The sequence below is a fragment of the Ciconia boyciana genome, chromosome 4, assembly GCF_034638445.1.
Source record: "Ciconia boyciana chromosome 4, ASM3463844v1, whole genome shotgun sequence".
In the NCBI taxonomy this organism is placed as follows: domain Eukaryota; kingdom Metazoa; phylum Chordata; class Aves; order Ciconiiformes; family Ciconiidae; genus Ciconia; species Ciconia boyciana.
The window spans coordinates 101,533,375-101,589,662 of record NC_132937.1 but is presented as its reverse complement, the minus strand read 5'-3'; the positions used below and the strand labels follow the sequence as shown (position 1 = coordinate 101,589,662).

General features: G+C 45.7%; 1 protein-coding gene across 1 annotated transcript; it reads right to left on the bottom strand.

Moving 5' to 3' along the window:
• Positions 1–22,321: 22,321 nt before the first annotated feature.
• On the bottom strand, positions 22,322–53,168 carry RHOBTB3 (Rho related BTB domain containing 3). The gene is made up of 12 exons (XM_072860801.1): positions 52,782–53,168; positions 52,399–52,615; positions 43,017–43,209; positions 40,507–40,658; positions 39,538–39,649; positions 38,339–38,707; positions 36,079–36,191; positions 34,338–34,449; positions 30,928–31,101; positions 29,583–29,749; positions 28,591–28,687; positions 22,322–26,021 (listed from the first exon to the last, which is right to left on the bottom strand). Coding segments are annotated over exons 1-12 (1,824 nt in total). The 5' UTR covers positions 52,784–53,168; the 3' UTR covers positions 22,322–25,905.
• Between the last annotated feature and the right edge of the window lie 3,120 nt (positions 53,169–56,288).

Here is a 56,288-nt window from a genome sequence, read left to right as displayed (position 1 = left end):
GGTGGTGGCCCACAAGACCACCCATCGCGTCATGCTGCAGTATTAAAAACACTCCCGCTTGTCTGTACTGCTGAAAAAGCGTTGCTGTGGGCCCGGGAGCGCTCCCCAGGACTCGACTTACCCTGCAGCTGCCTCAGGGCACCAACCTGCCGCCGCTTCTCGGGAGCTTGCTGCATATGTCCTGCAGTTCGGATGATCCTCCGATGTAGTCTTTCCCAAAGAACACGTAAGGGACCTGGGCAAAAACAACGCCGCGGATTAATTAGTAGAGCTGTGCCGCTGAAGGCAAAGGGCGGGGAGAGGACTTGCCTGGGAAACAGACTTCACACCGAGGAGACCGCGATTTCCAAAATCCTCCTCTGCTTGTCCCCAGCCCACCCTCGGTCTGAAAATCCGCTGCCCAAAAAGAAGAGGTAGGGGAATACTCTGCCTTTTGTAGGGGCTGCAGGAGGGTAAAACCACGCTCCGGGGTGGGTAGCGCTGGACGGGCTCCAAACACACGACCCCAGAGCACCGAACGAGCAGCTCCGAGTGCCGAGACGCACGGCGCGTACGGCTGCCGAGAGCCGCGGCGCGCGCGGAGCACGCGTGTGCCCACGGCAGGCTCTCCACGCGCCGAGGAGCCCCCCCGCCCCGCCGTCCCGAGTGCTTCCCAGGCACGTGAAGCTGATGGGTGGGATGCGCTGCCGGCCGCCCGACGGCCACCGTTACTGCCGAGGTCCCTCGGCGCGGCAAACTGACATTTCTGGCACAGCCCCTTCTCCGCGTACCCTTTTCCGGGCCTTTTGCCCTCCTCCTACTTCACAGCCCTGACCGTCTGCTGTTTCCCTGCCTGTGCTGGTCCCTTTTCCTGGCTGTCTGGCGACGCTCGCCTGGGTGCAAGACGAGCAGCAATCAGCGCAGAGCCAAATTTAAGAAAGAAAAAGAAAGAAAAAACCCCTCTCCTGGAGGCCAGGAACAATTACTGAACCTCCGCGCCTGAGACTTCCTCAAGGCATGCATGTGCCGCTCTCCACACAGGGAAGTGAAAATCATTGCCGAGCTGGGAAAGCACCCCGGCTAAAGCCAGGGAAGAGAAAAAGAAACGAAAAGACACGCAGAAGTGAAATCCGTGAGACGGTGGGACTCCGGGCGAAAGGCGTGGGCAAGAACAGGCCTAAAACAGCAGGGGGAACAGTGGATAGCTGGAAGACGCCAGCTCGGAACGCACTCTCCCCTGCTCCTGTGCGGCGCGGGCAGGTCTGACTTTGGGAGGACACCCCCACCCTGGGGAGGGACCCCAGCCCCCGGGAGCTCCCCGCTGCCCTCCCCGGGGACCCGCGCGAGCGTACAGCAGTACCCTGCGGTATCTCCCTCCACTGACACGATGGGCACCCACCCCCTAGGCAGGCTGGCCGTGGCGGCCCAGGGGACACACCGGCCCACCGGCAGCATTTTGGGTTGTCCTGCCCCTTCCCCTTTCCCTCTTCACCCCGGCTTTCTTGACCTCAGCCAGCTCTTCTCCCGGCCCCTCGCACCCCTTCGCAGTGAACGTCCCCGGCGAGCCACCCCGGCTCCAGTCACCCCAGCCCTTCTCCCACCCACACGCTTCTGCGTTGCCTGCGCTGCAGACGGGGAGGGGCTGGCCACGGTCCTCTCCCGAACGCCGGCCTCCGTCCCTCCCGAGGGGCGCAGACGGGCAGCGCTCCACGCCAGCGCTCCGAGGCCATGCTGCGGCGCTTCCCGGTACCGGGAGCCCTCGCTGCGAGCGCGGGCTGCGGCAGGGAGCCTGCCGGCACCGCGGGTGCCGCGGGAGGGGCGGCGTCCCCGTGACGGGGGTGCTTGAGGCGCAAGGCCAGGCAAAAAGCAGGTGCGTTCCTCTGGCTGCGATGGGCGAGGGAAGTCGTGTATCACCGGCGGGACCGGGAAAGAAGAGAGCCTGGAAGAGAGCGCGGAGCAGTTTGTTCTTCGTCCCGCACAACCCACTTGGTGAACAAAGCGTTCCCGTCACCGTCAATCCCCAAGCCCCCGCAGCAGCTAAGACAAGCCTCCTTCTGTCACCCCCCCCTCAGCAGCCCTCCTTTCTCCCCACTAATGCCAGCCATGCCGCTCCCCATCCCTCTGCTGCCGGGAAGTTACGTTCTGCTTCCAGGAACCGACTTCTCTCGCTGGCAAGCCTCACGCCGTCCTTCTTCAGCCTGGATTCCTGTGGTTTTCCTTGCTACGAATCCTACCAGTCCCCTCCTGCCGGGAAATCAGTTTCTGCTCCCGGCACGTTGCTTCGCTGGCAGCGCTGGCCACCCTCTCCCTCCCAAATTCCCCTGCTGCTGGCAAAACACTTGTGGTTTCGGGGTACTGCTTGCAGCTCCCGGCGCTGCTCAGCCCCGCGGCCCTGCGGCCGCGCGTGCTGAGCCGGGAGGTTTCCCGAGCTCCGCAGGGACGGCCACCGGCACGCGGCAGCAGACCGCAGAGCTCGGGAACGGCACGGCGGGTCGGGGCCGGGGAAGCCATCACTGGATTGGCGCGGCTTTCCGGAAAGCTCCGGTGCTACGGAGGGCTGGGGCTGTGGGGAGAAACACAGAAGGGACTTCTTGGCAGTCGGCGCAGGAAAAGGGCGGCGGGGTGCTCCAGCAGCCCCAGGGCTGAGCCTCAGGACGCTCGGGCGGTGCGTGCTCTCCCCGCGAAGCTGAGCAAGACGCCGCGCGTGGGCCCACGTGGCTTCTGAGGAGCAGCCCGGGCTGCAGCGGGACCATCACGGCCAGGCTGGACGGGGCTCTGAGCACCCTGGCCTGGTTGCCGATGATGTCCCTGCTCGTTGCAGGGGGTCGGACCGGGTGGCCTGGGAAGGCCCCCGCCAAGCCAAGCCGTTCAATGGTTCTGTGATCACCGGGCCAGGCGGGGGCCAGGCGGGGGCCAGGCGGGAGATGCAGATCCACAGCCCGACAGCCCCAGAGAGCACAGGCCTTCGTGGTCTTGCCCACGGCCCCCATGCCAACCGCCCGCCGCAGCTGGGCTGTGAGGCTGGGCTCCAGCACCCTGCGATGACCTGGCCCACGACGGGCCGGCAAAGGCTGGAGGCAGCCTCCCCTCCAGCCACGCAAGACCTCCCTCCGGGGCCGTCTGCCTCGGGGTGGGTGACGCCAGGCGTGGCCCCCTGCTGCCGCCCCGTTCCCAAACTCAGGCCGGGGACGGGGAGCCGAGCAGGGAATGAGATCCCCTCCGCCACCCCTAAAAGGCTGAAATGGAGCAGGCAGGGTCGGACACGAGCCAGGAAAGAGCCTTGACTCCACGAGCGAGGGCTTTTCGGGAGGCACGGGCAGCGGCAACGCCAGCGCTTTGCCATCACCCAGGCGGGACAGACGCAGGGACGCTTTCCGTCAGGGCCAGCTGGCAGTCCCCCCGTCCCGAAAGCAGAAGCGCGAGTCTGGATTCTCCCTGGCCTGAGTCCAGCCACACGTCTGGACGTGCAGCCAGCGCAGAAACCCCCCGAAACCCAGGCCTGGGGACAGCGGGTTCCCGGAGTTTCCCTTCTGCTTCGCTTCCCGGAGGCCCTTGGACTTGGCTATCATTCGGTAGACGGCGGAGGACAAAAACAAGCTGTGCTCGTTACGCAGAGGTAGAGCTGACGCTGAAGGACGGGCTGCCTGCCCTCCGTGACAGCGCTCCTGAGGAAATTCCTTCCCGAAACGCACGCACACAACGTGGCTCCCTAAGACGGCTCGAAGGGTCTAATCACGCGCCAGAAGAAACGGCCGCTCAGTTTTGTAAGCAAGCGCGGCATCTACTTTACGGCCAGCGGCAAGGCTGCAGTTTGAGACGCTTTCCCTGCTTAAGGTCAACGGGGAAAGCGAGCGTCCACGTTCAGACAAACTTGCAGCTCTGTGTTCTTGCTCCCCGCAAACCTGTGCTGCCTCGGGCAGCGTCGAAGGAAGATCTCTGAAGATCCGAGCTTTGCATCGGACACCCAGAAACGTGAAGGTACCCCTCCGCCAGCCCTTCTGTGGCCAGCGGAGCCACGAGCCGAGCCTTGAGATCAGCTTTTCTGTGCTGCTGCGTGTGACAACAGCAAAGGGGTTTGGAGGAGGTAGAACACGCCCCGGGAGGTGCCCCAGCTCCCCGGGAGCAGCCGGCAGCGGCCAAAGCTCTGCGCCCACCCGGTCCCCGCGACGGGGAGCCGGCTGCGCGCCGCGGCACGGCAGCACGGATCCCTGCAGCGGCTCCAGCGGCAGGAGCAGCAGGGTGATGGGAACAAGGAGCATTTGCAAAAACGGGAAGGGGGTGCGGCTTCTCCCTGCGACCCGGCATAGAGAGTGGCGGGGAAAGGGACCTCGCTTCAGCCGCTGCAACAGCCGGCCAGATTAGGCCAGAGCTGGGACAACGGGGCAGGATTTCAGCAAATTCTGAAATGAGACGGCGAGAACTTACGGTTCTTTGCCCTGTTCTTCGCTGCAAGCAAGCCTGCACCTCCTCCTTGCCGTCGATTCTAATCACATCTGGCGTTCCGAAGCTGGAGGTGTAACGCTGGAGAAGCTCCTGAGCGTTCTGGCAGTAGGGGCAGCCTGCCTTTACGAACAGGGTTACTGCGTTGCGCCGGAGTTTGTTCTCCACAAACATATCTGCCGCCTGCATGCTGCTTTTGCGAGGTGAGCAGGAGCGCTGCCCTTCACCAGCGGGTGCACAGGCGGAGGGGACAGCAGCAGCAATCTCAGCCCGAGATATTTATGAGCCGCCCAGCGCCGTCCTCCCTGAAAACCCCTCCCAGGAGGACGTAATCCCTTCCCCGGACCATAGCCTCAGAAGCAGCGATACTTTTGCTTTCTATCTATCTGTTCTGAGAGAAAATCCCAGTTGCCGAGCAAAGTCACAGCGCAAAAGCGGAGGACGCTCGGCTGCCGGGGGCTGTTTCGGCGCGCGGTGCTGCGAGGGTGGCAGGAGCTGCTCAGGCACCGATGCGCTGGGGAGGCTGAGCTCCCGCTGCTGTCTCGCCCCCCTCCTGCGGTTTGGCTGTGCCTGTCCTGCCGCTCACCTCACGCGCTGCAGGGTGCTAAAACCACCTTGGGGGACAGTACAGGCGTCAGGAAACCTGCGGGTAGTTGACGGAGACCCGTCCTCCTGCTGCGCAGGCTTCCCACCCCACAAGCGACACACAAGGTGGAGCGTCACGAGAGTACACGTTTCCACCTGCAAACCTTCCACAAGGGGTGGGATTCCCTGCCTACAGTTTCCAAAGGTGCCTGAACAGCTTCTCAGCCCTGCTGCAGTTCCCAGCGTGTCTGTGTTTTACCCCAGACACGAACTAAGAACCAAAGCGTTCCAAGAACCCGCTCCAGAGTTGGAAAAAGGTCCAGAAGAGTTACTTGGGCAGACCTAGGTTGAGAAGGTATTTAGGGAGCACGTGAACGGAACCAAAGGGATTCAACACCCCTATCGTGTGACACAATGAAGTACAGTGTTGTAAACGTGGCAAAGGCAAAAATCCTAAGAGAGCAATCCTGCGTCGATTTACAGCCGTACAAGATGCAGCCGGGTAGCCAGTCCCACAGGGCTAACTGCTGCCCAAACCTGGGACGTCAAGCCGTGGCAGGGACGCTGCACCCGCAGGCGAGCAGCACCCCGCAAGCGAGCAGCTCAGCAGGACACGGCCGTCTCCAGCGCCGCAGCGTCCCTCCTCCGCGCAGAGCCCGTCCCGTCCCGTCCGCTCACCGACCCAGAGCTGCTCTGTTGCGGGGGTGGTGAGCGACCGCACGCAGCTATCACGCCATTGCTGGGAGGACTCGGTCTGACACGTCGCTCAGCTTTTGTTAAGCCGCTCGGCCGCGCTCCACCGTCTTTTGAACCACCCGGGCTTATTGCCTGGGAGTCCCTGGCGTTTTGCGCGTGTTTGATTTGCACAGGACGACAGAGACCTCTGGACATCAGCCAGCCCGAGCCCCTGCTCAGGGCCGGTTGCTCAGGGCCGTGTCCACTCGGGGCCTGAAGGTCTCCAAGGACGGGGCCTCCGCAACCAAAACGAACAAAAAGTTTCCCTTACGTTTAGAGGGAGCCTGTGGCGTTTCAGTTTGTGCCTGTCGCCTCTGGTCCTGGCACCGGGCACCACTGGGAAGAGCCCGGCTCCATCGTCGTCATTCCTGCAGCAGGCGTTGACGCCCGTGGGCAAGACCCCCCGAGCATCCTCTTCTCCAGGCGCAGCAGCCCCAGCTCGCTCAGCCTCCCCCCCAGAACAGCTGCTCCGAGCCCTTACCCTCCGCATGGCCCTTTGCAGCCTCGCCCTAGCACGGCCACGTCTCTCTCGCGCTGGGGAGCCCGGGGCCGGTCCACACCGGCGAGAAGTCCCCGCAAGTGTCTTGGGCCACTCGCCAAGTCTAAGCGCCCCGCTCACCTTGTAGCTATTGAAAATGAGAAGGCTTAATACAGAAGGAGAGTAGAGCAATTCGGCTGCTTTTGTCCAGGACTCTGGAAGGGGAAAACCAGCCCCAGGCCCCGCGCTACCTTTTCCTCAGTTAATCCCCGTTGCGTGCGACAGGCAGGCGTGGGAGCTCTGCCCCTACCCCAAGCCGGGCTTCCCAAATTCAGCTTTCTGCAGCACCAGCACTGTAGAAGGACACTTCCTCCGCTGGGCACAGGAAAATACGCATTTTGAGATCAACCCACTGCTTTCAGTCCTCAGAAAGCACAAGTTCGGCAGCTGGGTTTCGGCAGCTCCTTGCGCACCAGCGGCTGGCCAGGCACCGGCCGCGCGCTGGCTAAACCCAGAAAGTCCCGGGCAGCGGAACTTCTCCTCACTTTCGACTTCCAGTTTTACTGCTCGTTCTCTTCTTCACAGGAGAACAGGAGCGTCCTGATGCTCTTCCCCGATTACTTTCTCTGCTAGCCAGTTTTAGCCGGTGCGCGTTAGCCTTCGGAATAGGTGTCATCTGGCTTAAGTCCCTCATTTCCCACCTGGAAACTACAGCAAAGGCCAGGCGCTAGCTAAGTGTGCCTTTGAAGTCCGCATACCCCAAATTAACAGATTCAAAAGGTGACCGCTTTGGGGAGAGCGGGGTGGGTGAGGCTGAGGAGTCATCCTGCCCGCAGGGATAAGAACACTGGAGTAGTGTTTCCGCAATTTGTCCCATTTGGGGTGCAAGCCCTTCTCTTCCTGAAGAAGAAAAGTCCCCTCCTGTTTCCACCACCCTTTAAAAATATCCCAAAAGGAAGGCCAGCAAAAGCTAACGGCCCAGCCGGGCTGCCCGGAGGTTTTGCGCTCCCCGCTGTGCTTTGGGGGCACAGCCCCCTTCTGCCTCCCCGGACGATGCTGCGCCCACCTCCCGAGGCGCTGCCGGCCGGCCGCCTCCACCTGCCTTGGGATTTTCCCCTTCAAGACATTTCCTCACCTTTCAGGCAACGCTGCTGCCATTGCCGTCAGCGTGGTGGCCAACCGGGAACCTTGGAGTGTAGAAGAGCGAGCAGGACGAACCGTGAATTTCTCTGACCTTATGGATTGGAAGTGGTGCGGGTGCATTGGCAGATAACCTCCAGACCCCCTTTGGGGGGGGAAAGGGAGCAGGGTGGGAGCGGGAGATGATGGACATACCACTTACATGTGCTGTTTCTTCTTGTCTGGGTTCAACACTGGGTTTATTCTTACTCTATCGTTTGCTTAACTTTCATACATAACAAAGGCACACGGATCCTGGCTGGACACTTGACAATATCTGGTGAAAACTACGTGGACAGCAGGAGGGGTGCTACTAAAGCTCAATAAGCAAAGCGTCACGGTCTGTAGCATCAGCTCTTGGTGTGGAGTTGACTGGAGCTCTAACCCTCTGCTTGGATCCACGTATAAATGCTGCCGTGCCATAAGACAGGAGAATAATTATAATCCAGCAGTGAAAAGCTCATTCTTCCTGGCATGTGGTGCCCGCACGCATTCAAATTGCACGTTGTATTTCCAGATGACACGCTGGCAGCTTGCTCTCTGTAGAGAGCCTTGGGAAGGCTTTACTTACAGCTGTTTATGCAAGACGGGTCAGTGTCAGGACAGGCATCGTGTGGGTTAAAAAACACTCCTGAACAAATAGTCTGCAGACATCTGCCTGCTGTGATGACTACCAGATAGCATCAGCTAGGGGTGGAGGTGGAGAAACATGACTGGGCTGTTAGTCAACAAGGAAAAGAGACCTAACATGTTAAAGGGAGAGAGGCTTGGGGTGCTGTTCACCAGATATTTACATTTAGAGCCTGCAGACATAGCGGCGATCAGGGTGCAGGAGACTTCTCCCTGCATGAGGTTGTGGTTGTGATGCTAAATGTGTGGTGTGAGTCTGCAAGGGTGCACTTCCCTGCCTGCGCCGTGGGACAGCTGCATGCAGCAACCAAGAAAAGGCTGTGGCTTTTGGTTTAAAATACTCCAGTCCATACTGTGGGGATAAGCAATCCTACCGAGCTTGCAGAGCTATTTAATTATTTGGCGACTGGTGTCCTGGAGCTGCTTGTTCTATAAGTATAGACTTTATCTGTATGTATTTCAACGGCCCATAATCGACGGGGTTGTGCGAGGCTCATCCCTCACGTCTCCAGTGATAGCCCAATTCTACATTGGCTGCTACTTCTGCGTGTCACTGCCGTGAAGGAACTAACCTTTTGCAAAATCCTACCAGGGCTACTGACGTTACCTTTAGATGTTTACAGGGTACACTACACCTCTTGCAAAAAATGGGAAGGTATATTTCCTTTGGGGGAAACCACTGCTGTGAGAATGGGTTAAAACGCATCATTAACATAAGAAAAAAAGGAAGGAGAAGTGTAGTGCTAACTCTGTGCAAAAATGTGTGTAACAATGTTAACAGTATTTAGCATATACGTGTACAGGTTTTGATCCTACACAAGCTTGAAAAGTGTGCGTAACATTATTGGATTCCTTAGTGAAGAACCATCTCTGCAGCCAAAACATTGCCTATAACACAATGATTAAATACTCTCCCAAAAGCCAGAAAGATGCAGATTGAAGAGAGAGGATTGAATCTGCATTCCCCCTGTCCTGGTGAACATTGTCATTCCTGCAGGACTGTTTCAAAAAGCATCCTGGGTGACCCCAACATCTCACTGCGTGAAACAACTCTGCAAGCTGTTTTTCAAATACCTCCTTTTCAAGTACTGATTTCAGCCCTAGAAATATCACCACAACATTAATTTGATTTTTTTTCCTGAAAGGATTGTAGAGTCTCGATTCCTGTACCTTTTCCAGTTTTAAGGATTGCATTTCAGGGGGGTTGTGGGTCAGTTGAAGTGCAGAGACTGGCAGAAGGAATGATCACAATCGCCAAGAAACAGAGTGAAATAGTTAAAGATTTAGCTTAATTGGAGGAAAAAACCAACCAAAACCCAATGACAACTGAGGGAAGATGAGACAAGCTTCCAAGAGCATTGAAATGGGCGCAAAGCCCCACATTAAAGACAGGGAAAGATCTGAGAGTAAAAATTTCAGCAGGGCTTGGGCTTAGGGACCCATGCCCTGCCTGTAAGCAGCCCTGGCAGCAAGAGGCGGATGGTCTTTAACAGTCCTGTCACCTGTGATGTTATAATAAACGCACTTTTAAACTGCTTTGGGGGTTGCACTGCTTTAAGTGTCCTAGGCCAGCTAAAAGCCTGAGATCCAGGAATATATGAACAAACCTAAGTGACCTGGCAGAACAAACAGACTTTGAATGTGAATGAACTTTTCTCCCTGAATCAAGTAAGCCTTTTTGCCAATCATTTATAAACGAAGTATGTGCAAGTGTTCTGCACATTTGGAACATCTGAACTGCATATTTGCATGCTAAGTTTAGACGCATGAAACTAACTCTAGAAGCCTAATACCTAAATATTTCTATCAGGGTGTGTAAAACCTCCCCACGCATCTGTGTGTACGCACATGCTTAATCTTTAACTTCTTTTGATGACAGTTTCTGTGAATTGGAGCTTTTGAAGCCAAATGGGAGGGTTAGCAGCCAGGGTCTTGCCCCATGCAGAGAAAATCGTGACTAAAAACAAACACAGGCTGTTAACACAGGGAAAATAAAAATGAGGCCAAGTTATCGGAACCTGAAGTGTGCCTTAATTCAGAAAAAAAAAGGGGGCATTTCTTGAAAAACAGTTCAGTAGTTCAGGGGTGTATTTGAAATAAATTTATACCATTGGTAAGGCATGAAGGAACTTGAATCCTTCGCATACGCTGACAAACCCCTTTCAAAATGACGACAGAGAAGAGGTTTGAGGTGCAGGCTGACACAGAGCGATCCCGGCACAGAGGGGAGGTTATGGAGTGGTTTTGTTCACCGCTGATGAGCTGCAGCCTGCCTGCCTTTTGATGGGGTGGGCCACAGCACTTGAATCTCTCACCAGCACTTGCAAAGTTTTTTGCTCTGCATGGGACGTCCTTAGAGATGATGCTGACTCTAACCGGTAATGTTTCTATCCATCAAGGATTTCTTGAACTTTGAGCAATGCCTGACTGTGGAAAGCATGCATGTGCACTGCCCATTCTTTATTAAACACCGTCTCAACGCAGAGCAGTCCCCTGTACAAGTGGAGGGACAGTCGTTCTTATTTCCACATAGACAGCCATGAAATAGGAATAGAAATGGGAGGCTCGGGTCCTCTTTGAGTGAAAATCTAACAGCAGGTTGCAAGGTCCACGAGGTGCCTTGTGAATTTAGGTCCTGCATGCTGACCTGGTGCCACTCCAGTCCAGATCTCAGGTCACTCCTGAAAATGGAGATGGAGCTCCATTTTGGCTCCATCTTGAACTGCTGAGCAAAGCAAGGCCCTAATACCTTGGAAAACCCGAACTGAGAGTTTACCTTTCTAAGCCCTTTCTGCCCAATGGAAGGCACAGAAGTGATGATAAAAGTATTGTTTGCTTTGCTTTGCTTTGCAGCAAAAGGAGAGTCACAGTCCAGGGCTGGGCAAAATGCTGAAGTACCCCAGAGGAAATTTTTTTTGCAAATTCCACCAAACTCATCGAATTCCAATGATACAGCCACATGCGCAGCTGAAAAATATTTGTAGCAGCTGATTAGGGTTCAGTGAATATTCTGTCAAAACACCCAGTAATACTGCCACAGCTTTGCAATCATTTCCCTTCACTTTGGCTTTGCACCACGGGGGAGAGAATGCTTGGGATCCCAGCTGAAAACAGGCTTACAGGGTCCGACAGGCTGAGTATCTGCAGGAATTACTTAAGGATGATGCACAGTGATCAGATTTGGTTTATGAGCTTAGGAGAAGATGCAACTCTTCTGCTGAATGCTGAATCTTTTTATTTTCTGAATAAAAGGTTATGCTTCCCAGGATTTTGAGTGTGATGTGGCTTGTTGTGATTGGCAGTAGATGGGTGTCAAGCTCCTGAGAGATCTTGTCTAGTGAAGTGAAGCATTTACAAAGCCAGCCGGGCTCTGTGCTTTGCGCCTTCCCTCCCCCTGCCCCAGTGCCTTTAATAAGCAGTTGGCAGGAAAATTAACACTATTTGGATATCCCAGTGATATGGCAGGAGTAAATAGTTGTGTATATCAATGAAAACATTCCTTTCACCTGGGAATGTAGCATTACTGCCAGTTTACAGACAGACAGCACGGGCTCAGCCATGTTCTCAGGCTCCCTCTCTTCCTGTAATTACAACCAGACTTTTAAAAAATTATTTTCCCAGAAGCATATATACAATTGTCTAGACGTGGGAAACGACCGGTAAATCCTGCGTTCCTACCAGGATTAGGCAGGCCTTCTGCCACCCCTCCTGTGGTCAGGAGTACTGCCAGGCCGCTCTGGCCGGGGTGACCGAGGGAAAAGCACGTGGGGACCTTGGGGATGGCATGCGCCTCCTGCAGCATTCGTTGGCGATCTTGCCTCTTGTGCCACTCTTTATACCTGTTCTCCGTGAATATTTATTAGTGGTCACCTGTGCGTATTAGTGGTCACCATAGTGAATGTCAGCGGCAGGACGGCTGCTTTAACTCCCGTGGGTAGGGACGAATGAGGCTGTAGGCTGCTGCAAGCAATGGGGAACCGGATCCTGTGGGACGCAAGAGCCGCGGAGGGCAGGCGACAGAAACCCCCGTCTGGCGGGAGCTGCGCTCCGGGACCCGCAGCCGCCCCGTCCCCGGGCCGGGGCCCGCTCGGGAGCGTGGGGCCTCAGCGGCCTTTTGCGGGAGAAGCAGCCAGAGGAAACCGCTCAGGGGGGATATTTCAGCGCCCTCCCCCGCCCCAGCTCTCCCTGAAAAGTCAAATGGACAGCAAAGCGGCAACGCTTTTCTTTCCTTTTTCTTAATACCCACCCCTCTCCCTGTCGCAGCCCCCTGCGACTGCCGCGCGGGGCGGCCGTGGAGCCGCAGCCCCCGAACCGGGACAACTCGTCTCCCCCATCTTCCTCCCCAAAACGGCTGGTCCTGGCCGGGGAAAGGGGGCGGAGAGGTGGCCGCGGCCGCCCCCGGGCTGCTGCGCGGCGCGCAACCTCCGCCGGGCGGCAGCCTCGCCCCGCGCATCGCCCCGCTGCTGCCACGGGGGGAACGGACTCGGTGTCCGGTACCGGGCGTGGTCCCCGCTTCGGGGTTGTAAAGGGACGATCGGTCCGGGCTGGGTGCGGGGGGCGAAGTCCGGCGTTTCCCAAAATGCGCGTTGTCGGTGTCGGGGACGCGACCCAGCGTGGATGCAGGGAAGGGAAGGGAAGGGAGGGAGGGGGAAGGAAGGGGAGGGAAGGGAAGGGAAGGGAAGGGAGGGGATGCGAAGGGAAGGGAAGGGAAGGGAGGGGAAGGAAAGGGAAGGGAGGGGAGGGGAGGGGAAGGGAAGGATGTCGCCGCCAGCCTGTCCTTCCATACGCAGAAAGGTTGCGTTTGCTTTTCTCGTCAGCCGCACCGGCAGCAGAAAGCCCAGCTTTTGAAAATTGCCGTTTTAGAGAAGAGGGCAGGTGAAGCTTCTGAGGTGGTTGGCGTTTTGTAGGGGGGCAGAGCAGGTTGGTCCAGGCTGCAGGAAAGCGTCGGGCTACCGAAGGCTGCTAAAAAACAGGTGCAAAAACTGGAGTCTGTGGAGGCAGACGGGGGGGGAAGGAGGCCGGTTCAAGGCAGCAGGCACAGGCAGGGGTCGAGGCTTACCTACATCTTGCGGTTTGCCTTGAACCCCCCGGCCAAGCTGGCTGCAAGTCGGCCTTTTTCCTAATCAATACGTTTGCAGCCATGATTCACTGTGTGTGGCCTTGAGAGGAGCTTGCATTCTGCATTGTCCTTTTCCAAAGAGCAAAAGAAAAAAAAATTCCTTGGAAACTCTTTTCTGTTTTAATTTTCCCTGTCCGGCACACCTTGAGTCAAGGGATGTCATGGGGTGACTTGAACAGGTTTCACGCAGGCACAGGACACACCGCCCGAAAAATGGGGTTTTTCTCAGCTGGTCATTGCAGGTGCCACACAAGCAAAGTCTGGTGTGTTGGAGGACATCATTTATGCTCTGGCACTGTTTTGGACCCTTTTTTAATTAACTGCGAGGTAATGAAAAACATGTCGCTTCTCCGAGTCTCCTGCAGGATATGTCAAATAAGAAGTAGGAATCGAAGGACTAGGTGAAAACAAACAAGACTGAAAAAAAGGTAAGCAAAAAAGGGCACAAGCCCAACCTGTTCTTGTTCTCCTGTGCAGCAGCTATTAAGCGCTGAGTAACGTAGCTGGTATGTGAGGCAAAAGACGTACTGGTTTCATCCTGTTGCTTTGAAGAATTGTTATCTGAAGGAATTCAGCAAACCCTGGTACAGGGTGGTTAAAACTTCGATTTATCTTTTTAAAGAAATAAAGTCTTTCTAGTAATAATAGTATATATATTCACCGATCTTAAGTCTATTAGTTATGACCGTGAAATTCTGCAGCATTGGTCTCATTTAGGTGCTACATTTCTGTAGATTTATTTTACAGCACTTGCAGTAGTTTGGTTGCTTCTGCTTTAGAAAACCCCAAACCGAGAGCAGCAAGGTTAAGAGAATTTACTACAGATGACACAAGAAATCGGCTGGACATCCCCAGACTCTGCCCTCTAGACACTGTGTTAACACCAGATCTCAAGCCTTCCTTCCAGTGTACTTAAACCTTTGCTTTTTTTGTGCAGATTAGTTTCAAAATTTGTGGCGAGGCCTGCTCCATGTTTGTTCAACAGAATAAATACTCCCCACGTTTGTTTTACATATGTAAAAAACCCCACCTTTCTTGTTCATGTTTGCTTTTTGGGCAAATGCCAGTGTTTTTATTTGGCCGCACTGCTCAAGACAGGAGCCCAAATTAACCTGTTGTGTCTCCACGTGGGTTTCAGTGCAGGGCACTGGGAATCAGTTTGGGTCAGGCATCTCCTCCTTGGCCTGCCTTCGGTTAGTGATTTCCCATCCTCTGTTTCTGGTCCATGTTTGACTTGTGGAGTAGATTTCCTGTCTTTACGTTTCTCTAAGTCTAATAATGTTCCCTGGTTGATGGAGTGCTTGTTTAATTGAATAATATTGCAGCTGAGAAGTGCTTGGAGTCATTTATCGTGCTGGACTGCTGGAGGGCTGGAATTCAGTATATTTCCTCTTGCTTTTGTAATTCTATAGAAATGTCAGAGCAATTTCCTAGTGACAATGCGACTGCTCGGCAGTGTGTTGGGAGTGCGTGCAAGCCTCTGTCGCTGCGTTATCTTGCAGGCTTTTTGCATCCACAGTCTTTCCTTTCACTCCTGTTGATAAACATCAGCCATGAAGTCAGCTAGGCTATTTGAGTGTAAAAGAAGAATTGGGGCCATAAGATTTGTAATAGGTAAATTGAACTGAGCAGCGTAAGAGGAAGGAAAATTTAGTGAGGAAAATAAACAACACATATATCAAACTAGTATTTCTTTTTATTTCTGTGCCAATAAATCTTCATATTTGTGCGTATTTCTGAGGGAACCATATCTGTGCTTAATAGTACTGTGCAGTGGACATTTCTAAGAATTCTTGTACAACGATTGAGTTGGACTACTTTTTTTTTTCCTGTTATGAGAAGCTGTGTTGCCCTGGTGATAACACAGGCGTCGTCTTGAAGACAAACAGGGAGACATGGTTCCTTTCTCCGTTGCTTTGGAGCATAGAAAAGTTATTTGCAAATCAGTCTGTACTTGGAGCTGGGAGATCAAAGCTAAAAATAATCGTTACTTTCAAATGTATTCTCGCTTGTGTTACCCGACAAAGTACTTTCAAATGTGTTACTCATTTGTGTAGAGTAGACTCTAAAATATTCACAAAGCAGATCTTAAGTGTTCGCGAGATCGCCTTCAGTGTTTGTAAACTGGTCTGAAGTTGGAGCATCTTATCAATACACTCCAAAACCTATGCTGACCTTTCTAACTGAAAAAAAAAGTGGATACAAATGGGTAAAAGCAAGGCTTGCGTGTGTCGGTTCTGCCTGTCTGGGCTTTGAGTAATGCTTGCTGCCAGATTTCATCCCACTGCTGCTAGCATGTCAAAAACAGACCCAGTTTTTCCAAGGGCTTGATTCCTGGCTAAGACTAGGCATCATGCCTCCAGCTGCATGCGTCTCGGCAAGCGCCGGCTCACCCAGATGTTTCCGAAGGATCTCCTTGCGGCAGTCCGTGTCCCTTCTGCGATGCTGGGACTGTCCGAATCCGGACCCGAGGCGGTGCCGTACGGTCCCTGCTCCAGACGAGGTGCAGGAAGGCCGTAGAAGCAGCCCTGCCCGTGGCAGGCGAGGAGCAGCAGCCCAGCAGCCGCTGATAAGCGTCTCCCATTAGGTGACGGAGACGGATGTTTGTTCTGCACGGTGGCTGTGGGATGTGCATTTCTCAGGCAGGTGTCCAGGTAATGCTGCTGTCTCTGATGCTGGGGCAGGGACAGTAATGACTGGGCACTTACAGAATATGCAAGGAATTTGCAAAATGCTTTAAAATCTTTTGAAACATGAAAGCAGTTGGGGTTTTTTTTCGGCCCCGTGTTGAAATTGTAGGCAGGCTCCGCTCTTGTCAGGGACATCCAGGAATCCCAGTCCATGCTGAGTCAGGTGTGCTAGCAAACCTTCCAGCCTCAGGCTCTGTTGACAGCATAATGCCACTGTGGTTTTGCTGCCAGTCTGATTGAACTTCTGAAAAAAGGGGTGGAAAAAAACCCCAGCATCAAATAACTGGGTAGGAAATGCCATTTCCCTTATTGCATTTGTTGGGGTTTTTTTGCTGACCCTTAATTACTGAAGCACCTGCAGAGTGATTTAAGGGGGTCCATCCCCTGGATGCTAAAGCATCCGAGCAGAAGGTGGTGATGCAGAGGGACATGTTCAGTTGTTTCTGGTGCCTCACTGGGAAGTAGAAGAGGAGATTTGCCTGCGAAGTGACTATTCCCTCTTTCTGAAAGGGAATGAGGAGGCTGGATATCATCCTTGAAAACTCAGTGGGATGTAGACGCCAATTTACTTAAGTATGTCCTCAGATAGTTTGAACTTAATTAAAATGGAGCTTTTGCAGGATTTTAATGCGTTACCCTGCCTACGCTGAGAAATCTGTAGCTGTGCCCCGACGTTACTGCCCCTGGGCCGCCGTGACGGGCAGCCAGGGACGGTCGCTCCCGCTGCTCCCACCGAGCAGGCAAGGGAGGAGAGCCCAGCGCCTCGCGGTGCAGCGTCCCTCAGGTGCCGCATCAGCACAGACTCAGAGCTCGGCTCCCAGCTGTGCTGTATCTGTGTGATATAAATAAATAAATATGTCAGAGTATTTGGCAAGAAAATTTGAGCTAAAGTATTCTTTGTGTCTTAACCTTTGTCTTTTTTAATGAGAAGAAAATCTACATACTAAATATGAAATATGATTTAAATACAGATAATTTTCCTTTGACGTAATGAATGAATGAATGAGGGTGTGATATGTATTTTTGCTTTTGTTTTCTTTTCAAATAATTCTACCTTGTTCTTAGGTTTTCCATATGTTTCTCTTTTCAGTCTTTCTAACATTTCCTTGTGCATCAGTTTAAATATGCAACCACTGTATCATATTTTTTTAAAAATACGGTTGTTCTATTTTCTCTTTGGCCTTTTCACTATATTTTCTTGTGCATGTATCGTAGAGGTTCTCTTTTGAAAGAGAAGCTAGAAAGCTAAATCCTCTTATTAATTATCACTTACTTTAAAGAGACCAGCAGCACTTGACTCACCATCTTCAAGATATAGGTTATTGACTACAATTTATTACACTTGCCTTCTAAAAAGTACTAACTACTCTTTTCCTGTTAATTACATAGTTTATCCGGAAAAAGAGAGTGATACAGCAAACTTATAATGATAATAATGAAAAATAAAGTGATCGACAGCAGTTTGATTTTGTGTTAGTTGTTAGGTGTTTAAAAGATGACTCTGTGAAAAGTGGCTTTGAGCATTCTGTCAAAAAGGTAAAACACCTGTAACTTCTGTTTTCTTCTTTTTCAGCCAGTATTCTCCAGGCTATGTCTCTCTTGATCTGTGCAGAGATGTACCAAGTAATGAGACTCCAGCATATTTGTGAGCTTTACATTATCACACAGCTTCAGAGCATGCCTAGCAGGGAACTGGCATCCACAAGTCTCAGTATTGTTAGCTTGCTCAAAAAAGCTAAGGTATGTGTTGTATATATTAAATAAGAATATATAAGTTGACTCTAATTAGTGAGGGTTTTGTTTGTTTTTGAAACGTAATTGTTAAGATTTTTTAGGATCTTAATAATTTCTGTTCCCAAGGACAAACATTGATATACAATATGTTGATTAGGGATACCTCATGGCACAAGGTTGGCTAAAATAAGGCCTTCTTCAGCCTTTTATTGCAGAACGTGCAGTCATACCACAATCTGTGTGATTTCCTTCATCAAGGACACATTGCAGTAATTCAGCTTAATTGCAACTTCTGACAGAAAAGATGTGTTTTAGGCAAGTGAAAGTGCACTACTTCCTCTTTTAGTCAAAAATAAAACTGTATTATATGCACGTGGCAAAGGAGATCCAACCTGACAGAATGTTGAAATACGTGAAAAGCGTGAAAAGAAAAGATGAGCAGCTGAAAAAAAGAGAGAGAGACAGTAAAGGTAGATTTGGAAAACAAGAGGAAAACAAAAATGAATTGCTTAGAAGTCTCAGGCAGGATATTGTCTTACATGAACAGGATTTTGTGGAGAAAGAGGAGACAACAAAACCAACATGCCACGCTCCTTACCTGCCTTTTTCTGAAGCTCTGCTACCGTGCAGAAGACAAAAATTTCGAAGACTGATGACCAAAGGAGCCCCAGGGGTTAGGTCACACCCCTGTGGGAGGGAGTTTTGCTGTTCATTCTTGGGTCTCCATCTGTTTACGTATTTCCATCAATGACTTTTCCTTCATTATCTCCTACAGTCAAAACTTTATTTAGTAAATAAAACTACGTTGACAGTGGAAATCTGAAATCTTTTGACATGTGAGGTGTGGTTGTGTTTTAGACGTGATAGCATTAAGTGTCGTTTGTTTCCTTTCTTCTTGCAGTTTCACAATTCCGATTGCCTTTCAACCTGGCTTCTTCATTTTATTGCCACTAACTACCTCATCTTCAGTCAAAAGCCTGAATTCCAAGACCTTTCAGGTAATTTATCAATTACTTTTAAAACAAGAGATGTTTTTCAGTTCTGCTCAGATCAGAAGCGAAGTACTGGACAACACTGCTCCTGCATGAGAAGGCAATTAGGACGTCTTTAGGCTATACAGTCTAGTCCAGTCCAGAGTCTGTCCGAACTGGATGGTTCACCACCCCACGGTGGGACCAGCACACGACACATGAGGAGCAGCATAGCCAGCAAACGCTTCCCCTTGTCTTTTGGTTCCTGTGCTGGTGGCCGGGTTCCCACCCATAACTGAATCGACTAGGGCGGTTTGGTCATCATATGTCAACCCCTCCACCTTACGTATATAATTTTGTTTAGTTTGTACGTTTGATTCAAGGTAATGAGTCACTTCTAATTCCTGCTCTTTAACGGTTGGGGTTTTCTTTGAAAGAAATCTTGAAGGGGTTGAAGGGGTTGCTCTCTATTTCAAGAAATGGATAGATTGTGATGAGCTGTCTCTGAAGAATGGCCACGAGCATGTTGAAAGCTTATGAGTGAGAATTAGAGACCGAGACAACAAAGGGAACCTTGTGGCTGGTGTCTACTAGAGGCTGCCCGATCAAGGGGAGCCTATCGAAGAAGCCTTCTTACTCCAGCTACAGGAGGCATCACACTCACAGGCTCTCATCCCACTGGGGGACTTCACCCACCCCAACATCTGCTGGAAAAGTAGCACGGCAAGCTGTAGGCAATCCAGGAGACTCCTGGAGTGCATCGAGGATAACTTCTTGAGCCAGGTAATAGACAGCCCTACCCGAGGGGATGCAATACTGGACCTGATGGTCACCAATGCAAGTGAGCTTATTTGGTGACGTCAAGATTGGAGGCAGTCTGGGCTGCAGTGATCATGCACTGGTGGAGTTCACAGTCCTGAGGGATATGGGTCAGGTGAAGAGTCAAGTCAAGACCTTGAATTTTAGGAAAGCAAACTTCCAGCTGTTCAAGGAGTTAGTCAATTGGACCCCCTGGGAAACTGCCCTCGGGGACAAGGGAGCAGGACAGAGCTGGCAGATCTTTAAGGACGCTTTCCACAGAGTGCAAGAGCTCTCGACCCCCAGGTGTAAGAAATCAGGAAAGGAAGGCAAGACACTGGCATGGCTGAGTGAAGACCTGCTGGTCAAACTAAAGGGCAAGAAGGAAAGGCACAGGCAGTGGAAGCAGGACAGGTATCCTGGGAAGAGTATAGGGACGCTGCCCAGTTGTGTAGGGATGGGGTCAGGAAGGCCAAGGTGTGGCTGGAGCTGAACTTGGCAAGGGATGAAAAGAATAATAAGAAGGGCTTCTATAGGTATGTCAGCCAGAAAAGGAACGTCAAAGAAAGCATACCCTCCCTGATGAACACAACTGGCAAACTGGTAACAAGGGACGAGGAGAAGGCCTAGGTACCCAACAACTTTTTGTCTCAGTCTTCACTGGCAACCTCTCTTCCCACACCTCTCGAGTGGATAGACCGCAAGACAGGGACTGGGGGAGCAAAGTCCCTCCCACTGTAAGAGACGATCAGGTTCGTGACCACCTGAGGAACCTGAACATACATAAGTCCATGGGACCTGACGAGATGCGTCCCAGAGTCCTGAGGGAATTGGCTGAGGTAGTTGCCAAGCCACTCTCCATGATAGTTGAAAAGTCATGGCAGTCAGGTGAAGTCCCCGGTGACTGGAAAAAGGGAAACATTGCATCTGTTTTTGTTAATTTACCTGTTAAATTACCTTTTGTTAAATTACCTGTGCTCCAGACTCCCTTACCAACCATCCCAAGGCCCTGAAGTCTCTTTTGATTGCCCTTGGACTATGTGTTGCAGCTTCATCGCCACCCAGATGGAAAAGCAGTAATGGGTAATAGTCTGAGGGTCATACCGGGCTAGGAAGTTTCCTAGGGATGTCCTTAACCTGGGCCCCAGGGAAGCAGCAGACTTCCCTAAGAGGAGGGTCTGTCTGGCATATTGGACCCTGTTCCACTCAGAAGAGAGTTGGCTACAACTATAACCCGTCTTTTGCTCCTCATGGGGGTGATCTTGATACAGGGGTAGGCCTTTCTGACCATGGCAACACCTCTGGTGTAGATGGTCCATCATCCATGTCATCCACTGACTGGCCTTCCACATCCAGAGCCTCATGCCCATTGTACAGAGGTACCGAGGAAGGCGGGGGAGGCAAGAAGGGGGTTCGCCTGCCTATCCATCCAGTTAACTTATGCTTAAAATTTTGAAGGTCAGGTGAAGTCCCCGGTGACTGGAAAAAGGGAAACATTGCATCTGTTTTTGCACAGGGTAGCAAGGATGACCCTGGGAACTACCAACCTGTCAGCCTCACCTCTGTGCCTGGGAAGATCATGGAACAGATCCTCCTAGAAGCTATGGTAGAGCACATGGAGGACAGGGAGGTGATTCGAGACAAGCCAGCATGGCTTCACCAAGGGCAAGTCCTGCCTGACCAACCTAGTGGCCTTCTATGATGGAGTGACTACATCAGTGGACAAGGGAAGAGCCATGGATGTCATCTATCTGGACTTCTGTAAGGCCTTTCACATGGTCCCCCACAACAGCCTTCTCTCTAAAATGGATCTGATGGAGGGGCTATTTGGTGGATGAGGAATTGGTTGGATGGTCGCATCCAGAGGGTAGTGCTCAACGGCTCAATGTCCACATGGAGATCAGTGACACGTGGTGTCCCTCAGGGGTCCGTACTGGGACCAGTGCTGTTCAATATTTTCATCAATGACATAGGCAGCGGGATCGAGGGCACCCTCAGCAAGTTTGCAGATGACACCAAGCTGAGTGGTGCAGTGGACACACCTGAGGGACAGGATGCCATCCAGAGGGATCTGGACAAGCTGGAGAAGTGGGCCCATGTGAACCTCATGAGGCTCAACAGGGCCAAGTGCAAGGTCCTGCACCTGGGTCGGGGCAACCCCCAGTATCAATACAGGATGAAGGGATGGAGAGCAGCCCTGCCGAGAAGGACCTGGGGATCCTGGTGGATGAAAAGCTGGACATGAGCCAGCAATGTGCGCTCGCAGCCCAGAAGGCCAACCGTATCCTGGGCTGCATCCAAAGCAGCGTGGCCAGCAGGTCGAGGGAGGGCTTTCTGCCCCTCTGCTCCGCTCTGGTGAGACCCCCCCTGCAGTTCTGCATCCAGATCTGGGGTCCTCAGCACAGGAAGGACATGGACCTGTTGGAGCCGGTCCAGAGGAGGGCCACAAAAATGATGCGAGGGCTAGAACACCTCTGCTGTGAGGACAGGCTGAGAGAGTTGGGGTTGTTCAGCCTGGAGAGGAGAAGGCTCTGGGGAGACCTCATAGCAGCCTTCCAGTACTTAAAGGGGGCCTATAAGAAAGACGGGGACAGAGTTTTTAGCAGGGCCTGTTGCAATAGGACAAGGGGTCATGGTTTTAAACTAAAAGAGAGCAGATTCAGACTAGATATAAGGAAGAACTTTTTTACACTGAGGGTGGTGAAACACCAGCACAGGTTTCCCAGAGAGGTGGTAGATGTCCCATGGACACATTCAAGGTCAGGTTGGACGAGGCTCTGAGCAACCTGCTCTAGTGAAAGATGTCCCAGCTCATTGCAGAGGGGTTGGACTAGGTGGTCTGTAAAGGTCCCTTCCAACTGAAAATATTCTATGATTCTAATAACCTACAAAAAATATTTCCAGCATAACGCTCAAATCTTCTAATGCACATGGGTAAATAATCACATGAGACTGATAGAGAAAATTTTTTATTTTGTTACAAAATTTTACATATTCAGTCTAAAAACATGCACATGTAGTCAGTGTATATTAAAAGAAAAACATACAGGAGTTTCAGCACATGCCTAATAAAATAGCTTTTCTTCCTTCTAACAGATTTTTTCAAATCATATACACCAAGACCTAAAGGATGATAGCACAGGTTTTTTACCTATCATGTGGAAAACATTATTAGTGCAGAAAGCTTTCTTTGTTAGTCTCTATAAAGCTTAGTGCTAGCTTGGGACAAGCATATACATATACCGGTACATCAAGAATTATACAGTGCAATCCATTATTCAAAAAATTGTCTTCTAAAAGTGGATTTTGAGAGTTAGCTCTAATGAAGGACTCGGGAGTCGAAACTCCACTTAAACCTAAGTCTGAAACTGTAATCCCAAACCCTCTAAGATCTGCCTAAGGGCACCGCAATTTGCCACCGGCCTCCTTTGACCCCAACATTGCCGATGCCCTGGGAGTCTGGGAAATGCTGGGACCAGTAGAAGCCTTCCTCCTCAGACATTTAACTTTTTTCAAAACCACGTGCTTAAAAAACTTCTTTTTTCAGCTGGTTCCTGATTTTTACTTTATACGATGGTGTAAAGGGTTTTTTTATCCCATAGCAATTTTTACTTTCTACCATACAAAGTTATTCATAAATACCAAACTCAGTACTGCCCTAATTCCTGACTATCCATGATGGATATGGTCTTAAAGCCTCCACTAAAAAAAATTACCGACAGCAACAGCTACCGAAAGCATCATGATCTACTTTCAGTCACGTTTCTGAATGCTAAAGTATCAACTTTAAAAATAGCTTTAAGATAAATACATTTCTACAGAAAACCATCATACAGAATAAAAATAAGAATTTATAATAAGAATTCTTCTAAGAATGTAAAGTTATCAGATAGTCTATGTCTGCAAGTACAGCACATCTGCACCTGATACAGGCAGCATTATGGGGATGCTCAGTAAAAGGGAAAGCTCTTTTAATGTCTGAATAGTAGTATGCATTAATCTGTGAATAAATAATAAATATTTTTACATTGCCTGGCTTCTCTGTATAAAACCTGTGGTTACCACTGACTAAAAGACATAATAGCAAAATATTTCTCTTGGTTGGATACAAAGTGTTCGTATTTCCATTAGCCTATTTTTAAATGCCTATAAAATATTTTCCGAAAGTTAAAAATAGTATTTTGTTATTTGTTACCTATACTGAAATTATTGGCAACAGACTAACTTCTAGCAAAGAACCTGGGAAAGCTTTCAAAATATTAAAAATGTAGAACTACATGCAACGCAGACAAACGTTCACACAACTTTTGTATCAGGTTTGTACAAGAAGTCAGTATGAGGCATAGAATCCATACTTTTGACAATTGGCTGGCTGCTGGTAGAAGCACATGCTGTGACCGAGGATGCTATCAGGTGTCCAGGCAAGGTGTAGTTCAGCTGTATGGTCATTTTTGTTCATGACTTTATGCTTCAAAAATCTCTAAGTTTTGTTCATATCTATCCAGTTAACTTATGCTTAAAATTTTGAAGGTCTACTATAATGGGAGGAAATGGCCTTTTTTCACATTTAATTTCAATGCATATTACTTTCCTACTCATTTTTTTTCTTTAACGTTTTCAGTTTTCTTTAGTGATCTTGAAAAAGCAGCGTAACGCTCTATATTTCAGAGTCCTTGTATGCAAGATATGGATACGTATATCTCGTCTGTTAAAGAACCTTAAGATCTCCTAATGAAATTTTTTTTAAATAAAAAAGACTTATCCTTCTTACATAAAACTAACCTCAGAATTTTGAGCCGGCAACACCCAGCTAAGTCACAAGCTCTTTTTTTATTTTTTTCTGTGTCTAAAAATAGGAAAGGAAATACCCCTCAACCTCTGCGGAATATCAACAGAAAAAAAAAGTAAAATCCCTACAACTCTAGCATGGGATTCAAAAAGAACAATTTACCTATAAAACCGTATTGAAATATAAACCCGATGATGATGAGCAAAAAAAGATTCCGCTCCACTAGTTTGCTGCTCCGTCTTCATCTCACAGCTGCGGTTTCCGGGCACTTTGAGATGGTCTGCCGTGGACGTTGGGGAAACACGAGATATATTTTTTCATCGACTTTTCTTTGCCTTTCTAGGCTCAGGCCACATACCGGAATTCAAGGCAGCTGGCAAAGCAGAATTAAAAGTACAACGAGACTGGTAGTGAAGGGTGTAGTTCCTCAATCGGATTTCACTTACGGAAAGGTATCTATGCTCAGGTGAATGCCTTACGTGAAGGCTGGGCTCATTTTGTCATTCCTTTTACTACAGCCTTGTAAGTTAGTGGCGTGACAAGTGGACGACTGGGGTCAAGAAAACTCTAACAGCGTCTGCAAGGGTCGTCCTAGTCGCAATACTCAGGATTTATCTGTTGCATCTGAGGAAGAATCCGGGCAGCCAGAAAGCCTGATCGGGTTTGTCTCACACGGTGTAGCTTATAAGCATGTGATGGTAATTCGATTTAAACTGGGCCCCCACTGGGGAGGGTCGAGCTCCAAGTCCCACTACGAAAGCCGGCGTTCCTCGCAGGACTGGCGTACCCATGAGGGTCACCTCCCTCACGACCACCACATCAGGCATTTATGCTGCCCGCTGCCAGCGCGGACCTCGGATTACGAGAAACGCTTTTCCCAAAGAGGTCGCCAGTGCCAGGGAATTTTCTCCCACAAAACCTGCGAATGGCTGTCAACCCCCCTCCCTTTCCGCCCGGTCCCTACCAGTACCGCATGCGCGTGCGCTGAGCGGATTTAGCTCTTCCTGACTTTTTTCCTTAGTGGGGAAAACACAGTATGACCATGCTAACAAAGATGTTCCACAGATTTTTAAGAGACTTCCTTCTCCTGTTTTTTGGGAGGAAAAGTTATTTCATTTTTTATATTTTTGGGAGGCACTAGAGAATGTACTGATGCATAGACATTCCTGTGGAATTAACATATCCACTCGTACGACTACAAGAATCTCAGCAAAAGGCACTGCAGACTTAACTTGAAGTAGGAGAGGAACAGTTACTAAAATGCTTATTAAGCCTACCCTTTAGTTTGCAAAGCAACAGACGCTGCGGTAAATTTTTGCATTCTGAAATACTGAAAGAACTCATGAGTTGGCTTCTCAGCTTCCCCGCACTGCTACTGTGCTCCTATTGCACACGGGTTTGCAAGGAAATTTGTCTTCAACAGATGCCAAAAATAGCAGCCAAAAATAACCATGAAGACCCGTAAAATAACCAATAAGGAAATCGGGGGGGGACAAATGACAGTCATGACACTGTCCCGTACTACGTTTAATCCCTGTGGGTGTGAAAGCCTTGTGCTTGAAAGAAATCTTCATGACCCATTTCTCAGTGCGTCAAGGAACAAAGCAGAGTGGTTTCCTATCGAAGCAAGGAACATTAGTAAGTGCACTCCAGCGTGGCATCCAGCGTTCCCGGGGAGATCAGGGTCTGGTTTGCTCTTGACATGGCGTTTATACTCCGTATAATTCCCAGTCTGAGATTTCCCGGCCGAGACGCACCTTGCGGACGTCCAGGCTTCTCTACATGACTGTGCAATGGCATTTCTGCGAGTGGACGTAGCTCCTGTAATCAGCAAGCTGCTTCAGGTACAAATTGGAAGGCCATCTGTGCATCTCTACAAAATTGCGCTCCTCCACTAAACAAAGCGACAAAGGGATTACATGTAACATCCAAACATACAGCACAAGTGCACAGCCTGCAAAAAGCATTTAAAAGAGGTTAAAAAGCATTAAGGATATAAATACCACTGGGAAAGGAAAGACGAGGGCTGTCCCTTTTGCCTAGATCTTACTAGAGTACGGACAGAAGAGTTACCACGCGACGTTCCCTTGCTATTAAGTTAGCAACAAAGAAGTTACTGCATAAAAGAAATGCAATACTCGTTAAGGAGAGGAGAGCTTATCCTAAAGATGGCTAGGCTTCATCCTGAGAAGATAACCAGAGGTGGTCATCAACTGAGAGGGTTTTGCTACGCTGCAAGGCTATGAAGGAGGGTATTGCAATCCCTGTGCCAATAGTTTGTCTCAAGATCACTCCAAAAAGCAAGGCAGGGAGAGCAGGTGAGGACGCGGCGAGATTTTTGTCTTTTATGGCATGTGTCTTTTGTCACTGACGAAATCACGGAGCAGAGTTTGTATCCATTTATTCAGGTGAAAGCCCTTTGCCTTTGCAGAAATACGCATTTTCACCCCCTACCCCAGATTTTCCCGAGGCAGCCTGCAGCGGTGCTTGCCTGGTCCTTGCAGGGGCTCAGACCAAGCCGGCCGAGACCGAGGCACAGCAGAGCCCTGCAGCCTGGGGAGGGCTGAGGTCAGGGAAACTGCAGTAATGATGGGCAGCAGGCAGTGCCCTCCCGCTTGCCTTCTGCAAAACGCAGGGCTGCTCCCGAAGATTTCAGCTGTCGGAAAGCCACTTGACCATTCCGAATTGCAGCCTTGCAGCTGGCCGTGCGTGTGGGCACCTAATGTCAAAGGATACGAGTCTGCTCACGTGGTACCCTTTTCCTCACGTCAATCCCCAGGTGCTTTCCAAAATGGCCAGCCTGGTATCAGCCACCTGCCAGAGACTTCAGAAATCTCATCCGACAGCCAACAGCTTAAGTACTGCTCTGCATCAGCCCTGGATGCTCCACGAGTGGTGGGAGCACGGAGGAGACTCCAGGTGCTGGCACGGCAGACATTTGGGGGGGTGACTGATATTGCACGGCTCCTCCCCGAGTTACTCAGGCACTGTCAGAGCAGGGTCTGACCATGCTGATAAGTGATGCTGCCTATCAGAAGCATCACTGCATAAGTTTCATGACAGCCTCATGCACAGCCTGATACCCATCAGGATAACTGCAACATGGAGACAGAAGTGCTATTATTATCACTTTCCCCAGCAGAAAAAAAAAAAAAAACATTTAATAAGCGATATTGATAAATTGATATCTCACTGTGGAACTGGAAAATGGGTAATGGATGGAAAATGGGTAATGGAAAATGGATGTGCCTAGGTCGAGCCCTGCGGTGATCCTGAGCTTTCGGGTCTCTGTGCTCTCCTGCCTCACCAAGGGGAAGCCAGAGGCAGCTCCCACCTTTATCAAATGGAGAGGACAACCTGATTCCTGCAACTTCAGGAGAACCTCAAGGTTGTTAAGACCGAAGCCCTGTTGCGAGGAAGATACCACAGCGTGTTGTCAAACACACCCTGACACCTGAACCAGCAGGAAGGGAAGCAAAGCGAGTCCACTGTGGACCGAACCCACTGGTGGGTGACACCCGCCAGCACGGGTGCCCTGCTCTTTCATGTTTAATTCAGATCGGGCTATACAAAACGGGCGTTTCAGAAGATGCGCAGATGGGCCGCTGGAAGACGAATTCTAGGTCCAAATAAAGCAGGGGGGGCCTAGCTCTCCTTTCTTTGCTCATAACGATTGCAAAGTCATCCATCATCACACATACATATATGAGCCTTGCAAATGAGGAAAGAGGACCTTTAATGTATTTTGGACCAAACAGAGCTTCGGCTCACTGATAAGGAAAATCCTCTTCTGGAATACACTGGCCCCATACCAACGGTCTGAATACAAACCATGGGTCAAAGAAATGCACTCGTCAAGATCACCTTCACCAGGGTGATGAAAAATCCCATAGTCAATGAGCAAAACTTTCTAGAGTTACAAGTCAGGAAACAAATATGTTGTTTGGGAAAATAAATATCAGTTCCCTGGAAGAACCTGGGTTTATTTACTTGAATGGACATTAGTTATTTGATTTCATGAGATCGCTGGGGAGTACTGTAAGAATCTTATCTTCTTCAAAGAAAACCCCAACCGTTAAAGAGCAGGAATTAGAAGTGACTCATTACCTTGAATCAAACGTACAAACTAAACAAAATTATATACGTAAGGTGGAGGGGTTGACATATGATGACCAAACCGCCCTAGTCAATTCAGTTATGGGTGGGAACCCGGCCACCAGCACAGGAACCAAAAGACAAGGGGAAGCGTTTGCTGGCTATGCTGCTCCTCATGTGTCGTGTGCTGGTCCCACCGTGGGGTGGTGAACCATCCAGTTCGGACAGACTCTGGACTGGACTAGACTGTATAGCCTAAAGACGTCCTAATTGCCTTCTCATGCAGGAGCAGTGTTGTCCAGTACTTTGCTTCTGATCTGAGCAGAACTGAAAAACATCTCTTGTTTTAAAAGTAATTGATAAATTACCTGAAAGGTCTTGGAATTCAGGCTTTTGACTGAAGATGAGGTAGTTAGTGGCAATAAAATGAAGAAGCCAGGTTGAAAGGCAATCGGAATTGTGAAACTGCAAGAAGAAAGGAAACAAACGACACTTAATGCTATCACGTCTAAAACACAACCACACCTCACATGTCAAAAGATTTCAGATTTCCACTGTCAACGTAGTTTTATTTACTAAATAAAGTTTTGACTGTAGGAGATAATGAAGGAAAAGTCATTGATGGAAATACGTAAACAGATGGAGACCCAAGAATGAACAACAAAACTCCCTCCCACAGGGGTGTGACCTAACCCCTGGGGCTCCTTTGGTCATCAGTCTTCGAAATTTTTGTCTTCTGCACGGTAGCAGAGCTTCAGAAAAAGGCAGGTAAGGAGCGTGGCATGTTGGTTTTGTTGTCTCCTCTTTCTCCACAAAATCCTGTTCATGTAAGACAATATCCTGCCTGAGACTTCTAAGCAATTCATTTTTGTTTTCCTCTTGTTTTCCAAATCTACCTTTACTGTCTCTCTCTCTTTTTTTCAGCTGCTCATCTTTTCTTTTCACGCTTTTCACGTATTTCAACATTCTGTCAGGTTGGATCTCCTTTGCCACGTGCATATAATACAGTTTTATTTTTGACTAAAAGAGGAAGTAGTGCACTTTCACTTGCCTAAAACACATCTTTTCTGTCAGAAGTTGCAATTAAGCTGAATTACTGCAATGTGTCCTTGATGAAGGAAATCACACAGATTGTGGTATGACTGCACGTTCTGCAATAAAAGGCTGAAGAAGGCCTTATTTTAGCCAACCTTGTGCCATGAGGTATCCCTAATCAACATATTGTATATCAATGTTTGTCCTTGGGAACAGAAATTATTAAGATCCTAAAAAATCTTAACAATTACGTTTCAAAAACAAACAAAACCCTCACTAATTAGAGTCAACTTATATATTCTTATTTAATATATACAACACATACCTTAGCTTTTTTGAGCAAGCTAACAATACTGAGACTTGTGGATGCCAGTTCCCTGCTAGGCATGCTCTGAAGCTGTGTGATAATGTAAAGCTCACAAATATGCTGGAGTCTCATTACTTGGTACATCTCTGCACAGATCAAGAGAGACATAGCCTGGAGAATACTGGCTGAAAAAGAAGAAAACAGAAGTTACAGGTGTTTTACCTTTTTGACAGAATGCTCAAAGCCACTTTTCACAGAGTCATCTTTTAAACACCTAACAACTAACACAAAATCAAACTGCTGTCGATCACTTTATTTTTCATTATTATCATTATAAGTTTGCTGTATCACTCTCTTTTTCCGGATAAACTATGTAATTAACAGGAAAAGAGTAGTTAGTACTTTTTAGAAGGCAAGTGTAATAAATTGTAGTCAATAACCTATATCTTGAAGATGGTGAGTCAAGTGCTGCTGGTCTCTTTAAAGTAAGTGATAATTAATAAGAGGATTTAGCTTTCTAGCTTCTCTTTCAAAAGAGAACCTCTACGATACATGCACAAGAAAATATAGTGAAAAGGCCAAAGAGAAAATAGAACAACCGTATTTTTAAAAAAATATGATACAGTGGTTGCATATTTAAACTGATGCACAAGGAAATGTTAGAAAGACTGAAAAGAGAAACATATGGAAAACCTAAGAACAAGGTAGAATTATTTGAAAAGAAAACAAAAGCAAAAATACATATCACACCATCATTCATTCATTCATTACGTCAAAGGAAAATTATCTGTATTTAAATCATATTTCATATTTAGTATGTAGATTTTCTTCTCATTAAAAAAGACAAAGGTTAAGACACAAAGAATACTTTAGCTCAAATTTTCTTGCCAAATACTCTGACATATTTATTTTCTGGTTTTACATACAAATAAGATATCCATGTGTATAAATAAGCTATTCTTGCAATTTAACCTACTTTATATTAAACTTAAAAAAATATATGCTAAACAAAATGACAATTTTGAAATAAAACCCAGAATTAAGATTAGAAAGCAATATTATTTTGAAGCAGAAAGAAAATTCCAAATATTTTAATCGGCCAGAAATTAAATTTCACAGGTTTTTGAGTCTTGCTATGTAAGCACAAAACAGTGACAATCATTCTGCCTCCAGCTGGTTTTACTTGAATAAGATTGATTTATTCTTTTACTGCACAATATGAACAAGTTCTCTTTCTTGAGATGTTATTCATGAAAATATTGGTATTTTTCAATGCAATAAATGCTGTTACATTGCTTTCTATCAGTGCCCCACTGTGGAAAAAATAAGTAACAGATATACGTGTATTTTTAAATTTTCTTACCTGGGCAGCAGGAGTCGGTATAAAGATACTCTAGAAAGGAGAGGAAAGTGTCTTTGGAAACCCCATACACTGGAACCAGAATACTATTTGCTTCTAGATAATTACCATTAAACATAGCTGCCATTACCTCACAGCGAGCTACCAGAACTGCTCTGTGGGCTGGTACAGTTGCACCTGCAGGATGCAAGACAAAATAGATGGTTATTTGAAATACACTGTAATATCTTGATTTTAAAGCTTATATTTTCTCAGAAGGACTTCATTTCACTCAACATGATTTAAAACAATCTGAGTGTTTAAAATTAACAGTATCTAACTGATAATTAATGACACACTCACGTTATACCAGTCAAATGTTTACATCTGCCTAGTAGCCACCAGCGAACAAAAAGAAATACTAAATTTATTATGACAACCTGCTCCCAACACCAAGTGCTCCAACCAGGGCAAACTTTTATGAGTTAAAAACAGGCTTTCAACTAGTGTAAAACCTGGCACCACTGGAGTTACACCAGTTTACACTAACTGAACCTCTGACCCATTGCATAAATATGGAGTGCTGTGAATTATTATGCAAATGGGTATTTTGTGTTCATCAGTAGTCCCATTGGTAATGAATGTGTGTTCCAGACGTCAGACTTTCACATAACCACATGAAGTAGAGAAAGGCAAATTATCGCAGATGAAATGCTGTTAAATCCATTAAGTAAGTGTGAATTTAACCAGATTAAGTATTTTGCCTAAGTGAATTTCCTGATGGTTGTCTTACGAAAATAACGCTGATAAATTTTTCCAGAAATTTTTCCATTTTGTAATATTTGCAAGTGAATAATTTACTTTACTACAGCATTTGTACGACCTAGTAAGGTTAACAGCCCAGCGCAGTAGAGGTCTTACAGGCTCTTAATGAAAATGTTGACAGCCTGAGCTGCCAGCCCTGACACTCAGACTTCTGCAGAGTCCAGCTGAACTCAACAGTCCTGTGTGCAAGAAAGTGCCAAACAAGTGCCAGACAGGACAGCAACCAAAGACAGAATGAGAACTTACAGTCAGATATTAATGTTTTAATCAAAATTATAATAAACAGATCAACTGACATGCAAGATAAATATACTGTAAATGCTTACATAGAAGTTACTGTCTTAATTTCCTCCTTAACCACAACCCTGCCACCTGCGTAATTCCTTGAAGACATCTGCACTTTTTCATTTTTGTCCTATTTCTATTCACCTGTGCTTCTATTCCAAATTGTCTAAGCTTCATACAAAATTTATGTATTTCTGTATAGAGAGAACACGTCAATGGTGTTATGTATTTACACACGTAACATGAGCAACACACGATGCAGACGTGATGTAAGATATGCATGCAGTTTTGTAAGTGCATGCAATTGGATTATTTACCTACTAATTAGGAGGTTCAGTCATGTTATGAGTCTTTACACAGACATAATAGGCTCCCATTTTCAATGGCTCCCAAGTACTTTTGTAAGCTAGAAAGCTCAAAGCAACCCCCAATATTCAAGGAATTAGACTTAAAAATGTATTTGCCTGATCAAAACTGAAGCCTTCAGTTTCTCTTAGTAATTATTTAATTTTAATACAATTATTGTAGCTGATAAATTAGAGAAAAAGGCTTGGAAGTTTTATCAATCATTAGGAAAAACAGTTCACATTTTAGTAGTGGATAAGCACACTTTTAAAAAAATACTTGTTCAACCCATTTGGCAGTAATTTTTTTTCTGTAAAATATATAGTGGTGGTATGGTTTCATCAACTTCCCACAAAGCCTCTCTCAGGATTTGGAACACAGAGATGAATTGTTCATGTCATTAAACTCAGCATCAGTATTTTGTTCTCATTTTCAAAGATCTTTTTGTTTTTGTTGCATATTAAACAGAACATCTAGAAAGAATCTGCTTGTCCTCGTGTGCTTATGTTTGAGGGATTAATGCTTCGTATTTGGCTCTGAGATTTACAGCTGAAAAAAATTAAACAATTGTCTGATCCTAAAAGACCATTTCTGCACGAAGGGTGGGTGTGGACAAATCAAGAAAATCATTAGCATTTAAAAACCATCTCGTCCTTATTCTCACAAAAGCATGCAGCACTTTTTTCCCCCTGTATCTTTATTTTTAAGGGTGAATGCATTTAATTTCCAGAAAAAATCAGCCGTGACAATGCAGCATATTGGTGCACCCAGGCACATTCTTTGCAGATAAAAAGGGAACAAAAGGCGGTTCCACTGGCATGGCTCCTGCCCGTGCCTTTGCAGAGGAGCACTTGGCATCTTTGTGAGCAGACCTATGCAATGCCACCAACAACCTCTGTAACTTAACAGTCTGTTACAGACAAGTCAGCATGGAAAGTCAACCTCTGCTCCCCCACATCTTTTTAATCCTGGCCACAAAGACGACTAGATAATTACCATCATCTCAACAAACTTTTTTTTAAAAAAACCCAACAATTTAGATGTTTCTTTTCACACTTGTAGGGTTAAGCAATAGACAGGTCTAACCTAGGTGCCTGCAAGGCTGCAGGTTGCTTTCATAAGGAGTCACCTATCATACAGAAGTTGCAGAGACCTTTGACAGAAACATGAAGATCCATACGGGAGCACCTAGAAGGGCAGTAAAACACAGCAGGTGTTGATGGTACCTACATTAGCAGGTCATCAAAACCCTAGCACATCTACCTGCATTTCTAGGGATGCCCATGGTGGGGGAAGAAGGGCAGTGAATAAAGCCTAAGGAGGCACAGGAGTGTGGAGGCTCCACAGCTTCTGGAGGGTAGAGAAAGGCACATCCACAGCCAGCACCAGCCGGAGACGGACAGAGGGAAGGTGGTTAGGAGTCAATAACCAGCACCTCTGGTCTTTTCACTGAGGGCAATGAGTGTGGACGTGGCCACCAGAGTCCATGCCTCTCCGAGATCTGATGCTGGGCAGAGCCCTTGGATACATCCCGGTGCTTGTGCAGGTGGGAACACGACCGAGATAAGTAATTTTTAAAGTAAAATCACCGTCCCCTGTGATGCAGTCCCTGGTTTAGCCTTGCTACCTTGGTGCTATGCCATTGCAGGAGCCTTTCCTGCAGCACATCCCTCATTTTGCGAAGCCTCCAAGGGGTGCACGTGAATCAGAGGCACAAAGCCTACCGTGACAGGCAGAGGGCATTCGCAGAGGCTCAGCCCTGATAAACCACGTGGAGAGCGGACACTGCTGTAAAGCATCCATAGGGACAAGCATTAGTTCTAAGCAAAAACTGCTTTCCACGGTGATAGCAAAGCGTATACGTTTTCTTAGTTTTGGCACAACAGAAAATAGTCCCCTCCATTTCCCGCTCTCCTGCAGAGAGGACAAATGCCGGAGGCGCAGCGGTGCCCATGTCAACAGGAGCGGAGGTACCGTACCTTGTATTTTGAAGATGACATCAGCTAGGACAGGTGTATTAAAGAACAGCCTGAGAGAAGTATTATACAGCCGTTTTATCTGGTGAGATCTGCAGTCCTTTACAGTGTTCAGCTGCAAAATAAATTATTAATGAAACACTGTCACGTATAGCCGCCCACAGAATAAAAGATTACAAGACATCATTTATATGGGGGAAACGAAACAACAGCCTTTTGCTTTCCACTTTATTTCTTTTGCTAATGCTACTCAGCCATGCCTCTCGCACGTGCAATCCTCTGCAATCATCTTTATTGTTTATTTTGCTATTTCCCACAGTGCAGCAGCCCCAAGGTGTCTCTGTCTCCTACACTCACACCCCAGTTCTCACCGTGATATTCTCTGACCTGTGACAAAACTCCCCCATCCAGCACCTCTGGGCAGGTTTCACTGCATCACGAATTTTCTGGGCTCCAGACCTGTTCATACATGCCCTGTTTGGAGCCAAGGCTACAAAGGGGCTCTGTGAGGAGCACTGATCGGACACACATCCACCCCCCGGCATGATGCCATATACAGATGCAAGGCACCCAGAGTTGTGTGTTTCTTGGTATTGCCCTGATATTGCCTCCACAGAGGCAGAGGGAGCTCACAGGCTGAAGCACAGGCTTCTCTGACGGTAATCTGGGCATGCTAGCGTCAAGACCCCCCAAAACCAATACTTCCAGTTAGTTTTCCAGTTTTGTTCTTCTTACTTTAAAAATGGCATCTAAAGCTACCAAAAGGAACAACATCAAAATCATACTGCTAGATTGTGTTAAGTGGAATTCAGATGAGGTTGAATTTATGGTTAAAATTTTATCATCTAGTTTATATAAATGATTTTTATCAAGAAAATCACAGTTCATTTCTAGTCCTCATGTCTTTGAAGAAAAACTTTTAAATGTGAAATAAAAGTATCCCCAAGACATAACAAAACCCCAGAAGAAACAGCAACTTATTATCTTAAAAGTTTTCAGGCCTTTCTAAGTCCAACCCTATGAATGCTTCAGCTGCGGATACTTAGGACTGGCAAGCCTACGGCTGAGCGACCAGAAGCTTAAAACAGCTAAGAAACTTTTTGATCTTTATATTATGCTATCTCAAGACCGTCTGAGATGTTTTCCCATTTACATTCACAGAAATACTTTGTGCAAGTTCTATAGTGTTGGGGAACGTATCAGCTCTATCAGCAAATGGTTGTTAAAACTAATTCTATATTGTAACTTTTTATGAACATAATAACGTGACATAAATTACATTTTACTGTGAAGTCATCTGCTGAATTAAATGTATTGAGCTATAGACAGATTTCCGCATCACACCACTTACAAGAGAAACCAACTCTCCCGATCTACTGCAGAAACACAAGTTTTGGCACGTATGCAGGAAAGCAAAGCTTTCCAGGGCAGCCTCTATTACATGAGAATTAGGAACACATAATTATATTGTTAGACAACATGCAAAGCTGTGAATATGAGTAAGCCTTTTAGGATACCTACTTGTGTGCTTTTTAGGGATTACAGTAATTCTGCACATTACACCAGCATCTCTGTGTTTCTACTTTGTACGTGCCTGTGAACAACCCAATGATAAAGTAATAAAAGCTGTGTAAGCCAAAGTGAGTTTAAAACAAAGACTGACAAGGAAACCTTGTCCACAAAAGCATTTCCCAAGAACTTAAGTAACTAATACTAACAGTTACCCCAAGAGAGTTAGATGTACCTTCCCTGGAGTTTTCAGGATACATTTAACTTTCTCAAGCACATGCTCAGTTTCTTCTGGATCCTTCAACTTCTTTTTTATATCCTCTTCCAATCGTTCCCACTGGAAAGCACCTGTCACAAGAGCAGGTAAAGTTGGATTATAAATCAACAAGGCGCAGGCCTTAGCAGGCAGAGAAAAGATGATATCAATGCCAAACGGATTCTGCAGAAACTATATTTTTTGCACATAAATCACCCAGATCTTTGTCCTTAGGAAGGGCAAGATGCAATTCTTGCACAATAAAACTTCCATGGTACTTTTACAAGAATGCAATGAGGTACAGACAGATCAGGACATCTCCCTTGCTTTCAAATTTGATTTCTGGATTCCTCCCAGTTCAGTCACTACATATTGCAGGTAGACATTCAGAAAAAAATCCTGAATGTTTCAATATTTATGGAAGTTCTTTAGCTTCTTCTCATATTGCTGGTTGCATTGCTTTGCAGGTGTCTGAACCAGAAAACTTCATGTGCAGTTATATTCTGAACACGGGTAGATAAAAACAGCACAAAGTTGGCAGTAGAATTTCTTTTTTTCTTGTTTTCAGAGTCAAACCCATGATATTCTCTTAGGTCTCTCGATAGCTTTTCTCAGAAAAACGAAAAGTGTTGACTGGCTTTAAAACAAACATAGTTTGTCCTTATACACTTTGCTGAAGTAAGTGTCAAAGACATGATGGGGCTTTTTGGTAACTTTCAGCTCTGATCCCCAGGGCCAGAGACAGGTAAAGCTCAGGGTAAAGCGCAAGTCAGCACAGCCCTGAAGGCACTCTGCTGCAGAAAACAGCACATACAGCATACGGCGTCTTTAGCTCTATCAGCTCCTATGTGTACCATATGGATGGTAAGTGTTTATAACCTATGGGGCATAATGTCATGGTCCTGAGAGGCTGAAAACGATGACACTGCCTCATGATCTGATCTCTTCTCAGCCCATGCCTTGAACATCTTTGAAAGACCTCGTCGTCTCTCAAAGCTACTAAACAGTGCAATGACTTTTGGCAATGCCCTTCGGGCTGGGAGCCGTGATTTATAGCAGAGTTTCATCTGCAACGGTACAAAGTTTCCCACCTCTTTGGTTGACATAAGCAAAAGTAAAGCTCATACACAGAAGACAGCAGACACGCTGATCTTTCACCTGCGGAAATTCCAGGTTTACTCCTCTACTCATGTCAACAATAAACAAAAAAATCAACCCATTCACACTGAAAAACTTCTGCATCTGTTCTTTAATTTTGACACTAGTTTGGAAAGAACTGAAAGGGATGTTTTCAATGTACAAACTCTAACTGAAAGCTGAAAGACTCTCCCTTGTGTCTTCACAAGACAGTGTTCATGTCTCAGCTACTAAGGCAGAAATCCTTTTCATATGTCAGGCAGGTAACAGTCTACAGAGACTGACTAAGCTTCTTTATGGATGCAGCTCTAACAATATAATTACTTAGGGCTTTTTTTTATTCCAGTTAAAATCAGAATGCATCATTAAAAAGCCTGCTAATTCTTTCAACAAATATAAAATATATATTCTTATGTACTGACATCTTGCAAAATATTTTATAAAGAATAAACAGGCATCAGGTACTTCCAGAAAAAAAGAAAATTCTCTTTCACCTGAGGATTCCTGAGCAACAGTTAAAAAGATAGAAAAATATCAGTGCCATTTTAATAGACAGCTGGGATTCGGTAGGTGAGGTCACTGCCTGTACTGAATCGGTAGCAAAACACATGCCATGTATCAGAGCAGTTATCAGTGCAACCAGTTATCAGTGTTCCAGCAGCACCATACCCAGAAGAGAAATTACTTGAGTTTTCTTAAGTAACCCTGCACTCTCGTCAGTGTGTTTAGAACATGCAACCATTTTAAATATTTTAAAAGCCTGAAATCTGAAACTGTCTCAAACCCTAGATTTTTTTGGCAAAGCTTTTGAATATTATTGACGTTAGGTCATGGACTTTGTTCAGTAAAATATTGCACTTAATTTATGTTCATTAGATCTGGAATGAATGACAGCTAATTTAATTTTCAATAAATCTAGGCAAAGGGCTTTTTTCATATGGACATTGTTCATAATAATCACAAAGGATTAAATAGATGTAGCAACACAGCAGAACATCGTCTCCCAACAGCAAAGGCATGTTCCTTAGGGTGACGCACGTACGCCTTCATGAGACGTTGGCTGTACGAGAAATGACTAGCCGGACCCGCTCCTGGGGGGTACCTGAATAAATGAAGCGGAGGATGTCTGGCAGACAAGAGCAGAAGACGGAGTCCTTCACCACCACCCTCACCGGTGGGACGCAGGGCGGGACGCCGCGGGGGGCCGGGGGGAAGGCAGCCCCCACCTCCACCGCGAAGAGGCTCTGCGCCGTCCGCACGATGGAGGCGTCGCGGATGTCGGCGGGGCTCTTCACCTTGAAAAGCAGCATGAAGAGGTGGCTGACGGAGCAGAGGATGATCTTGTGAGCCTCCACCACTGTGCTGAGGTCTTCAGGGTAAAACGCCACGTCCGCGCACTGGCAGCAGCAGAGCAGGTTATGCAGGTCTGCGTCGTAGTGCGAGGCTTCAGCCTTTAAGATCGGCATTTTTTCTGCGAAAGATAACGAGTCAGGCTGTAGAATTGAAGCAAGTATTAACCACAGGACAACTCTATTCCCCGAGACCTGATCAAATGAAGGGCAATTTTTGAAAGAGGTATCCGATAAGAAAATTTCTTATATGCCATTTGAATATGTTTAGTAAAATTCTCTAAAAATGGTAATACTTAGTATAGTAAAGTAAGAAATATAAGAAATACTTAGTTTAGTAAAATTGTCCATCCTTTTAAGAAACCTCTTTAGGCACTTATGTCTGAAGGAAACCTTGCCTGTGAATCCCAAACCTAAGGGATCTGACTGAATTTCTAGTACATGTGAGAAGAGACTACTACACATTTAGACGTAACTACTTGTCAGTAATTATTTCACTGAATAAATACATCAGATGCTCAGAAATCACGTACAGAAAATCACATGCAGGGGCGTAAACCTCTCCTTTGTTTTATTTGCTGCAAATTTGCTTGCTACTTGACAATACTGTAGAATAAGAAAGCATGATATAATTACTTTCTTTTCTAATTTGTCTCTAAAGCTTTTATGTAAAGCTTTTATTAATTCACGTTTGCATTATTTCAAGTGTACCTGAAAAGCACTCCTATTATTTTTGTCTAAAATAAATTAGAAGTCCATTGCAATGTTACATATTGCTATACAATTCTCCCCAAATTAATTAAACCATCACTAAAACATGATGCAACTAGAGCAACATAATCACAACAGCTGATGATAGACAGTACAGCTCACAGTAATTATAAAATGTTAATTGCGCAAAGAACACGACACACATAACAAACGATACTAGAGACCAGACATCATGAAGCACCTGGCTGTTCAAGCTGAGGTGGTTGAATTCGATGGCACTTCTCCGTCTTTTTCCTTTTCTTCATTTTTTCAGATGATTTCTGATTCAAACTTTGGATCATAAAATATTCCAGCTAAAACACGAAATGTATTTTTTAAAAATCCTAGTAATTTAAGAACAGCCTAGACATCAAACTAAGGAGAAGGAGCGGGTGCTGTATGCAGGACTGAGGCTACTGCCACTATGAACAGTCGTCCAGGTCACTGAGAAGGTCACCACAAAAATACGCTAAAAACTCAGGCAATTCAACAATCTTACCTGCCTCACTTTACAAGTACAACAGCCGTGAGAGTTAGAGAAATTAAAATAAAAAATATCACAATATTGTGGAATAATTCAGGTTGGAAGGGGAGGTCACCCACTCAGGGCATCTGCTCGAAGTAGGACTCGCCCTCAAAGCGGGATGGGGTTGTCAAGTGCTTTGTCCAGCTGGGTTTTGATTATCCCAGCAAGACAAAAGGACAGGAATAGGAGGGAAAAAATTATTGCAGTGTGTAGTATGGCTTTCATAAACCTTCCTAGAAGGTGGTTAAAACCAGAGCAATCTCAGTACTGCTAATTCAGCTAGCTTCATAGAATCACCGGATGGTTTGGGTTGGAAGGGACCTTTACAGACCATCTAGTCCAACCCCCTGCCATGGGCAGGGACATCTTGCACTAGAGCAGGTTGCTCAGAGCCCCGTCCAACCTGACCTTGAATGTGTCCAGGGATGGGGCATCTCCCACCTCTCTGGGCAACCTGGGCCAGTGTCTCACCACCCTCAGTGTAACAAATTTCTTCCTAATACCGAATCCAAATCTAGCAAAGTGGAACTCGCCCTCGGTGGGAGGGCTCGTGGTCTGCCTCTGCTCGCTCTCCGAAGCCCTGACATCAGCCACGCACCTCCCACGCGTGCCACCCTGCTTTCAACCCAGGGGTTCCTCACTCACCACTCCTCCAAAGTACTTCTGTATGTAGAAGTCATTAAGAGTGTGCAATTCAAGGTAAGTAGCTCCTAGTTCCTTGGCCAGTTGCACTCCTTCGGAGGTGGTGACACAGCTCCTCCTGTCCGAAGTGCACAGGGGGCAGGTGCAAGGCACTCCTGGGGTAAAAAGTCACACAAAAAAGCCATTTTTGTCAAACAATCCAGAATACTTAGCTTCCTAAATAATTGTAAAGATGTATTATTTGAAGAAGAACAAAAAGGGAAATGTAAACATAGTCATTTTATAGTAAGAAATCTATAATTAACTGCAAAAAAAATGAACTTCTTATTAATTAGTTCAAAATACTACCTGCTATACAAAAATCAGTTTACATTACATTAGCATTATTTTACATTCAGTTTTGTTAAGGTGGAAAAGTCAAGCAGGACTTCCATAAGTCAGGTTTGGCTTAGGGCCGTGGTATCCTTATATGCACAGGTGTTGTACTGGCCTGCAGGTGTTACTATTCATTAATGTCACCCTTAAACTTGTTTAATTATTGTGGCCTGTCCATGCAGGAAGCATGTACAGTAACGGAAGGGAAAAATTTCCACTGCAGTCCCAGCTGTTACAGGCATGTACATACTGTGGAACATGATTTAATTACACATATTTTACACGGGGTTTTTTTAAGCCAAAATAGGTATTTTTGAAGCTTATGCCGCTTAACTGATATAAAACTGCTAGCCACCCTGGCTCAACTTCACTTAATGCCGGCCACAGATGTGCTTTCAAATGTGCCATGCATGCTCTACATTCATTTTCTCTGCTTAGACCTATGGATAACATGTAATAACAGCTTTTTAAAATTTATTTTGGCAGCACCATTTGCTGCTACAGAGGATTAAGATCTTAGCAATTTGTATGAGCAAACTGCTGTGTTCACACATACCTCCTAGAAACAAAAGGGCTCTGTGCCTGCACAGCAGTCTGCTCCAGCAGGTCCCGAGGCGGAACTGTGGCTGGAGAACCTGACTTCTCCCACAGTCACATTATTTAGGGAGAAAGACAGAAAAAAAAAAGGCGGAAAGGCAAAATGCCAATAGTGGAGTCACTCAGATTGGTGGTATCGTGTGCTTAAATACAAAGTGCAAGACAAGGTGCTGGGGAAGACAAACATTAGTTTAGCAAGACCTTGCCTTTAGAATGGCAGATTTGTTACCCCTGTATAAATCAGAACATAAAAACATTTGATCATTATCAGTGAATTACTAAAGGGAAGAAAATAAAGATTTAATTGTTATAGAGTTTTTTAACAGTCCTTTCTCAGTCACTGAGCAAAAAGATATATAAGTAGACCCTGGCAAAACTGAGCATTATGTCCATAGAAGACACACTTCATATAGCTTACTATTTCTTTATACATTACAAAATAAACATGTACATCTACATCCATCATGTCCCTTACTCATAGCAGGAGGGATGCTCAGAAACACTTGTTTTAGTCAAACATGTAAAGTAAGAGACAACTTGCAGGCTCAAGCTTTGCATTCATTGCTTTAGAAAAAAAAAAATTAAAAATCAGGCCCCACGACTAAGAAGACCATATGAAAATCAATGAAAGACACAATGCAAAACATTTGGAAATACAGAATAGAATTTGTATGTTTGTTCTATCGGTATCTGTGGTATTCTTTCTGAACTTTATTTCCTTGATGTAAACAGACAGAAGTTACTAACGTCTACCCAAACTGTGAACATGTTCTCACCAGCATTGCCCTCGCTGGCCGCTGGACACTTTGTAAGTCCGTGTAGTCCTTCCACAGCCGAGCAACTTTGATTTTCATATTGATTAGACAGCAACAACAACCAACTTTGTGCTAGCTAAATTTTCAGTGTAAAATCAATGTGCATCGTTCTCATAGCAGACTACTGATCAGCTTGGACAGGGCATTGTGCAAACATATAAGCTATACCATAGCTATACCATAGCTACTCTGCCATGACAGGTCAGCTCTGTTGACGCGGCAGCATGTGGCACTTCGTGGTACCCAAAGGGCTGATATGTCTGTTCATCTGATGACATCCTAGAGAATTTTGAGGCTTTTCCCACCCCCTCTCCAGTGGTTGCAAGCTGATAGACTTGGTTTTAACCTCATACACTAGTGATATTTTATACCAGAGACATGACCAGAGAGAACTCATAACCATAGGGCTCATCTCATACACTCGAATATACGCTGCTTAGTCCAAAGCAGTAGATTTAATTCCCATGTGCGATGGCTCCACAAGAAGAGTCGTTGCAGAGGTCAAAGCAGGATAGGATGCCTTTCATCGCCAGGGTTAATTAAGCATAATGTTCTTGCCAAGACACCAGTCTACAGAACCATAATACGTGCACATATTACTGTCATCCTGACAGACCAATTGTTTCTGTTAACAACTTGGAAAAACAATCAGCTTCTACTGAAATTACAGTGTCTCTAACTTCCAAGCGAGATTTTAACTATTACTACAGAAGACTGGATACATACCAGTTTTTCTTGCACCAATAGCAGAAATTATTACTGGAACCGAACAGTGGTTTAATGCTTTTTTAATCATTGGGATGTAACTGTCCTTTAGTTCTTGAAATGAAGTCTTGTCATTGACAGAGTATTTAATCACAATAATATCAGCTCCTCCAATGAGACTGCGAGAGGTGTACCAGTCACTGTCAAAAATATCCTAAACAGAAGAAACAGTGATCAAGAATTTCCTGCCTATAAAGGAAAAGGTAAACTATTCAACAGTTTTAATGCAAAACCTTACAAAAGTATTTTTAACTGATAATCTCTTATTTGAAGATGTGAAACAAAGAGCAGAATTCATGCTTTGTAATTTCCTTGTTTGGAGAACAAGTTGTTCATTATAATAAACAATAAATCTCTTTTATGAATTCAGGAATTCTTCAGGAAGAAGAAAAAAAGGCGTTTATCTAGGAATCTGCTTTGCAGGAAGAAACTCTACTGGTTTAATTACTCAACTTTAAAATGTTTTTATTAAGGAAATAAAAGCAGTTTCAGTGGTAGAGGTTTGCAGCAATTCATACAAAACCATTATTTATCACAACATTTTAGGGAAAGGGTTACACAGAACTATGATATGTACCCATGAACCTTTAAATGCAAGTTTCATCAGTTGGTTGTGATTTTTATCTGCTTCACAAGAGCTTCCATGTAGCTTTAACAAGTGTTAATGTCTTCAGGACAAGGACTTTAATCACATAACTAAACTTTCTTTTTTTGACTTCACATTCAGTTTGTCATTGTTCTGCACTTTAAGTGTAAGACTTGCACTCTGAAATTATTTTGTATCCTGTTAATTTACAACTGTGCTGTAACCACATGTAATATACAGCTATTACTTGTATATTTGTCATGAGAACTATAATTTCACAATTTCTGCTTTACCTAAAGGTAGCTCATAAAGACCAATGAAAGCCACGGCTTTGCACATATGCTCAATTGAAAATTCTTGACAGAAATCTGGAACTGGCCCAGAGAGCTGAAAATCAACTCAAAACCCTAAAATACTACAACCTCTTGGAACAGAGAGACATTATTGCGGCCTTTCAATACTTAAAGAGGGCTTGTAAGAAAGATGGAGATAGACTTTTTACCAGAGCCTGTAGTGACAGGACAAGGGCCAACGGATTTAAACTGAAAAAGGGCAGATTTAGATTGGATATAAGGAAGAATTATTTTTTTTGTGAGGGTGGTGAGACACTGGAACAGATTGTCCAGAGAAGTTGTGGATGCCCCCTCCCTGGAAGTGTTCAAGGTCAGGTTGGACAGGGTTTTGAGCAACCTGATTTAATGAAAGATGTCCCTGCCCGTGGCAGGTGTGGGACTATATGGTCTTTGAAGGTCCCTTCCAACCCAAACCATTCTATGATTCTGTAACAGCCCTGTACAACATGAAGCAAAGCTAGAAGATCTTGGGATCTTGGGGAAAAAAAAATGGAAACAAGCAATGATGAAATAAAGAAGCTGTGGAAGAGAGGAGTAAGTGAGCACAGAAGAAATGACAAAAGGGACCCAAAGTTTGGGTTGGGGATGGTCAATGCGATTTTTGAAGAACAGGGCACAGAAGTATGAGCATTACAGATGGAAACCAGAGAAATACACAAAAGATTATTAATATCAACAAGTGGCTTGCATTGTCAATATAATTATTTTTGATCACTTCAAAAGAATCATTGTTTCAAATCTGTGGAGAAGTAGCTGCAATGCTCTTAAGTACAAGAGGTAGCATGAACTTGACGGAAATGTATCAGTTGGCCAACATTTGCCTAGACTGTCAGTGCCCACTGTACCCAATTCAGGTCTTATCTTTACAGGGAAATAAGTCAGGAAACAAACTTAAAGTATAACAGGTATTCCCATTAATTTCTTTAATAGTTGTTTTTGTTCTGTAATAAGAAAACCACAGAAAATTAAAAAATTATCAAGAATAGCTATTCAATGATACACCATGTTCACAAGAGCTTTAAAAGCACTGCTCTTGGTATTTGTTTTTTCAGTTGGCTCAGTTAGAGACTATTATAATCCCAGGCTAAGGAAAATCCCCAGCAGCATTTAACAGACTCATTTAAGCTGTGCTAAGAATATAAAGTTAACACATAAACACAAGTTTAGCACCCGTAGCAGTAAGACTACCAGCTACAGTGCTTTGAGACAGCCAGTGAGACGGGCATTTGCAGAACCTGATCACGCAGTCAGGCAAAACTTGAGAATTTTCAAGGGACAGGCTTAATATGTTTTAGCTGATGAAGATCTCAACAGAGAATTTTTAGTAGGGTTGTATACATTCAACACAACAAAGGCTTAAGAGAAAAATACAATACAAACCAAAAAATAATATAGAATATTTAGTTGTTCTATGCTGGCAGACAGAAAGTATGCCTGTTCTTTTGCAGTTTCCTTCTAGCTGCCTGTCTTCAACCTCTGCCCAGGTTTGCACATGCCCATCTCTATGAGCTCGGTGATAACCAGCAGTATCACCACTGAGGTCTAGAGCACAGGTACACAAATACATAAGGACTCTCCCATGACTTTAAGTATTATAATAAAAAATATTTATGGAAACTTCTTACAGAATGTAATATGTATTTTTTATATATTATGATATGTTTGTATACGGTTTGTAGCTCCCTCCATTTTACAACGGAGCTGAATGCCTAATGCATTATGACCCCATTGCATGTTACAAAGAAGAAAGACTTTGGGAAGATTTTGGTGAATACGAACACAGCCGTGCCCAACGAAAGAACCAACTCCGACCCTTGCCCTTAGCTTCAGTGTAAACCTAGTCCTAATGTACAGCACAAGACAGATACTAACGTGCACCCAGCTGTGGCTCCGTCCTGACACCCGTCCCACCAGCAGCAGAGGACAGGACACCAGGTGTCTGATACACACCCAGACGTGCACTCTGCTCCGGCCCCAGCCCTCGTCCTGGCTCTCCAAGGAGAGCATTGTCCAGTAAAACACTGTCCTGGAAGACTCTCCGTGCCCTAACCCCAACCAGTGGCAGCTCTAATGCTCTTCTCGTTGATGGGACTCTCCACAGAGTACATCGAAGTAGACCTGTGTTTGTTTGCACGTGTGTGCTCATGCATATAACACAACAGCAGCTTAAGAGGTCAATATCATATAGCAAAAAAACACACAGATTTTTTTTTCTAATGAAAATAATACAATAATAAAAGTAGTTGTATTTTGGAAAACAAAACAACAGCAAAAAAAATACGGCCATCACCTTGTATGATTCCCCTACCCTTTTTGTACTTAGCCCAACTTGCCATAGTTCTGTCTCTGCAGGTGTGGGGAAACCTAGCAAAATCCTTACTGAAAACAGCCACACAGGTGTGCAAATACGCCTCTTTGTTTAACTATCAGAGGAAAGAAATCCTATGGAGACGTGGTGCAGGCTGTAACAGCTTCCCAGGTGTGCGCGGCTGCACGTTGCAGCAGGTTCGTGGGGGTCTGTGCTTTCTGCCACTGCCCTGTGCCACCACTGTGTGTCTCTGTTAATCCTGTCAAGAAGGATTTTACCAAAGCTTATGAAGTTCTGGTGGGAAGAGCCAGCCAGGGGTATTTGCTGCTGCACTTTCCCAAGGCAAGAGCCAGCCAGGGGTACATCAAGAAGTGAAAAACGCAGAATGAGACAACAAATGTCTCATGACACCGGATTTCTGCTACTGTTCCGTAGTTTCCTTAGGGCCTCAAATATTTGATTTAACACCCCCGAAAGCCCATTCTTGAAGATGGATGTTATGCTTAAAAACAGAGAGCAGAAAGACATGTTCCCAGAGGTCTTGTTGCAATTATTTTAATTTAGTATCAGCGTAGCATAGCCTGCTCGGTGCTGGGAGAATCTTCCAAAACGTCTCTGACAACGAAGGGTTATTTGCCCAAGGTATCACTGAGACAGAGCATCTGTCTCTGAGCCAGGTTAAGCTCGTTAAATTGATTATCACTCTTAGGGAACCTTTCATGCAAAAATGGCAGAGGGAATTTCTTCAGATGACGAACAACAGTTCAGATTCAGGAATAACCTTAATTCCAGGCTCCGGCTATGAAATTTATGTAGCAGCTATTCCTCATCATGCATCCTGCTCTTGGCATAGTCCATTTCCCAAGACAGCCATTGACAAAAGGAAAAAGTAACTGCATAGCTAAGGTTATTATAATACGACCTTATTAATTATAATTATACTCCTGTTGCTATTCCTCTCAGGACTTATTAGAAAAAAACTTCATTCTTTCCTTGCGTGTCTCCATTACACACGTCTCATAATATATTCCTGCCACTAGTAAATCATACTTCTCAAGAATTAATGTTGAAAATAAAGCCTTCAGAGGCAATGAAGATGCGATTTTCCTACACAGTCACATGACCCCTCAAGAGGACAATACTTGCTTTGTTAAAAATAGTTTATGAATGCCTTTATGGAATGGCAGTGAAATCCACTGTGCCCTGCAATGCCCACACGCTTTCTAAAAGCTGCTGCTAAATGTCCCCGTGTCCACCTAGCCCAGTCCTTGGTCTGGGGCAGCAGCAATCGCAAACGCTCTCTGGGGGGCAAGGGAGCCTGGCCACCCCCGAGGACCGTTCCCCTGGGATTTCTCCGGGATCCAAGAGAGCTGCACTGGGAATGTTGGAAAGTTCATCTCTCTTTAGGATCCACTTACAGACCCATTTTCCATTAACAGAGCCTTCTTTCCAGGATGCTTTCCACACCGCATACCAGAGCTTTCCCCATTTTTTCAAGGTTTCTCTGCAGGTTCTAATCAGTCAGGTCCGCAGCAGAACAAATTTTGCGGGTGTACTCTCCATAATTTACTAGTGCCCTGAACTACTCAGCTAAGTAACCTGCAGCACAGAAGGAAGTGTCTTCTTCAGAAATCAAGGGAATTCAGACCACAACCCTGTAATGCCACTTTTGTTTTTCACTTGAGCCTTTCCAAAACAGCTTTAACTGGTTGAGCTGACCCCCACACCCCAAATAATGAAGGCTAGCATTGTCCTGTGTTGTCCTTTCATAAAGTAGTTTAATAATATTTGTAAAAAGCAAAAATAAAGAACACAGTAGGGAAAATAATTTACCAGGATATGATCACTTGTTGTAAACTGCCAACTTCAGACAGCCGAGCTTAAAAATGAGAAAGGATGACATACTAAAAAATGAAAAGTTGAAGCTTTTGTTTTGTACTGAAGCAGTAATTTGACTTGATTTCTAAAAATAATAAATAAAATTAAAAAGTGGATCAGGTTTATTTACCTTCAGACATGTCAAGGGCCAGCCATCCTAGCCAGCACAAGGAGCACAAGGATGCTGATGCAGGGAAAAAGCCAGATACTACACCATGCATGACACCATGGACATAAGAAAGCTCACAGGGCTGGAGGAACTACTGCTGTTGGTGCAGGAAAGAAAGCAGACAGAAAAACATGAAAAGACTCAGGGAAAGAGATTGTTGAAAGGGAGAATTTAAAAAAGAAATTCACAGAAGGCCGTTTCAAAATCGTGGTTAATATATTTGAGCGCTAGTGAGTCCCATGGAGGTCTGCAGCTCTGTGCGAGCCTCTGAGCAGGTACAAACACAGCGCAGCATCCATCCCTCTGCAAGTGCCGAACCCAGCACAAGGCACTCTCCAAAACCCAGCTGCTTTATTTTCTCCTTTTGTAACATTTCTGCTACCGGGAACGTGGTGATGTCAGTGATTCTCTAGAAAGAGGGCAGTTTTTGTAAACTAGGGGAAAACAAAAAATTTCTGGAGGTATTGTTCCCTGGGGGAAAAAAAAAACCACACAACCAAAAAACCCCCTACCCCCCTGCCCCCAAACCACCAAAACCAACCAAGCTCACAGAGGAAAAAAATTTAAAAGGACAGCAAGACTCCCAGCCCAGGACCAAAACACTCCCGTATCCTTACAGTACTGCTCCAAACGAGAGCAAAGAACAAGAGAGGTAATGCAGGCAGGGGACACTCACGGTGAAGTTTTCATTCTGCCATATCTTTTCCAGCATCATATTTAAATGAATCAAAATATGAATTATAGCTCCTATGCTATGCTTCATTCTGAAGTTGAGGAAGATTCGCTTGCCATCAGATATTATGAATTTTGCTTGCACTTTTTCTGCAGTTTTTACTTGTACATATGCAGAAGCATAACAAAACTCAGTATGAAGTGGCTGAAGTTGCAAACTACATGCAAGTCAATAAAATGGCAAGTCAGTCCCCAAGACTGTCAAATCTGATATAAAGTGCTAAATAAAGCAACCTTTTCCAACACAAGTCTTAAAATTCATCTTGCAAATTACTCCTTGTAAGTTACTCACTCCCATACTGAGGTTTCAACCCTCCCAAATGAGAAAAACTGGGACACGGTAGTTCAACATGCTTTATGAGAGCAGAACTTAAGCACGCATTAACAACTGATCAGCTGTTAAAATCACAACATTCAGCATGGATGTTAGCACACATACACATTTTCCCTAGTTCTTTATATCTCCTCTCATCCTGGGTCTGCATTTTTTATCAAAATGTTTTCCAGCCACATGAATCACAAGGATGTTGGCCCACTTATGTATCTGTCCCCTGCATGTGGGAGATATCAGCATGCAGCTTTGCAAATGTAACGCACGACACAGTGGGCCATAGTGATATACCCAGTGATTGACACACCGTTTTGGAAACAGTGTCACTTTGCCCCCAGATTCTGAAAAGTTTGCTCCACCACTATCTTTACAACGCCATGTCATCTGCGTTCATGATAACATCCTCCCCAAAGTCAGCACTTCCATCCTGCACTCTGCAGCTGCCACAGAGCTTCTCATAACATGCTGCTGCTGTTTTGCATGTGGGCAAACATGAATTTATCCTTATAATCTTCTAAGCCAAGCAATATCAAAGAATATAGTACCCGCACAGGAGGTTAAAATATTTATGGAGCCGCTGTGTGAAAACAGCAGTCCCACGGCAGGTTGGAAACACTGTTCTCCCATGTCTGTCTGTAACATTTGATGGGCATCACCTTGGGTAATCATGCCTGAGAAGCCGTGCCTTCCTATCTCTCCAGTTTGGCAGCCACCTTCAGTAACCCTCAGCTTATAAAAATACCGTGCTTTCACAGCAGGGCTGCTGCTGTTTCACCAGCCACATGCCCAGCAGGATGATGACACCATGGTCGAGAAACTTCCACGTTTCTCCAACCCATCAGTGCATGAGCACTTCAGCAGCTGCTGAAAAACCTTGCCGCAGCCCTTTCAAAGAGACATATAGTACCCAGTAAGATGCTCAATATCATCATATCACCAGGAAGAGTTCAACCGAAGACACTTGAGCTGTTGAACCCTCCTGCAGGCTCAAGAGGGTTGAGTAGTGTCCTGGGCTGACAAAAGAACTGCAGCAGCATACTGAAACACAAGCAAAGGCACCCTGCACCACAACCTATCTCACAAAAGAACCCTCCCACGCACTGGAGAGCGCTACTTGGTAAACTTGCATCCATGCTGCTTTTCCAGACTGATAGCTGTAGAGCACCAAGGGCAGCTTGCCACGCGTGAGTTTGAAGACTCACAGCTATCAGCGTACTCAGTTGCCAAGTCTATGTCTAGGACTGGCTTGCCTTAATCATATGGATTTAATCTAGATCAGATACAAATCTCAGGTGAAATGCAAATCGGCCGTGACGTTACGCTCAGACGATAGAGATGGAAATAATGCAAGGCCCACCATACCACCACCTCTATGCTTCAGTAACATGCAACAAGAATCCTTTTCCACAAAGAACATGACATATTAACAACAACCGTGCTTGAGGGCCCGTCAGTCAACATTTCGAATTGTCATGTACCATTTCCCCAGGCTACCAGAGGAATAGTCCTGAAAGGACCACCGTGACGTAGCAAACCTCAAGCATCCAGGCTATGGAAAACAATCCTCTTCTGCCTAACCCTAGCTTTGCTCAGAACAAATAACCTCCTGCAGAGTCCAGTCCAGCTCTCTGAGATGCCTTCTACTAAGCAAAAAAAGCCAATTGTTCCTCATCATTCCCAGTAATAAATCTCCCACCTCCTTTATCTGAGAAAGGAAAAAACAACAGGTCTGAGAAACATAATGCTGCAGACAATAACAAGCTAGCTTTTCAAGGGCAAAAATGATAAGGTCTCCAGAACTGAAGAACCTTGTTTGGTAGAAGAACAAATGCAAATAACACGGCATAAAAACACATGAACTGCATCTCCAATCTAGGTCCTTTCTTCTGCCCTTCTCCTGCCCACCCCCCCCAACCTCCAATCCTCTGAAACACCCTTTGAAGTCCTACAGAGTTAATTTATATTCAGGAGCTTTTACTCATTGCTGTGCTCAAATGACTCCAGCAAACTGCACGTGCAGGTCACATGCGGCTTCAAAGATTAAAAACAGGATCCCCCCGTCCATCTGAACCGGTGTTTGTAAGTGCGGCTGACAAAAAACCATGAGAAATAGAGAACAGAAGGACAGCTAAACTGCATCATTCCATTTTAAGATTACAAACTTCTGACCATGTATTTCTGGAACTGTCAGGATTCCTGCAGATTCTCAAGAAACTTTCCCTTACGGGACTGCAAAAATCAATCTAAGCATAGAATTATGGAGCTGAAACTGATTATTGTTTTAATTTCTAAAAGCTGCTAAGCTGAATTTTTTTTAAGCTACTAAGTAGTCATTAAATATATTTTAATTTAGATTATCAGTATCATTTCTTACATAAATCATTGATCTGCTCATACTCATAAGTAAGTTAGCTCACTTACTAACAAAAGTGCTGACAACCTGGAACAGTGCCAAAATCCTATTTATTTACCTTCAAATAAAGGAAATAATGTCAAGATGTGTTTATTCATTATAACAGAAGTAAAATGACTGCATATACTGTATTTTGCAAGATATCATAATCTGACATTTTTCAAAGCTGGAAAACTGACTACCTTTTCATTTTTACAGAAAAAAAAAAAGTTTTGTTTTATTGTTGGTAAATATTTGGAGAGAGTGCTTATGATGCAGTGTCACAGAAAAGGGGTTCTTGTTTACCTCAGGATTATCTTCAGCAAAGTTTTCACTCAATAGCACAGTTGAAAATATCACCTTCCTACAGAGGAGGTGGGCAGCAGCTTGTTAATGAGAAACTTTCTGTAGCAGCTTTGAGACTGTGCAGCATTTGCCTGGTTACATTTTATATGCTTTCAGCATTTACAGTAATTAAAATGTGAATAAAATCCCACGAGAATGAAAATAATTTAAAATTAGGATATATTTTCATTTGATTAAAACAGCTTACACTGTTAAGTGCGGTTAAAAAGACTGAGACCGATCTCTTACCCAGACAGGACAGTCGCGTACCACCAGTCTGACATTTCCAAACACACAGGCTTGATATTCGGTAAAAACTGGGTTTCCAGCGTGACTGGCAGACAAGCTGCTGTCGATCTGGGAAATGAGAGCACTTCTCCCGAGATAGCTCCAGATCAGGCTCGGCTGCTGACTGTCCTCAGAAAACCCATCTCTTTCACTCCCAAAGGCTACAATATTAACTGACCTAAAATAAAAATAATAAAGACAAATCTGTGTTAACAAAGACGAAGGGTAGGGAGAAAAGAAAAAGAAAAAAATCCCCTTAAATCAAAACTAACATATTAATCCTTCTGAATCCTCTTCCCTCCCTAGATTTTAACACCCCCTGTAATCAACAGCAAAACACATACATGATCTCAAATCCAACAGCAGGATGAGAGCAAAGCGGAAAAGAAACCTAGAAAGCTGCTTGCATTACAAATCCCCAGCTGACTTGGCTTTTTATTTGTTGGTGTCCACGCTCAGCCTCGCTGCTGCGACCTCCGGGGCTCCTACCGCATTCCCTCGCCTGCGGCCAGCCTGGCTAAGTTGGTGCCGGCTGCTCCGAGCGATGGACTGCAGCCACACGCCAGAGCAGCAGCAGCAGCAGTGGCAGCAGCAGCAGCAGCAGCAGCAGTGGCAGCAGTAGCAGCAGTGGCAGCCGTAGCAGCAGTGGCAGCAGCGGCAGCAGTGGCAGCAGTGGCAGCAGTGGCAGCAGCAGCAGCAGCCCAGGCACTGGTGGCTGCGTTACTCGGCGGCTGTAGGTGAACTCGAGGCGTAAGGGGAGCGGCCGGCCTCTCGGTCACGGCCATCGCATCCTGACGTCAGTCAGCAGGAGCACAGCTCACGCAATGGGCAGAGCGAGCTGACGTTTCTGCAGAGCCAACACGGTGCGTCCAGGTCAGCAAAGGCAGACAAAGGAGCTGGAGCAGAGCAGCGTCCCACCCTGCGCGGGGGCACTTGCGGGACACGCTTCTGCTGCCGCCCTGCAGGAAGAGGACCAAGGTCACGACACCAAGGGACAGTCACAGCTGACGGAGAGCAGTGGACCAAATCCTCTGTTAAAGCATTTTTTCTTTTAGCTAAATAGTATCTATTTTTTCTACACTAGAAAAAATATATAGCTACTTCTATATAGATACTATAGATAATGGTATCTATAGATACTAAAATAGTATCTATTTTTTCAATATTTAGGCTGATAATTTCTTAAATGCCCATGTAGATTCCTTAGCGTTCATGTGCTGTTTAAAGCACTGTTTTCAAAAGGGACGATCTCTGATTATAATAAAATAAACACAAATACCTGGAACAAAGTCCATTCTAAAATGGCACGTTATCTGTTAGATACCACTATACACATTAGAGTAAAAAACCAGAGTAGAGATATTTTAGGCACATTTCATGATAAACAAACACCCTCTATTATGTGAACACATGCTGCTGTTAATCCCACGGGCAAGAACTCATTCAGCATGGGTCTTGATACGATTATCCACAGAATGATTAACAGACCTTTGTCTGCAACAGCCCATACTCTGAGAAATGTACTGTTCCACTACTGGCAAATGCGGGAGATGACAACTGATGTCACTGCCACAGCTTTATACCAACTTTGTATTTATTGGCCAGGCCATTTTTAAAAATCATAAGCGTTACTATCTGTTGTATGCTGATGAAGTCAAGTATTACTTTTTATATTTTTATTATAAATTCTACGGGGCCTAGTGAAAAAAAAAAGAAAAACAAACATGAAACAAACAAACACAACAGAAAATTTACCAACATTTTTGTTTCCCCATGTTTTATCACATTCCAGTTTCTTCTGCTCTTCAATCTCGCTTTGCTTAGAAAAGTAAAAGACAAATGACACGTGGGGGTTTGGGTTTGTTCCCCCCCCCCCAGGTTTGAATCCAGGTTTCTTAGGAGAGTTTAAAAAATGTAGGCAATCAAAGGAAGCCACTGTTTTTTCCCCCAGATGATCCTCAGACTGTGATGTATTGTCCTCCACATCCAAATCCTCGGTGGTGTCCAGACACTGCGTATATGAAGTTCATTTCATGAGAGCCAACATACTCAGACACATCACACTCTTTCCACCATGTCTATTAATGTGCTTTTTAAAGGGCACTGAATATCCCTTGGAACCCTTGAATTTGAACTTGTAGTGGTCTAGATGTTGCAAATGAGGAAACCTTTGAGAGAAAAGCTTTTTACAACACTAGTGAACAAAAACTAGTGTAGCTAAATACATACATATGCACACACATATCTACACAGAAATATGTATAGATACACTTATACATATATACATGACACACATTTTTATATATGTATATACACACACACACAGGCACGCACACACATAGAGAGCTGTAACACCATGAAAAACTGGGCTGGTAGATAAGGCAGCCCTAGTGAGAAGTGACCCAATTAACCCAAACTCCAATTAGCATAGCTTAGTCATTGCTACGGACCTAGCCCTGCCCAAGGGTGCGAAGGGCAGGGGTACGAACAGAGATGGAAGGTCGCAGAAAACACTTGTTTTCCTCTCACTCCTTCCTTGAACCACCTGGGAAAATAATTAGGACTGCAAGAAGCATTAATTCTGGCAAATTATGCAGATGGCGGATGTGGGATTCATCTCACCTGATGAACAACACTTAAAGCTTACAGCACTAAATTACTGTTTTAGTAACACTTCAGTAATCAGAATATTTAAAACAGCATTTAAAAAGCAAGCATTAAAACTGGATGAAAATGCTGTCTGTTCTTCGCTGAAAGTAGATCCATAGCCCCATTTTTGTCCGCATTGCTGAGGAGCTGTGTAATACATTTCAAACAAACAAACAAAAAGCAGAAAGGGAAACGAGTTCAGTTTTGCAGGGCCATAAACATCACGAACGGAGAAGCTGCCTGGCGCTGCTACCTCAGATGCATTCTGCACGTTACGTGGGCACTGCAAGGGAAAGCCATAAAAGATTGTTTAACTGAGAGAAGAGGATTATAGAGGATTGCTTGACTGTTCCCTGTTTGGCAATCTGGAAGCTGAATATCCTATGATCAGCAAACACTTCAGCCAGCAGGCATTTGCCGTTGCTGCTGACATACAAAGACAAAACTGCAGAAAAGGGAGTCTTTGACAGGGTTCAGAAAAGAATGGCATATTTGGTCTGGTGCATTTTACACTGGAATGTTATTATTTTGTTTCAAATTATTTCTGTTGAAGCTTTCCAGTGACTATCTCAGATAAAGCAATGAAAACAAATATGCAGTCTTTGCTGACAAAAGGGTAATGATATTTTCCATGGCAAGGAGATAACTGCTGCCAAGTCAAGGAGGAGGATTTTTTCCTTGTGGAAGCTGTAGCCTTACTTGCACTGATTCACATATGACTAACTGGCCCATATTTTCAGGGCAGTGAGGGGATTTAATGCACTTGGATTCAAAGTTGTTGCCAAGCCCACCCGTCAGCTGAGCCTGCACGCTGCACAGAGCTGCTGCTGCTGTTATGAGCAGCTTTAGGTGCACGGGAAACTGCACTGGTCTAGGAGACGTAAATTTCCAGGGTTTTTTTAAAGGTAGAAGGTGACTCCAGATAACAGGAATACGTTCTGGTGAACAGAGGTGTTTCCTCCTAATGTTGCAAAATATAACCTGTGATAGGCTTGACTTTATGGGTGCTCATCCACACTACAGAGATTGCTGCTGCAAGATCTGCCAGCCGAGACCTCCTGCATGGGCAAAGCATGAGCAAACAAAAGGAGTTTTTCTGTTGTTCTAGCCATCTGCCACACTCAAACCAACAAAAGCTGCCTGTGGGTGGGAAAGCGAGGAACGAATGGCAGGACAGAGTTAAGGACCACTAATATTTTTCA

What these genes read in the sequence shown, in the direction of transcription:
- RHOBTB3 (XM_072860801.1), bottom strand. An exon ending in TCCTGAAAACTCCAGGGAAG is followed by an intron (nt 34,450 to 36,078) that starts GTACATCTAACT and finishes TTTATTTTGCAG; the next exon opens with CTGAACACTGTAAAGGACTG. An exon ending in TGAATTCCAAGACCTTTCAG is followed by an intron (nt 26,022 to 28,590) that starts GTAATTTATCAA and finishes CGCTTTGTTTAG; the next exon opens with TGGAGGAGCGCAATTTTGTA.